The following is a 72,089-nucleotide window of genomic DNA, read 5'->3' on the forward strand; positions in this document are numbered from 1 at the left end:
GGTGCTGGGAAAACTGGACAGCTACATGTAAAAGAATGAAATTAGAACACTCCCTAACACTGTACACAAAAATAAACTCCAAATGGATTAAAGACCTAAATGTAAGCCCAGACACTATAAAACTCTCAGAGGAAAACATAAGCAGAACACTCTATGACATAAATCACAGCAAGATCCTTTTGGACCGACCTCCTAGAGAAATGGAAATAAAAACAAAATAAACAAATGGGACCTAATGAAACTTAAAAGCTTTTGCACAGCAAAGGAAACCATAAACAAGACGAAAAGACAACCCTCAGAATGGGAGAAAATATTTGCAAATGAAGCAACTGACAAAGGATTAATCTCCAAAATTTACCAGCAGCTCATGCAGCTCAAAATCAAAAAAAACAAACAACCCAATCCAAAAATGGGCAGAAGACATAAATAGACATTTCTCCAAAGAAGAGATACAGATTGCCAATAAACACGTGAAAGGATGCTCAACATCAGAAATCATTAGAGAAATGCAAATCAAAAGTATAGTGAGGTATCACCTCACACCAGTCACAATGGCCATTATCAAAAAATCTACAAACAATAAATGTTGGAGAGGGTGTGGAGAAAAGGGAACCCTCTTGCACTGTTGGTGGGAATGTAAATTGATACAGCCACTATGGAGAACAGCATGGAGGTTCCTTACAAAACTAAAAATAGAACTACCATATGACCCAGCAATCCCACTACTGGGCATGTTCCCTGAGAAAACCATAACTCAAAAAGAGTCATGTACCACAATGTTCATTGCAGCACTCTTTACAATAGCCAGGACATGGAAGCACCCTAAGTGTCCACTGACAGATGAATGGATAAAGAAGATGTGGCACATATATACCATGGAATATTACTCAGCCATAAAAAGAAATTGAATTATTTGTAGTGAGGTGGATGGACCTAGAATCTGTCATACAGAGTGAAGTAAGTCAGAAAGAGAAAAACAAATACCGTGTGCTAACACATATATATGGAATCTTAAAAAAAAAAATGGTTCTGAAAAACCTAGGGGCAGGATAGGAATAAAGACGCAGACATAGAGAATGGACCTGAGGACATGGGGAGGGGGAAGGGTAAGCTGGGACGAAGTGAGAGAGTGGCATTGACATATATACACTACCAAATGTAAAACAGATAGCTAGTGGGAAGTAGCCGCATAGCACAGGGAGATCAGCTTGGTGCTTTGTGACCACCTAGAGGCGTGGGATAGAGAGGGTGGGAGGGAGACGTAAGAGGGAAGAGATATGGGTATATATGTATATATATAGCTGATTCACTTTGTTATACAGCAGAAACTAATACACCATTGTAAAGCAATTATACTCCAATAAAGATGTTTAAAAAAGAAAAGAACAAAAAGAGAAATGCCCTCCCTGCTGGCAGTCAAGCCTGGATGAGAACTTTCATATGCAGCTGAGGTCAGCCTTTGTTGCCATCTCCATGCAGAACACCTCTGTCCTTAGCAGATGTGAGGGACTGATGCCTTCCAGCCTGGGGGTCTCAAAACTTGGCTGAAGGAAAGGCCCTGCCAAATAAGCTGTAACATTATGTTGATTACATGCAATAAATTGCTTATTTCAATCATAAAAAAGCTACACTAGTCTTATTAATAGGAAAAGAATTTCTTCTGCCCTTCTAACTGTTACACAAATATTTTAAATGTGTTGCTTCGAAGGAGGGCAAGTTATTATCCTGCTCCCAGGTAAGCCACATGTTTACTGGATTCAGATAGACTCTGGATTTTCATTATTTGTTAGTAAATCTCCCCACACCTCCACCCCCCACTCCCCCACGGACTAAGGCTCTTGAGGACAAGAATGTGTCTAAAATCTCAGTATCCCCAGATACTGGTAAAGCCTCGAGAAAGCAGAACAATGGTCTCAATATCTCAATATCCCCAGATACTGGTAAAGCCTCGAGAAAGCAGAACAATGGTCTCAATATCTCAATATCCCCAGATACTGGTAAAGCCTCGAGAAAGCAGAACAATGGTCTCAATATCTCAATATCCCCAGATACTGGTAAAGCCTCGAGAAAGCAGAACAATGGTCTCAATATCTCAATATCCCCAGATACTGGTAAAGCCTCGAGAAAGCAGAACAATGGTCCAGGCTGATCAGTGTTAGGATCTGGATGAAGGTTTCTGTGGCCAAATCAGTTGGAGCATCGCTGCCTACGACACTCAGCTTTTGGAAATTCATAGCCCACATTTGAATACCAGAGGCCCTGAGAAGGATTGCTGTAAATAACTCAGTTTAACTTTGTTCAGTCCAGTGTGTTTCAGACTTATATAACCACCCTTTTTTTGGGTTATAGTTTGGTTTCTTTAAAAAATTATTACTGTGATGTATTTTGAGCATGCAGAAACTCTAGAGACTAGAGTAAGTACCCTGGTGCCTATCATCCTCTATGTTCAGTGTTAACATTTTGTCAAATTGTTTTGGATTAAAAACAGAAGACAAACACTTACTGAGTTGATAAGGAGCCTACAAAGGGGAATGCTGGCCTACTGTACTTGGTGGGCTCCCCATGAGACTTGGCCCCTGTATTCGTGCTCCACACCAATACTAATAAGCCCTCCTGAAGCATTTAAAAATAAATTAAAAAGAAGGTGGAGTCTGGGAATCCTGGCCTGGGGACAATGGCTCCCATCAAGACAGCGTTGAGAAGAGAAGCGACCAGGGGCTTGGAGGTGGCAGGGGAGGCAGAATGGGAAGCACAGATGTGGTCAGAGGAGTAGAAGGGGAAGCTCAAGGTTCATGGCCCCAGGAGATGGGGAGGGAGGTGTGAGTAGGCAGCTGGCTGCCAGCAGCGCTCAGCATGGTAGAGCAGTTGAAGAAAGAGAAGCTGTCCACAAGGTCACTTGGTTTAATTATCCAACATCTTGACTGCGCTCCTGAGATATGCCAATTCCGGGCTGGTTATGGGATTTCCGCACTATTTGAGGAAGCGGCTTTAGTGTAGTGCTGGGGAGGGAAGCCAGGTCTCAGGTACTTCAGGTGGGGATGGGAGCAGCAGACGCAGAGGGACTGGAGATCAGGCCTGGCGGCCCTGGACGGGGCTGCAGGGCCACGTGAGAATGTTCGTGTTAAGATGGTGGATTGAGAGAATCATTGGAGACGGAGGAGAAAAGACCTCAAAAAGAGGAGAGTGGGAAGGAGCCAGTGGGGGAAGGACTGATTCGGAGTTGGGGGGAGGGTGCCTTGAATGAGCGGCAACCAGGGCCTTCTGAACGCAGCTCACACGGAGCCAGTGGGTTCCCTTTGGGGGTTGCTATTTTGGATGAGGCCAGTAGCTGGCAATCACAGCTTCACTGATTTCTGACTAGGGAGGAGGTGGTCCTGAAGGATGTGTTGAACATCAAATGGTCCGAACTGTGTTGAAATCCTTCGGGGTTACTCACTGCTGTCTCCCAATTGTGTGCTCTCTCCCTGCATTATCCAACCCAGGGGGCACCTGGCAATTCGTAACCATTTCTCTCTGATCACTGGGGCCCAAGTCAAGCCCAAAGGATAGAAGAATGTCGCGATACTTCTGATGCCTCTCTGCCACCACTCCGCTGGCCAACGAGCATTGGCATATGTGACTCCATTCTGTCCAAAACTAATTCGGTGCTTAAGAACGCAAGCACTTTGCAAAGACCATCTGTTTACACTTCTGCTTAAGGAACTCCACTCTCCTGTAGCCCCCTAGGATTGGCTTCAATAAATCCTGACACGGAGGGATATTTTTTTGGCGGGCCTAGAAATTGAATGTTTTCCAAATGGTACATTACTGATATTAAAACCGATTTGTGCGTCACCAGCCATCAAAGAAATGTACTAAATAATATCTCCAGGAATGAAAAGGCAATTGAGGAGCTTGTCCATGCGCATTTATCAGCAGAAATACCGGACTCAGCTGTAAGACTCAGCAAGAGAGAAATCTATGGATCCCGACACACAAAGACTCCCGAGGTACAGGCAGACTTAAATCCACCTAAATCCACCTCGAAACAGTTGACAAAAAGCCAGCTGTCCCAGGCAGCCCTAGCTTCACTTCCTTCTCCCAGCCTGTGGCCACCAGGCACAAACTGAAGATTTTTGATGAGGGAGGCCTGGGCACGATTCCCGACCCCAGCTCCCCACACACAGGGACCGCGTGTGATCTTGCAGAAGCTACTCAAACACCCCAAAGTCTCCGTCTCCTTGGGAGTAAAGCGTCGTCCTCATAAGGTTGGATGAATAATAAATAAATAGCACACAATAGGTTGATACATCTTACTTTACTTCCTTTCCTATCTACAGCTCTGTGTCCCTCCAGCATGTGTGTGGACACTGAGAAGTCAGTCAGTTTATCCTGCCTTCGCTGGGGTGGGTTTGCTTGCTGACTGTTTGCTGTCTCAAAGAATGTAATTTCCTAACGCTAAACAGAGTAGGGGATATTTAATCAACGTTTTGTTGAATGCATAAGGATCGCATACAGTATAATTCAGTGAGTAACTTAAGTAAAGCAATGGCATAAATATTTAAAGACTCATCGAGGATGCAGCTGTAAATCTGTATTGATTGCTGCCGCACGTTTTATAGAACGTTATGAATTTCTGTACATCATCTCAATGAAGAAGGACAGATCTCCCCATGATTTGAAGGCGGGTCACGATTTCTATCGGTCATGGAGAGTGGAGTCTATCATCTGCCTTGTCGTCATTAGGGGTTTCCAGGCCAGTCAAGGGGCTTCCAAGGGTGACTGCAGCAGATTTCCGCTGAATTTTATAAAATTATTTAAGTATCAGGACTGTGGTGTTCAAATCAGAATTACCAGAGGTACATGAAATATTTGACTCAAATTTTACTTTTGGAATACTTTAGTGACAAGTTTTTTAGGACTGTAATTAAAAAAAAATCATGTCCATTCAAATGTGTTAGAGTCCAATTTTAACCAGATGGGGCTACCAGTCCAGTCACATGGACTGCCCCTGGAATAAGGCTTCTGGGTTATCCCTGTGCACAGGCCTGAACTCTGAATAAATGTGTTGCTGTGAGGGAGACTGTGGCTCTACCCTGGTCTTCTTCTGAATTTAGGTGTGTACACCTAATCTCACAACCCATATGTTGTGTCCAGTTAAAGGCTAGGCATCTGCCTGGCACATGTTCCCATAATGCAAAATCTGTCAGGTTGACAGTTACATTTGTGCTATGATAATGCTGACTTATGATAGTTTTAGAACTTGTGAATTTTAAGTGTTTATGTCTGACTTATATTCGACAAAACGTGGAGACAGTTGAAAGCAGAAGCAACGTATTATCTAATGGAAAGCAGAGGAGACTATCTTCATGATCATGGCTTAGGCGAAGGTATCTTAAATAGGATCCACACACTCCCACAAATGCTATCCACAAAAGAAGATTGCCAAAGTTTGACTTCATTAAAATTAAGAACTTTTGCTCATCAAAATACTAGGGAGTAAAGGGAGTTAAGGGAGTGAAAAGGCATACTGAAGACCCGAGAAGATACCTGCTACACATGTAACTAACAAAGGACTTGTATCCAAAATATATAAAGGGGTCCTACAAGTCAATAAGAAAGAGACGACCTAACAAAAATGGGCAAAAGGACTTCCCTGGTGGCTCAGTGGTTAAGAATCTGCCTGCCAATGCAGAGGACACAGGTTCGAGCCCTGGTCCGGGAAGATCCCACATGCCACAAAGTAACTAAGCCCGTGTGCCACAACTACTCAGCCTGTGCTCTAGAGCCTGTGAGCCACAACTACTGAGCCCACGTGCCACAACTATTGAAGCTCACGTGCCTAGAGCCCATGCTCTGCAACAAGACGAGCCACCCCAATGAGAAGCCCGTGCACCGCAACGAAGAGTAGCCCCCACTCGTTGCAACTAGAGAAAGCCTGCAATGCAGCAACAAAGACCCAATGCAGCCAAAAATAAATAAATAAATGGGCAAAAGACTTGAACAGGCACTTCACAAAAAGGATATTCAAATGGCACATAAGTATGTGAAAATTGTTTGACATTACTCATCAGGAAATGCAAATTTAAATCATAATGAGACATCACTGTACATTCTCCAGAATGGCTAAAACTCATAAGACTGTTAATACTAAGTGTTGATGAGGATGTGGAGCAGTTAGAACTCTCATCCTTTGCTAGTGGGAGAGTTAATTTGTCCAATCTCTTTGGAAAACTGTTTGGCAGAATCTAGTAAAGCTATGCAAGCATATATTCTATGACCTAGAAATTAGAGTCTTAGGTAAATACCCAAGAGATGTAAGTGCACATATCCCCCCAAAGAATGTACAGAAGTGTTCATACCAGCTTTATGTTAAAACTGGAAACAACCCAATGTTCATCAAGAGTAGATATACATGGACTACTACACAGAAAGGAAAAAGAATAAATACTGCTATAGGCAACAACATGGATGACTCTCACAGACATAATGAAGAATGAAAAAAAGCCAGATACATAAGAGTATATACAATGTAACCATTTATAAGATGTTTAAGAACAGGCAGAACAAACCTATAAAGGAAGAGGTCAAAATAGTGATTGTGTGTGTGCGTGTGTGTGTTTATACTTGTGTGTGTTTGTGTGGTGTGACTAGTAAAGGAGAATGTGAGAGTGTTCTAGGGCAGCGGTGCCCAACCTTTTTGGCACCAGGGACCAGTTTCGTGGAAGACAATTTTTCCACAGAGGGCTGGGGGGTGGTTCAGGCAGTAATGCGAGCGGCGGGGAGCGGCAGATGAAGCTTCACTCACTTGCCTGCTGCTCACCTCCTGCTGTGCAGCCCGGTTCCTAACAGGCTGCAGACTGGTACCGGTCCACCGCCCTGGGGTTGGGGACCCCTGTTCTATGGTGTTATATCCACTCTATTTCTTGATCAGGGTGATGACCACTTGGGTGCAGAAATATGTAAAACACTAGACTAGAAATCAGGGTGGAAATTTTTCCTGTAGAGAGTTGGTTGCTAAACATTTCCTAGCATACCACTGGCTCCCATTTCTTTTCCATCTTTATTGTAATGTTACATATATGTAGTAAGAAAGTATGCAAATCTTAAGTCTTCTCTCGATGGATTTTTTTTACATATTTTTTGAGTTCCAGGAATTGCAGAGGCCTGTAAGAATCATGTGTATCTGCTTTTAGAATTGGTGAGTGTTAACAGGCAGAAGACAGGGTGTATTTTAGGTAACTATTACAGATGATAATGACTTTTGTTCTTGTTGGGCTTGAGTCCATGCTAAGTATCTGCATGGCTAAAATTTTAAAGTATTTTAAAATCACTTTCTGTGGCATAACATAAGCATCTTATAACCCACTCAGTCTCTGTTAGTTTATTTTAAAAATCTTTCCCCCTCTCATAATTGCCTTGCTTAATATACCGTATATTTTTTAATTATCCAACTTAGAGGGTTTGGGAAGACCTAAAAAAATTGTCATGTGTCAGAACATTAACAGTATATTTAGCAGTATTTTTTTAAAACCAAAGGCCTAGAGGATAAACTTAACAAGTGTGCATTACAGATATGATTTCTTTAAGTGTTTGTTTCTGCTCCATTTCAAACATCCTCATTGTCTAAACTGATGGACTTTTATCTTAATTAGTCTTAAATTCCAGGAGAGTGATCTTAATGTATAAGATGTGGCAGTTGACCAATGGTAAACCATGAGCCCAGTTCTGTCAGAGTGAAGCCGATAGCCACACAATGGCCTCTGAAGACTCAACTTCGGCCCCAGGCTTGTTGTACCAAATCGAGGCCAATGAAAGTTCTTGCTTTGGTAAGACATGGGAAGAGTCTGGCACTTCCTTCAAAAGTGCCTTTTTATTTTTTATATTTTAAAGTATTTATTTATTTATTTATTTTGGCTGCGCCAAGTCTTATTTACGGCATTCAGGTCTTTGTTGCGGCATGCAGGATCTTTAGTTGCGGCACGCGGGATCTTTTTAGTTGCAGCATGTGGACTTCTTAGTTGTGGCATGCAAGTTTCTTAGTTGGGGCATGTGAACTCTTAGTTGTGGCATGCACATGGGATCTAGTTCCCTGCCCAATGATTGAACCCTGGCCCCCTCCATTGGGAGCGCGGGGTCTTACCCACTGGACCACCAGGGAAGTCCCAAAAGTGCCTTTTAAAAAACATGTTAAAGGATGCAAGTAAAAGGAAAAAAACTCTTGCAATGGATGTCAAAATCCCAGCAAGTTATTTTGTGGATGGCAACAAACTAATTGTAAAGTTTATATGGAGAGACAAAAGACCCAGAGTAGCCAACGCAACATTGAAGGAGAAGAAAAAAGTCAGAAGACACTACCTGACTTCAAGGCTTATTATAAAGCTATAAACAGTGTGGTTCTGGAGAAACAACAGACAACTAGATCAACAGAGTAGAGGAAGAAACAGAGAAATAGACCTACATAAATAGAGTCAACTGGTCTTTGACAAAGGAGCAAAGGCAAACAATGGAGAAAAGATAGTCTTTTCAACAAATGGTGCTGGAGCAACTGGACATCCACATGCACACAAAAAAACAAAAAAAGAATCTAGACATCTTCAGTGGATGCAACCAGCTTATTTGATGCTGGGAGGTGGAAATGTTGGATGACGTGCCAGAGCAGGGCTACCGAGGGGAGCGAGGACATCTTTCCTGAAGACTCTAAGAATAAGAAATCCTGCCTAATTAGGAAGGGCAGCATGGCCTTCTAAGGCTGCTGGGATTCCACAGCATTTTTCACCCTCTGACTAGGCTGCCTTTGCTGCTCTTTCTTTATCGTGCCCAGGGGTGATGCAGAACAATCAAATGTGCTGAGGCTTATTATACCCAACCAGGGGCTTCCTCTCTGAGCAAACAGGAGTGCAAAATAAACACTCATTGGCTTTTTCCAGGCTTATCTAAAGAGGCTCATTAGTGGCTGCTTCCAAAAAATATATTTCACCTCTTTGAGTAGAAGAAAATCAATAATAATATTAGGTTTATGTGAAGGTCAGTCGGTTTAGCACTTAGTGTCTCTCAACCTCAGGTTTTAAAGGAAGCGATGAACGAAGATTATTTCTGACAATCCTGCGTGGGAAATGTCTTGACTGAGATTCTTGGACTTAATAAAAGATTTATGGTGGAAATTCTGCAAGTAATATCTTGTTAAAATAACTTCTGTGCTAACCTCAAGTGACAAGTGATTGCTCAGACTTGTTCCTATGGCTCCTGGGCCTTCTCTGTAATCTTTTATTAGCTCTGTTCTCCAAACTTGAAATACAAGGGATAACAATAGTTTTGGTCCAATATCTTTGATATGAGTGTCTCTTTGCTGTATTTAGAGATGTGTTCTCTTTTTCTGAATTACAAATGAAGAAAATGTCACCACTTGATGGTAATGGATGGCATTTAAGTGCACTCTGAATATTGTCTTGCTTAAAATACCCTTATAAGCAATCTTAAGTGATAGGCAGAGCGTGTTTTCTGGGATAGAGAAGACAGTGGGAAGAGTTCATAGCTCTGGTGGTGAAAGCTGGAAGCACTGCTTACCCTTGGTTCTCTAGGAAATGTTGTACTAAGATCTTTATTGTTATAAAATTAAAGAACAGCACAAGTTCTGGATATTTCAGAGAGGAAGAGTAGTCAGAATCATCTGGTGATTGTGGGCAGGTGATCCTAGTTGTCTATGGTTATGGACTGAACTGCGTCCCTACAAATTCATATGTTCAAGTCGTAACCCCCAATATTATTATATTTGGAGATGGGGCCTTTAAGCAAGTAATTAAGGTTAAATAAGGTCAAAAGGGTGGGCCCTAATCCATTATGACTGGTGACTTTATAAGAAGAGGAAGAGACACCAGGAATGTGCACACACACAGAAAAGGCTGCGTGAAGACACTGAGAGGAGGTGACCGTCTACGAGCCTGGGAGAGTTCTCATCAGAAACCAATCCTGCTGGCACCTTAATCTTGGCTTTCCAGCTCCCAGAACTGTGAGAAAATACATTTCTGTTGCTTAAGCCACCCAGGTTGTGGCACTCTGTTATGGCAGCCCTAGCACGTTAATATATCCACCCATCGGGCGAGCCCGGCCTCCCTTGCAGCTCAGGCATGAGTATGTGGCCCATCCTAGCTAATGAGAGATAAAGGAAAGTGTCCCGGAAGCTTCTGGATGAGACTTTCCTCCTGATAAGAGGAGAGAGAGAGACACATGTGAGGAGAACCCTTCACCCGTCTCTTCTTGCTTTTGAATGTTATCGTGCGAGGACGTGAAGCCTGGAGCTGCTGCAGCCACCTTAAGACCCTCTGGGGCAGGCCAGGAAAATCTCCAGGGCGTGGTTCCAGAGCACCGATGCCGTAGAGCCACTGGTCAGCCCTAGAAGCTGCTAGGGCTGTTTCCCTACACTCTTTGGGATTTGAGAAAAATAAACCCCCTATCTAAGCCACTTTACTTGAATATACAAGCCTGGGTTGAAATACGCTAAGTGATACTGTGATGAAAAAACAACAATAACAAAGGAAGTCTACTGAAAAGTCTCATTCCACATGGTACCATACCAGAGGATTTGTCTCATTCTGGAGAATTCTAATTAACCCAGGCCATTAGAAAGTTGAATCTTCAGCTGAAACGTTTCTCAGTGTTGGCAATACCTACTGACTGTAAGCAATTATAATGGCTGTGTGTGCTTCCAACATAATTGGCATGGACTGACACTCTGCATTTCCCAGTTTTTTTCAAATATTCCCCTAAAGATCACTAGAATTTTCCCCCTTTTAATTGCCTCCATGAGCATCCAACCCATCATCTTGCTTTTGTATAGTTCCCATGGCCTCCCTCTTGGGCCAAGTCGCTTATTTTTTATTAAAAAAAATTCAAATCAAAGTAACACTTGTGTATGGTTACAAAAGAAAGTTGTACGAAGGGATTTATAATGGGTCTCTGGCCCCACTGTTCCCCTCCCAATCCTGCTCCTCGGAGGTAATCACTTAAACCATTAAATCATCATTTATTAACTTTCTGTTCCCGTGTCCCCCTTCCCGTTTAATTGTAATCGTTGAGTTTTGTATAGTTTGTACCTATACTTAATTATCTACAGTTTGGCAGTTTCTCAAAAAGTTAAACATAAATTTGCCATGTGTCCTAGTAATGATTCATGCGTAGGTATTTACCCAAGAGAAACAAACACGTATGTCCACACAAAGACTTGCGTGAGAATGTCCATGGCAGCACTATTCATAATAGCCAAATGCTGGAAACGACCCAAATGTAGACCAATGTATGAGTGGATAAATAAGATGTGCTATAGCCATACAAAAATATTATCTACCAATAAAAAGGAATGAAGTACTGGCACATGCTACAACATGGATGAACTTTAAAAACATTAAGCTATGTGAAAGAAGCCAGACACAAAAGACCACATATTGTATGATTCCATACGTGCAAAATGTCCAGAAAGGGCAAATCTATACAGAGGAATGTTAGTGGTTGGCAGGAGCTGTAGGTGGGAAGAGGGAGTAATTGCAAATGGGCGCAAAGTCTATTCCTGAGGCAACAGAAATGTTGCACAGCCCTGTGAATTTTTTAATAAGCACTGAATCGTACACTGAAGGAGTGAATTTTATGGTATGTAAATTATACCTCAAGAAAGCTGTTAAAATATTTAAAAATGACATAATTCTTGATTTCTTGTTCCGTCACATAGAAACAGTGCTCTCTACTTTCCATTTTGTAAGTTGGGACTGTTACTGCTCCATTTCCCTACCTCTCACCTCTCCTCTTCCACTTTCCAACTTCTCCAAGTTAAATACTTTACTTTGATTCTGCAGGGAATGCCGACATTTTATTCTGTCTATCTATGAATAAACTCTATAGAATTAAAGTCAATAACAAGCATTTACATCAGCATGATTATGCAAATATTTTTCAGAAAAGAACTTACACTATGACTGCATTTCCTTCTCAATGGTTCCAATGTCCTTTTTCCTGGACCACTCAAAAGGGAATATTCAAATGGATTCTGCATTCCGTCAATTCATTAAAGTAATGTCACACTTTACTTTTCTTCATATTTGAGCAATGCCCCCCTTTTACCTTTGAATCCCTCCCCTGCCCCTGGATTAAAAGAAAAACTTTCTATTTTAGAATAGTTTTAGATTTACGGAACAATCTTGAAGACAGTACAGAGAGTTCTTATATATCCCACACTCAATGTCTGCTATTATCAACCTTGTACATTAGTACAGTATATTTGTCTCTATTAATGAACCGATATTGCTATGTCATTATTAACTAAAGTCCACCCTTTATTCATTTCCTAAGTTTTAATGTAATGTCCTTTTTCTGATTCCTGGAACCACAATACATATGCCTCTTCAGGTTCCTCTTGGCTGTGACAGTTTTTCAGACTTTCCTTCTTTTGATGATCTTGACAGCTTCGAGGAGGACTGGTCAGGTATCTTGTAGGGTGCCTCCTTATTGGAATTTGTCTGATGTTTTTTTCATGATTAGATCGGGGTTATGGGCTTTGGGGAGGAAGATCACAGATGTAAAGTGTCATGATGATTACATCATATCGAGGGTACAGACCATCAGTAAGACTTATCACTGTCAATGTTCACCTTGAACACCTGGCTGTGTCATCAGGTTTCTCTGCTGTAAAGTGACTTTCCCACCTCCCTGCTGTCCTCATTGGAAAGAAGTCACCATGGGCAGCCCACACTGCACTAGTGGGAGTCAGGCTCTACGTCATTCAAAGTGGAACATCTACATACGTTGTCTGGAATTTTTCTGCACAGGAACTTTGTCTATTCTCCTCCATTTATTTATTCAATCCTTCATTTTTATTAGTATGGATTCATGAATACAGCATGGATTTTTCAATCTCCCTAAATCTATGTAAACATAGTGAGAGAAACGATATAGCAAAATCCCAGACCCATGGACATTTATGACACAACTAGGTAACACGAGATTGTCTCTATTCATGCCAAAATACAGGTGGGTGGGAGAAACACCGAGAGCCATAAGACTTGCATGTTATCAGTGTCTGTGCAGGAGGGAAGTGAAGTGGAGGGGGAGATGGAGTGGCATTGAATGAATCTCCGTACAGGAGACCCCAATACCAGGAGGGACTCATGGGAAAGGAGGAGGGGAAAGCAGGCAGTAGCAGCTGGACTGGGGGTGGTGGTTCTGCCCTCTCTCAGTAAGAGTCAACTGCAAGGGGCTGTGGTACGAACTAAAGGGGTCCCTCATGAGGGAGAAAACGCTGGGAATATAATGAAAATTGAGCAGGATATGGACAAGAGAAAGGGGGGAAAGAAAAATCCAGGTCAAAAGGGGGCAGAGGAACAGAGGCAGGAAAGCCCAGAAAACAAGCCACAATAATTTGGGCACCACAGACAAACAACAGAAGAGGGAGCTCTGTGATGTTAGGAGAGCTTTTTTTGGACCCTTCCTCATTCTAAAAGTTCAGGAGAACTAATTTCCCATAAAAAAAGAGTAACAGAAAAGTATCATGGCCAAAATTCCAAAATTATTCCCAAATTATCATTATTTAAAAAGGAGAGAAGAATAACAGCCCTACAGACACCTGTGAGAAAGGCATACTCAAGAAACAGATCAAAACTGCAATGCAAGAGAAGAAAATGTGAGCCAAGGATTTTATATTGAGCAAAACTAACTTTCAGGCATGAGGATCATGGACAAACTATCATTGCTCCCATGAGGCATTCCTGAGGAACCCCCTGGAGAGAAAACTTCAGATACCCCACATGACTAGAGAGTCATCAGCAAAGGACTGGCGGCGAGCATTAAATAACAGTCAACTATAGACCACAGACTAAATGAGGAGTTAGAGGGGGCACATCTAGAGCATAATGGCTATATACTCTGGCGATAGAGTAAGACTATCATAAAGGGGGAGAATGGGAGAGCGTATGATAAAATATTTAATATTTTTAGTAAGCATATTAGTGGCAGTATTAATATTATTCTGGGGTGGTTGTATGTGCAACATGGGAAAAATGTAAAAGAAGACACAATACTTTAAATAATAAAGTAAGACAGAGCAATAAAATCAAGTATATCAGTCATTGTATTAAATATAAACAAACTAAATTCCACCATTAAAGACAGAGGTTGTCCTATTAGGTGTTAAAAACCAATGCAGCTTAATACAATATAAACATATTTAAAAGTAAGTGATCAAAAAAGGTTGAAAATAATGATCTGGTAAAGCAATACTAAGCAATTACAACAAAAAGGAAAGCTGGAGTATCAAAATCAGGTGAAGTAGAATTTAAATCCATGATGTCACAAATGGCAGGATTTCCTTCTTTCTTATGGCTGAGTAGTATTCTCTCTCTGCCTCTCTGTGTAGCATATTTTCCTCATCCATTCATTTGTTGATGGACCGTTAGGTGTTTCCACGTCTTGGCTATTGGAAACAATGCTGCAGTGAACATAGGAGTGCAGTGCAGATATCTCTGAGATAGTGATTTTATTTCCTTCAGATATATACCCAGAACTGTGATTGCTAGATCATATGGTAGTTCTATTTTTAATTTTTTGAGGAGCCGCCATATAATTTTTCATAGTGGCTGCACAAATTTACATTCCCCCCAACAGTGCACCCAAGGGTTCCCTCTTCTCCACGTCCTTGCCAGTATTTGTCATCTCTTGTCTTTTTTTTTTTTTTTTTTTTTTTGCGGTACGCGGGCCTCTCACTGTTGTGGCCTCTCCCGTTGCCGACCACAGGCTCTGGACGCGCAGGCTCAGCGGCCATGACTCACGGGCCCAGCCGCTCCGCGGCATGTGGGATCTTCCCAGTCTGGGGCACAAACCCGTGTCCCCTGCATCGGCAGGCAGACTCTCAACCACTGTGCCACCAGGGAAGCCCTCTTGTCTTCTTGATAATAGCCATTCTAACAGGTGTGAGGTGATATCACATTGTGGGTTTGATTTGCATTTTCCTAATGACTCGTAATGTTGAGCACCTCTTCATGTATAGTTGGCCATTTGAATATTTTCTTTGGAAAAATATTTGTTCATGTCCTTTGTCCATTTTAAATCAAATTATTTAGCTTTTTTTTTTTTGCTATTGAGTTATATGAATTCCTTATATACTTTGGATATTAACCTCTTACCAGATGTATGGTTTACAAATATTTTCTCCCATTCTGTAGGCTGCCTTTTCATTTTGTTGATGGTTTCCTTTGCTGTCCAGAAGCTTTTTAGTTTGATGCAGCTCCACTTGTTTCTTTTGCTTTTACTGCTTGTGCTTTTGGTGTCACATCTATAAAATCATTGCCAAGACCAAGGTCAAGGAGCTCTTTCCCTAAGTTTTATTCCAGGAGTTTTATGGTCTTACATTTAAGTTAATCCATTTTGAGTTAATTTTTGTGAATAATATAAGATACGGGTGCAGTTTCATTCTTTTGCATGTAAATATCTAGTTTCCCCAGCATCATTTATTGAAGAGACTGTCTTTTCTCCATTGAATATTCTTGGTTCCTTTGTTAAATCTTAGTTGATCATATATGAGAGGGTTTATTTCTGGGCTCTCATTTCTCTTCCATTGGTACAAGCCATACTCAGCACACCCCTGTGTGAACTGGACAAGAAGTAATGAAGGATAAAGTAAGTGTGGGTGGCCTGCTCCATCGTCAAGTTGTGACTAGCAGAAAAAGTGAGCAACGAACAAATCAAAAGAGCAGTTTTCCATGAGCTGACCCTTTGTACACAACAAACCACCAACTTAAAATAAAATACTGAAAAATAGCTGCTCCTAAGATGGGGACTGCTTTTATTTCTCAGCTATGCCTGACTCTTTTGGATTATTTCCAAATCCAAGTAAAATATCAGTGACAGTAACAACAATGACAAAATAGAGAGTTTGAGGAGGATGCAGGAAAAAGTGTATCCCACCTGTTGAGCCCACGGGCTCCACAACCAAGCAGACCTAGGATCCCATCTCCACTCCCACCCAAACAACTACCAGAATCCAAAGGACCCAGCCTTCCCAGCAACTGACCCTCAGTGACCCGGGCCCACACACTTAACTCCTATTTCCCATCAAAGAGATTTTCTTTTGTGAAACACATCAATACCACCAGATGAGCTTTGCTTAGGCCCCACTCTAGACAAATTAAAATTTCCCTATGATTCTAATCTGCCCCCAAGGTTGAGAATCACAGCTCTGGTTGGTGTACAACACAAACTGACTTCGTGGCGAGCGATGAGCCATGCCTTTTGGTGAGTCCTCAAGGGGCATCACTGAAAAATCAAAGCTCACCTGTTAAGAAAATGCTTCTAGCAGCTGCATAGCACAGGGAGATCAGCTCAGTGCTTTGTGACCACCTAGAGGGGTGGGATAGGGAGGGTGGGAGGGAGGCTCAAAACGGAGGGGATATGGTGATATATGTAAACATATAGCTGATTCACTTTATTATATAGCAGAAACTAACACAACATTGTAAAGCAATTATACTCCAATAAAGATAAAAAAGAAAAAAAGCAAATGCTTCTAGTGGCTTCAGTTGTCACTAGAAGACCCTTGAGGAAATGGTTTTGAGGTTGATCCACATGCCTACGGCCACACTGGATCCCGAAGGGCCCAGAGTCATGGCCTAATGACAAGGAGCTGGCACTCCTATCCCAGTTCTGCAGTGTCTAAGAATGCGCAGCTCCCATAAGGTGGATGGATGTCATCCAGGTTCTTATAGGACAGTGTGCAGAGAAGCTTGTTGCTCTTCTAAGACCTGGCTGGATGGAAATGCCCGTAAGTCCTGGCAGGTCTCAGGGATTCAGAGAGACCGTTTCCCTAGAGCTCAGGTAGCCAACTCACCCTCAGTCCACTCTTGCAAGGCTTGTGTTCACATTCATGCTTTAGCTGCCTCAACATTTCAGGATCTGGCATCCAAGTCCACCTGATCTTATCAATGATGCTTTTTCCTTAATGGATTTTGATCATGTTTACTCAGATTTTGCTTTTCTAGACCAAGGAGGCCCACTGCTTGCAGCCTGATCTCCTCAGCAGCTCCAGCATCACTTCTGTGGCCTTTCCACAGGTAGCCTAGTCTAGGTCACGGTTTTACAAGTATGTAGATGGGTAAATGCTGTCCAGTCTTATTTCGTTGCTTATATACACGGAGACCCTTGGTTTGAAATAATAGAAAATCCAACTAGGAGTGACTTAAACAAAAGAATATTTATTATCTCATGTACCAAGACTTCTGGAGGTAGACTGGTTCAGGATGGGTTCATTAAGCAGCTCAGATATTATCAGAGGCCCAAGTTCTTTCTACTTTCCATTCTGTCATAACCCTCCTGTTGCCTGTTGTTCTAAGGCTTGTTCCCTAATGTTACAAGTAGGTGCCCCAGTGCCCAGCTCCTTGGACAGACACACAACGTGAGCAGCAGAGGAAGAGCCTTCTCTTGTGGGTTTCCTTTTTTATCACCTTTTATCATTCCTTTTGTCAGATCTTGCTCTGGAGCTTCCTAGAAATTTCCCTTGATATCTCACAGGCCAGAATTTCATCATACCCCCACCCCTAAGTGATCACTGGCAAAGAGAATGTATTTATCATGAATGATTTAATCTCATATTTACCCTTCTGAGCTGCCTGCCTGAAGTACAGTGCCATCTCATAGCAAAGAAAATTGGGGTTTGTTAGCAAAGTGAGTAGGGAGACATGGTCGTAGGGCAAGCAGCTAATCATTGCCTCACAATGTCTTGATCAGAGCAGTGCACTTAGGAATATAACTAAACTGCACGTAAAAAGATGCTCAACATCACTAATCTTTAGAGAAATGCAAATCAAAACTACAATGAGGTATCACCTCACACTGGGCAGAATGGCCATCATCAAAAAGCCTATAGACAATAAATGCTGGAGAGGGTGTGGAGAAAAGGGAAGCCTCCTACACTGTTGGTGGGAATGTAAATTGGTGCAGCCACTATGGAGAACAGTTATGGAGGTTCCTTCAAAACTAAAAATAGAGCTACCATGTGATCTAGAAATCTCCCTCTTTGGGCATATGTCTGGAAGATGAAAACTCTAATTTGAAAAGATACAGGCACCCCAATGTTCACAGAAGCACTATTCACTGTAACCTAGACATGGAAGCAACCTAAATGTCCATCAACAGATGAATGAATAAAGATGTGGTGTATATATATATCTCTCTCCACACAATGGAATATTACTCAGCCATAAAAAGAATGAACTAATGCCATCTGCAGCCACAAGGATGAACTTAGAGATTATCATACTAAGTGAAGTAAGTCAGACAGAGAAAGGCAAATATTATATATTACTTATATGTGGAATCTGAAAATATAACACAAATCAACTTATTTACAAAACAGAAACAGACTCACACAGAAAACAAAGTTACGGTTACCAAAGGGGAAAGAGGAAAGGGAGGGGGAGGGACAAATTAGGAATTTGGCATTAGCAGATACACACCTTTTCTAATATTCTAGCTGCTTGTGTCTGCTGTAAATTATCTATTTCCTTGGCTGACCTTCTAGGCCAGGAGTCAGAGAACTACAACTTACAGGGCAAATCTGGTCCACTGCCTGTTTTTGTATGGCTCTTGAGCTAAGTAAGGATTTTATATTTTTAAATGGCAGAGAAAAGAAGAAGAAGAAGAATATTTCAAGGCAGGGGAAAATAAACAAAATTCAAATTTCACTGTTTATAAAGTTTTATTGATGCACTGCCTTGCCCACTCATTTACATATTGTCCCTGGCTGCTGTTGGGCTACAAGGGCAGAGTTAAGCAGTTGTGACAGAGACTGCATGGCTTGCAGTGCCTAAAATACTAACTATCTGGCCCTTTACAGAGAAAGTTTGCTGATTCCTGTTTCAGAATATCAGCTCAGGTTTTAGCCATGCTCATTTTACTGTTCAGGTGGTCCACTGAATTTTTCGATAATAGTATTTTTAATTTCTAAGAACTTTATTTCTCTGGTATGCTATTATCAGATGGATCAGCTATTTTGTTATGGGCTTAATATTCATTTCTGTTTTAAGTAAGCTTTTCATACAAGTACAAAATAGAACACAAAATGTAAAACTCAATAAGTTTTCACAAAGTGAATATATCCATTTAACCAACTAAAAGGTAAAGAAAAATAAAATTGGGAGCACCCAAAAGCCCCCTCTGTACTCCCATATAGACTTCCCACCAAAAGGTAACTACTCTTCTGATTTCTAACTAGGTTTTGAACTTTATATATATATATAGAACCATTCGGTATGTATCTTTTTATGTCTGGTTCCTTTCACTCAATATTATGTTGGTGAAATCCATGTTGGGTGTATAGCAATCAATTGTTCATTTGCATTTCTAAATATTATTCCATTATATGGCTATATCACAACTTATTTAACAATTCTGCCAAAGTTGTTTCCAATTTGGGGCTATTAAAAATAGCACTGCTGGGTATAAAGAACTTGTGGTTGCCAAGGGGGAGGCGGAGGGGGAGAGGGATGGATTGGGAGTTTGGGATTAGCAGATGCAAACTATTATATATAGAATGGACAAACAACAAAGTCCTACTGTATAGCACAGGGAACTATATTCAATATCCTGTAATAAACCATAATGGAAAAGAATATTTAAAAAGTATATATAACTGAATCTCTTTGTTGTACAGCAGAAATTACCACAACATTGTAAATCAACTATACTTCAATAAAGTAAATAAAAAATAAAAATAGCACAGCTATAAATATTCTTGCACATGTTTTAGGGAACATGTTGGGTACATTACCGTTAAGCAGGAATAGGTTGCTGAGTCATAGAATGTTCAGCCACAGCTGATACTATCACATTCCCACCAGCAGTGTATGAGAGTTCCACACCCTCACCAGCACTTGGTAGTACTCATCTTTTAAATTTATGTCATTCTGGTGGATATGTGTTAGTATTCATGTGGTTTTAATCTGCATATCCCTCATGACTAATGTGTTTGGAAAATTACCCTATGTTTGTGGGCCATGTGGGTAGCTTCTTTTTGTGAAGTGTCTGCTCAAGTCTCCTGCCCAGTTTTCTTTTCAATTGTGTCTTTTTCTTATTGGTTCATAGGAATTCTTTATATATTTTGGAAATGACTCCCTTGTCACCTCCTCACAGGTTGCCTTTTTTATCCTCTTAATGGCCGTGGGTTTTTTTGACCAGAAGTTCTTAATTTTTAGTGGTCTAACTTAATTTTTAAATAAAAAAATTTTTTCCTTCAAGGTTAGTGCTCAATGTTATGCTTAAGAAATCTCTGCCTACTGTATGGCCATGAAGATATTCTCCTAGTTTTTTCTAAAAGCATTTTTGCCTGCCTTTTCACAAGTTGATCTTCAATTAACTTGAAATTGATTTTGCTAATGATGTGAGGTGGTGGTTATGATTCATTTTCCCCACATGGATATCCAATTGACTCAGCTTCATCCATTGGAAGGATCATCTTCTTCTGTTACACTGATGTGTCTCCTCTGTCATAAGTATAGTGATTGTACATGTGTGTATCTCTTTCTGGATCCTGTGTTCTGATCCACTGCTCTATTTGCCAATACCACACTGCCTTCAGTGCTGCAGCTTGGCAATAAATCTTGATACCTGGGAGTGCAATCTTCTGCCTTTGCTCTTCTTCAGGACTGTCTTGGTTATACTTGACTTTTATCATTTCCTCATAAATTTTAGAATCAACTTGTCAGTTTGTATACACATTTAAAACATTTTCTGAATTTTTACTGGGATTGCATTGAGTCTATAACTCAATTTGGGAAGATTTTATATCTTTATAATATTGACTCTTCAAATTCATGAATGTGGTCTTCCTCCCTCTCTCCCTTCCTTTAAGTCTTCTTTCATTTCCACTGATACTGTTTGCCTTTTGTTGTATGTATAGATTTTGTAACACCTTTTTGTTAAACTTATTCCTGGATATTGTTTTCTGATGCTGTTGTAAATGATATCACTTTTGAATTTAATTTACTATGTTTGTTGCTGTTACCACTGATTCTTGTATCTTGACCTTATATCCAGTGACCTTAAATTCACTTAGTTTTATCATCTTTTACATTTCTAGGATTTGAACATGTCTATGAATAATGGCAGTTTTATATTTTCTTTCTCTATCCTTAAACTTTTTTCCTTGCCTTATTGCACTGGTGAAGACTTCTAGTACAATGTTGAAAAAAAAGTATATACATATAGCTGATTCACTTTGTTGTACAGCAGAAACTAATACAACATTGTAAAGCAATTATACTCCAACAAAGATATAAAAAAATAATTATCAAAAGTAATAGTGGGCAATCTTGTCTCATTCCTAGTCTCAAGGGGGGAAAGATTTCAATATTCCACCATTAAATTATGATGTTTGGTCTAGTTCTTTTGGGGGGTACTCTTTCTAGTTTAAAGAAGTTTCCTACTATTATTTTTGTTATGAATGGATACTGAATTTTATTAAATGCTTTTTCTGAATCTATTGAGATGATTATATAATTTGATAATGTGGCACATTATTTTGATTGAATTTAGAATGTTAAACAATTTTGCATTCTTAGAATAAATGCTACTTAATAATGATGTATTATCCTTTTAGTCTATCATTGAATTTGATATAGTTGGATTAATAGCTACCATTAAACATTAATGATTTCTAACAGTTTCCATTTCTTGCCCTTACTCTCTGTTCCTATTTTTTTGTGACTTTTAACCTTTGTTTTTCCTCAGCATTCAAGCATTTTATTTAAAAAATTTTTCTAAAATTTTTAAAGGCTACTTTCCATTTAGTTATTACAAAATATTGGCTCTATTCCCTGTGTTGTACAACACATCCTGGAGCCTATCTTACACCCAATATTTTGTGCTTACTACTCCTCCACCCTATATTGCCCCTCCTCCCTACTGGTAACCACTAGTTTGTTCTCTATGTCCATGAGTGTGCTTCTTTCTTCATATATTCACAAACTGTTGTCTTTTTTAGATTCCACATATAAGTGATATCACACAGAATTTATCTTTCTATGTCTGACTTATTTCACTTAGCATACTTCCCGTTAAGTCCATCTATGTTGTTGGAAATGGCAAAATTTCTTTATTTTTTATGGCTGATTAGTGTTCCATTATATATATATATATATATTCTTTTTTCCTGTTTGTCTTCCACTCTTGTTCTGCCTTTTGTTGTTTTAATTGAGCATTTTAATAAATTTCCATTTTTTTCTGCTTTTTTAGTATATCAGTTATACTTTTTTTTCCCACATTTTTTAGTGGTTGCCCTAGAGTTTGCAGTATATACTTACACATAATCCAATCCACTTTCAAATAACACTATATTGCTTCACAGGTTGTGCGAGTACCTTATAATAACAAAATAACCCTCATTTCTCTTTCCTAGCGCTTGTATCGCTGCTGTCATTCATTTCACTTGTATGTAAACATACATTATGTATGATTATACATACATATGATACATACATTAAGCATACATAATTGAATACATTGTGCTATTATTTTGAACAAACTGTTATTTGCTGGATCAATTAAGAATAAGAAAAATAAAAGTTTTTATTTAACCTTCATTTATTCCTTCTTTGCTGCTCTTCCTTCCCTTATGTAGATCCAAGTTTCCGACCTATATACTTTTTCTTCTCTCTAAAGAAATACTTTTAACAGTTTTTGCAAGGCAGGACTACTGTAACAAATTCCCTTGACTTTTGTTTGTCTGAAGTCTTTATTTCTTCTTCACATTTGAGGGATAATATCACAGGGCACAGAATTTTACCTGGGTTGGCCAAAAAGTTTGGTCGTTTTTTCCATAAGATGGCTCTAGTAGCACTTAGTTGTCTTTAGCTTAATTCGAAACAATTTTGTTACATTGTATTGTGACAGCTGTCATATCAGCGTGTATTTTAAGAAACTTATCAAAATTGGTGAATTTTTGTGTAGCCATTTTAATATTGAAGATGGAAGAAAAAAGCAACATTTTTGGCATAGTATGCTTTATTATTACAAGAAAGGTGAAAACACAACTGAAACCCAAAAAAAAGCTTTGTGCAGTGTATGGAGAAGGTGCTGTGACTGATCGAATGCGTCAAAAGTGGTTTGCGAAGTTTCATGCTGGAGATTTCTTGCTGCACAATACCCCACGGTTGGGTAGAACAGTTGAAGTCGATAGCGATCAAATCGAGACATTAATTGACAACAATCAACGTTATACCATGCGGGAGACAGCCGACATACTCAAAATATCCAAATCAAGCATTGAAAATCATTTACACAAGCTTGGTTATGTTAATTGCTTTGATGTTTGGGTTCCACGTAAGTTAAGCGAAAAAAACCTTCTTGACCATATTTCTGCATGTGATTCGCTACTTAAACGTAACAAAAACATTCCGTTTTTAAAACAAATTGTGACGGGCGATGAAAAGTGGATACTGTACAGTAATGTGGAATGGAAGAGATTGTGGGGCAAGAGAAAGGAACCACACCAACCACACCAAAGGCCGGTCTTCATCCAAAGAAGGTGATGTTGTGTATATGGTGGGATTGGAAGGGAGTCCTCTATTATGAGCTCCTTTCAGAAAACCAAACAATTAATTCCAACAGGCACTGTTCCCTAAAGGCAGCACTTGACGAAAAGCATCTAGAATTAGTCAACAGAAAATGCAAAATCTTCCATCAGGATAATGCAAGACTGCACGTTTCTTTGATGGCCAGGCAAAAACTTTTACAGCTTGGCTGGGAAGTTCGATTCTTCTGCTCTACTCACCAGACATTGCACCTTTGGATTTCCATTTATTTTGGTCTTTACAAAATTCCTTTCATGGAAAAAATTTCAATTCCCTGGAAGACTGTAAAAGGCACCTGGAACAGTTCTTTGCTCAAAAAGATAAAAACTTATGGGAAGATGGAATTATGAAGTTGCCTGAAAAATGGCAGACGGTAGTGGAACAAAAGGGTGAATATGTTGTTCAATAAAGTTCTTGGTGAAAATAAAAAATGTGTCTTTTATTTTTACTTAAAAACTGAAGGAACTTTTTGGCCAACCCAAATAGGTTGGTGGTCTTTTTCTCTCAAGACTTTAAATATTTTACTCCACTCTCTTCTTGCTTGCATGGTTTCTGAGAAGTTGGATGTAATTCTTATCTTTGTGTTTCTACAGGTGAGGTTTCCCCCCCACCCCGCCTCTGGTTTCTTGCAGGATGTTTTCTTTATATTGGCTTTTCTGTAGTGTGAAGATGAGATGATTAAGTGTAGGTTTTGGGGCATTTACCCTGCTTGGTGTTCCCTAAGCTTCTTGGATCTGTGGTTTAGGGCCTGATATTGATTTGGGGGAAATTCACAGTCATTATTGTTTCAAACGTTTCTTCTGTTCCTTCCTTTCTTCTCCTTCTGGTGTTCCCATTACACGTATGTGACACCTTTTGTAGTTGTCCAGCTGTTGTTGATACTGTCTTCTCTTTGCTTTCCAGTTTTGAGGATTCTACTGATATATCTTCTAGCTCAGAGATTCTTTCCTCTGCTGTGTCCAGTCTACAAATAAGCTCATCTAAGGCATTCTTCACTTCTGTTACAGTGGTTTTAAACTGTAGCATTTCTTTTTGGTTCTTTCTTAGGATTTCCATCTCTCTGCTTACATTGCCCATCTGTTCTTGCATGCCCTCTACTTTATGCATTAGAACCCTTAGCATATTAATCAGAGTAGCTTTAAATTCCCAGTGTGATCATTCCAACATCCCTGCCATGTCCTGTTCTGATGTTTGCTCTCTCTCTTCAAATTGTGTTTTTTGCCTTTTAGTATGCCTTATACTTTTTAATTGGACATGATGTACTGGGTAAAAGGAATTGCTGTAAATAGGCCTTTAGTAATATGGTGGTGAGGTGGGGGGAGGGGATGTGTTCCATTGTCCTATGATTAGGTCTCAGGTTCTAGTGAGCCTGTGCCTCTGTGCTGTGTGCTTCTCAGTTTTTTCCTCCTACCTTGGGTGGGACAGGATGGCTGGAGTGGAGTGGGAATTTCCCATTCCCAATTCAGTTAGGCTCTGATGAAACCCCAGCAGGTTAAGCTCTTGTTAACCAGTTTTCCCCGAGGACAGGGATGGACAGAGTGCTCTGGCATTTGTCAACGGGGTTCCTTTTTCCCTTCCTCTGCTGGAATCCTGAGGGGATATTTTTTTCCTCTGATATTTACTTTGGGAATGTGGTAGAGCTCCTGGAAGTAAATCTGACAATATTTTGGGACTGGGTCCCCCTGGAGTTTTCAACTTCAGACTTGTCCACATGGAGCCTCCAGCAATTTGTCAATTATGGTTCAGGTTTTCCTACCCCAGCACTGGTTCCCTCCATGGTTCCTGCTCTGAGTCTCTGCTCTGGTAAGTCATGACCCACTGTACTTACCTGTCTGTGTCCCCAATCTTGGGGGCAGAGGTTTGCCCTGGGTTCTCCCCTCTCTTATGGATCCCAGGAGAGTTGTTGTGCTTTCATCCTATTCAGCTTTCTACTTGTTGTTGGGATGGAGTGGCCACTTCCAAGCTCTTGATGTGCAGAACCAGAAGCTGCAATTTATCATTGAATTGATTTACTCATATTTGTTTAGGTCTTTTGCACCTATGCTCATGAAGGATATTGGCCTGTGATTTTCCTTCCTAGCTAACTGCAGATTCTAGAATAGCTTGCTTTACATCAGTGGTTCTTACTGGCAGAGACTTGCCAGTTTATAAACCTCATCTATTACAGACTGGAAAGAACTGTTGTGGAGAGCACCTACACATTTTGTCAGGCCAGTTGGTATGTGTGTTTGAGCCCACCCAAGTGTTTTGCATTTCAGTAAATTGTATCACCATCCATTGGTGGGTCAGACCCCAAACAGTATTCACCACTGGTTCCTCTCTTTACCCCACACGTGGCATCCAACATACAGCAATTCCTGTTGGTGGTGCCTCCACACATATTCAAAATTCAAAGTACTTCTCACATCTTCACTGTCTTAGCCACTGTCTTCCTTTGCCTGGACTACTGTAACTGTCTCTTAACTCATCTCCCTGCCTCACTCTTGCCTTCTGTTCCCACAAATCATCCTTCACTCAGAAACCAGAGAGCTCTTTTTAAAAATCTATATCTAATCATGTCACTTCTCTGTTTTTATCCATCCAATGGGTTTCCACTGCAACTAGGATACAATGCAACCTTCTTGCGGGGTTTCAGATAGGATGCAGCCCTTGTCTACCTTGCACATCTCATTTCCTCCTCCTTTTTCTCTTGTTACTGGGATCCAACCTCCTAAGTATTCCATCAAATTACCAGGTGTTATTCTCTTTACAGGCCTTATCTCTGTACAACCATATTTGTTTGTGTCATGGTCATTTTCTGCCTGCCTTACCCCACTCCCTGAGAGCTGGACATTCACTGACTGCCCAGTACTTAGGACAGTGCCTGATCCTGGAGGGTGCTGGAGACGTGTCTGTTGACAACCTGCTTTGTGTAACCGTCAGCCTAGTCTCACCTGCAGTTTACCTTTCAGAGTTTCCTTAAACTCTCTGCTTGGCTGCAGACTCCCTTTCTTGTTTTTCAAGACTGCTTTTTAAAGTCTTTAAAAAAAAAAAAACCCTCCTCTTTTTCACTTCAATGGAACCTTGCAAGGTAAGAGAGTCAGGTGCATGTACTTAGCCTGACCATGATTTTGGTAGTATTAGCCCTCACAATTATATGGTTTTCTCTGGCACTACTTAATGTATTCATCCATTTCACTAGTTATTGAGTGCTTGCTGTGAACCAGGTACTGTGATGGGCACTGGGGAAATACCAGTGAACAAAACAGACAGATTCCTGTCCTTGTAGCTGGGAAGACCAGCAATAAATAATTAACATAACAAGAGAAAAATTATATAGTATGTCAGGAGGTGATAAGTCATATGGAAAAAAGAATTAGAGCAGGCTGAGGGGGGGTCCGAGGTAGTGGGTGTGGAGGTGGGAGCAGGTTGCAATATTTGGTAGGGGTGCTAGGGAAAGTGAAAAGGTGAAATTTGAGCAAAGACTTGAAGGAGGAGAGAGTTCACCAAGTAGGCATCTGGGAGAAGAGTGTGCAGGCAGAAGGAATACTAGGCTCTAAGGTGGGAGCCTGCCTGGAGTGTTTGAGAGACAGCAAGGGGGCTGATGTGACTGGCACAGAGTGAGTGAAGGGGAGAGATACAACAGAAGAGGTTAAAGAAGGACAGGTGGCCAGAATACTTAAGGTTGTTGCTATAGACTGAATGTGTGTGTCCCCCCCCCAAATTCATATGTTGAGATCCTGAACCCTAATGTGATGTTATTAGAAAGTGGACCCTTTAGGAGGTGATTAGGTCATGAGGGTAGAGCCCTCATGAACGGGATCAGCGCCCTTATAAGAGAGACCCTAGAGAGCTGCTGCACCCCTTTCACCATGTGAGGACAGAGTGAGAAGACGACCATCTAGGAACCAGGAAGTGGGCCATCACAGAATCTGCTAGCACCTTGATCTTGGACTTCCAAGCCTCCAGAAATGAGAGAAATAAATTTCTGTTGTTTATAAGCCAACAAGTGTATGATATTCTATTATAGCAGCCGAAATGAACTAAGACAGTTGTAGTTGCCATTGTAAGGGCTTCAGCTTTTACTCTGAGTAAGATGGTGGCCATTGGAGGGTTTTGAGCAGATGACCGTTACAATCTGACTTATATTTTGAGAGGGTTTCTCTGGTGCTGTGTTGGGAGTAGGCTCTGGGAGGGCAAAGATGAAAACAGCAGAAGATCCATTTGGAAGTTAGTGCAGTGTTCCCCACCTGCCATTTTAACAGGGCAATGACAACGGAGACGGTAAGATGCGATCAGATTCTGGAAATGTATATTTCTAATATTTTCCTATATGTTATTACAAACTTTTTTAAAAAATAAATTCATTTATTTATTTACTTTTGGCTGCGTTGGGTCTTCATTGCTGTGCGCAGGCTTTCTCTAGTTGCAGTGAGTGGGGGCTACCGTTCATTGCGGTGCATGGGCTTCTTATTGCGGTGGCTTCTCTTGTTGCAGAGCACAGGCTCTAGGCACACAGGCTTCAGTAGTTGTGATGCGCGGGCTCAGCAGTTGTGGCTCACGGGCTCTAGAGCACAGTCTCAGTAGTTGTGGCGCATGGGCTTAGTTGCTCCACAGCATGGGGGAATCTTCCCAGACCAGGGCTCGAACCCATGTCCCCTGCATTGGCAGGCAGATTCTTAACCACTGTGCTACCAAGGAAGTCCCAAAATATTTTTTTAAATACAGAAAAAAAGTACTCTTTAAAAAATTGTCTTTTCTCTTGAAAAATGGGTCACATTTTCCTGTTTCTTTGTATGTTGAGTAATTTTGGATCGTGCATATCGTGAATGTTATGTTGTAGATACCCTGGGTTCCATTATATTCCTTTGAAGAGTGCTCATTTTTAAAAGCAGGCACTTAACCTGGTTGGATTCCCAGTGTGAACTGTCTGCCCTGAGGTGTGTAGCTGCTTAAATATGAGTTCAGTTCTTTTCGCATCAGCTGGGCCTCTAGAATCTGCCTTTTTATATGTGATTTGGCATCAGCCAGAGATCTGGATTAAGTTTACACCCAGAATTTGGGGCTTCATCTTTATTGTTCTCCCCTTTCCAACATTTTCTCCCTCCTTTTCTATCAGATATGGTTGTTTGAACTCTCTCTCCTTGTTCTTCAAATGAGAAAGATTAGAGGCTTTCTACTGGCTTTTTAACTGCTCCATGGGCTGTACATTTGAGCCTTTGCTAGGATAACACCCATCAAAAGTGGGAAACTCATCCAGGGTCCCTCACTTCTTCCAGATGTTCACTCCCCTCCAGAATCTGTCTGCTCTGGGTTGCTCTCCAGTGCCTTTGGGTAATTATATTTTTATATTTTATTATCTGAACAAGTCTATTTGATTGGAACTTCTCAGTAATAACCATAATTGGATATATTTTGAAGTTAGAATTTGGGGCTTGAGAGAAATTTGGTTTTCCTCCAAGGAATTTTAACTAGAAATATGTAAAGATAAAGTCAGTACCAATTGAGTTGGGTAAGACTGGGGATGATGCAGATTTGGGAGGGAAGATCAGAAGTTCAGTTTTGGACATGCTGAGTTTGAGATGTCTGCTGAGTAGGCCATTGGACAGGTAAGCTCTGAGTTGAGGAGCTACTGCTCGACTAGAAACATGCATATTTTTGAGACTGTCAGCATATAAATTTTATTTAAAGTCATGGGACTGGGTGAGATAATTGAGGGAGTGAGTGTGGATACAGAGAAGACCAAGGACTGAGCTCTGGGCACTCCAACATTAAGTGGGAAGAAGAACCAGCAAAAGACTAAGAAGAAGCAATCAGTACGGGAGGGAAACTAAGAGAGAGTGGCATCCTGAAAGCCATACAAGGAAAATGTATCACAGAGGAGGAAATGCTTCTAATAGGTCAAGTAAATGGAAACTGAGAACTGGTTTAGCAGCATGGAGGTCATTGGTGGTCCTGATAAGAGCCTTTTTGATGGACTGCTGGTGGTGAACATCTGACTACAGTGGGTTTAAGAGAGAACTGGAGAGTAGGACTGGGAGTATGAAAGGGTTTATTTCGAAGGGGTTTGTCAGGAGGTATGGGGTAAGCATAAGGATGAGGGTATTATCAGGGTGGTGCTTAGAAGCACATGACGCCTAGAATTGTTAGGGTAAAAGGGAAACCAGAAAGAGACTCACAATAAAAGCTCAGTTGCCCCCCAAATTCTCAAAATGTGGAAGAAACTATGAGGTAGGATGAAGGAGTGAGAAGGCCAGGAGGAATTAAGGCAATAGTGGTCAGAGAGTGGTGCCCCGACATTTAGTATTTCCACACTGGAGCAGTTCAGTGTGATGAACAGGTCCAGAACGTAGCCATCAGAGTGGATGGCAAAGGTGGATGGAGGTCCGTGGAGCTAAGGTAGCTGCGGAGTCACAAGGCCTGAGATGGATGGGGCGTGCATGCAGATGATGAAGTCATCCACGTGTTGGAAAGGTCTGGGGTGGGGGGAAAGACTGGCTCACTGGACCCAGTTGTCAGCGCGGGATGAATGAGGGGAAGTAAGTGGGAGATGAGAAGATGACAGTGAGGAGACATGGCTGAGGCAGGTACAGCCGGATGGTAAGAGCCCAGCAAGCACGGGGGTTACATGATGGTAAAGGAATGATGGTTTTGAAGTTTTAGCCCCACCATCTCTGCCCCTGTGGTGATGGCACGTAGGGAATGAACATTCCCAAGAGATCAGGGCTTTGAGGAGAGCAAGGCTTAGGCTTAATTACTCTTATAAACATTAGGGGGATTATTTTTGCTCCATCATTCAAGCCTTCAATAAAAATAGTCAATACCAAATACTCTTCAGTCCCAGAGCTGTTGCTGCTTGACACTCTGCGCTCATGATGTTTCTGCAAACTGACTGTTCAGTGTTTTACTTATCAGGGTTAGTGGTAAGCCAATGAACAAATATTTTCTCTCCCCAGAGTCTTCTCCAACTTTGAAATATTGTTACTTCCCACCTCCTCCCCTGCCCCATCTCCCCTGGGGCTCAGCTGCCTTCAGTCCTTAGCCCTTCTGAGCGTTCAGGTCTCAGCTGAGTGCAGTTGTCCTGCACAATCCCCCCAACCTCCTCCCTAATCTGTTCTTTATTTCAACACCCTCTGCTTTTCTTTCATAGAACTTACTCCAATTTGTAATCCATTTATTGATAGGTTTCATTTAAAAATAATCTCTCTCTCTGATTAGAACATCATTGCACTAGAAGCAGCATCACCTATATTGTTCACCACCCATATTTCCGGTATCAGCCATAGTGCTTGGCACACAGTAGGCATCTAACTTGTTGGACAGGTAACAGTGTCTCCATTTTATAAATGACAACAATGAAACATGGAGAAAGTGATGAAGCCTGGATTCCAGCCCACGTCACCCAACGTTCCTATTTCCATAATCCCTCCTGGAATTAGGGAACAGCTTATTCTCTAATGCATCATGGTGGGTTAAAATGGCCACAAATTCTTTATCACATTGAGAGGTGGTGCATATGTCCCATTCCTCCAATCCCAGCTGGTCCTGAATTGACGACAAGGATGCTGCAGAAGGGAAGCTGCACCAGTGCCAGGATCGGCCTCCCAGGGGAATGGCGACTCTGCACCCCTCCCTCCTGGAACACTTACTCTTGGGGTGCCTGAACTGCCAGGTGAGACTACCTTTCTGGAGAGACCACATGGCAATACCATGTGGGGAGGGAGAGTGGCCCAGCTGACCCAGCTTCTCAGTAGAACCCCTCCAGATGACTCCAGCCCCAGCTGCCAATCGGCTGCAACTTCACGTGCTCGCAGGTGAGAGCAGGGGAAGAAACTTCCCGCTGAGCCTGTTACCCCACAGCACCACGGGAGATAAAATGGTGGTTGTTTTAGACAGGGCAGTGACTGGGGTAAGGCAAGAAGGCACCCAGGGCACAGGTATAAGGAGGAAGGAGGTGCCCACCCTGCACCTGCTGGACCTTGAGAACGAGTACCTCCTTAAACCCAGTGCCCTAGGGGCCTCACTTAGTCCTGGACTCTAGTTTTCAGCCATTCGGTTTGGGTGGTTTTAACCCAGCACTAGAGAATTAAAACACTGTGGTACCTGGCACAGAGCAGGTGCTCAGGGACACACAGTAATGGAATCAAGTAAGGTACAAATCACAACTTCCAAATAAGGTAATTTCCATAGGAGTCTCTGGCCCTGAAATATTTTGTATCGAACTTTCTTTGACACATCATTCTTATATATTTCCCTGCCATTCTAAACTCTGTCATTTTCTCCACTTCAGCAAACATTTCTGAGCGTCTACTTTGGGGTCGGCACTGTCCAAGGTGCTCGGGGAAGGGTGGGGAGAGGGCGGGGGAGACAAATGAACAAGACGTGGTTCCTGCCTCCCAGGAGCTGAGCACAGAGCAAGGCAGCCCTCTGTGGACGGCTGAGGTAGCAGAGTAGGTTCCTATAATCCCGTGGATCACACATCTTGTCCGTAATGTAAGTGTAAAGATGTCAATCATACTTTTCCATTTTTATGTTGACATAACCATGCTTTTCTTGTTGGAATGTCTAACGGAGGTTTGGCCCCCAAGGGCTGACTGGGCACCTGGCTGGCTGCTCCTTCCCGTCCTTGGGTCTGGGGGGCCGTGTCAGTGTTGCTTCTCTTTCTTCCAGCCTCTTCTCCCCCAGGCGGGGATGCAAACTGTCTGTCTCAGGGGCCAAGCAGGAGATGCAAATAAAGGTCAAGTGGAGGGCAGGCCCGTGGCCAAGCGAGGCCCTCGTTCCCTCTGAAGGAAGGCAAGACTCAGCAGATCCTGCCTGTGGAAAACACAGGCTCAGTGTTCTACATGGCCAGATCTTAATAAAAGATGGACATCTGGATTTTTCCTTGAAATTGGCAAAAGAATGGTGATAGATGAAACAAAACTTGTCTGTGGTCCCCACTGGACAGGGGTCGGGAATGGACATCTGGCCTCTAGCTCTCTCAAGCCACTGGCTGTGTAACGCTGGCCAAGTCATGTCCCTTCCTGGGTCTCACTTTCTTCATCTGGAGAGTCATGAGTCTGGAAGTTTCCGTCTCCAAAGAGTGATTTCGCTTCAGGATTTTGGGCCCCCAGTACATGGTCTGACATATACTCGACTAGGTGGTCAATAAATTGATGCTGAATTAATCAAAGAATGAATTATTCATCTGGCCTTTTGGCAAAGATAATCAACCTCAGAATAAGGTCTTAGACAAGTTCCTCCTTTTTCTTAAAGAATTCTCCATTGTTTTCCAAAAACTTCCTTTGAGGCAGTTTGCCACCCCCCTAGTTTTCAGTTTCTTTTTTCCATGAAACCTTAGCTTTCGGAAAAGCAGACCCCCAGACCCCTCTGCAAATCTCTGGTAGTGCCAGATGGCATGGTCGTCCACCCTTTGGCAGAGCTTCTGGGGTGGTCCTGATGCACTCCCGCGGTCCAGGGCCACTGATGGGAAGACCACACCCCTTCCATATCAGATGGGTGTGAGCTTCTGAGAACTAGACTCCCCTGAAGAAACAGCCCAGGGCCAAGAAGGACGCCAGGCCTGTGGAGATGCCCTTAGTGGCTTAGCAGCCAGTAAGGAAATCACTGATGGGGTTCACCCGTGGCTGTGGAAGGACAGGTGATTTCCCCAAGCATCTCCAGTCCAGGTGATAGCATGGCAGCTGCACCTTCTCCTTATGGAAACCCCTACCTGTGCAAATGAAGTCAGCCCTAACAGAACAGGATCACAAAGATGATGCAGATTAAGATGGGGTTTTCCAGTACACATGGAATCACAGAATTTTTAAACTGAAGGGACCTTAGGAAAGAGGACAACTGGAAAAAGAGACTGACTATGTGTCACCCACTCTTCTGAGAGCTCTATTTCACTCAATCCTCAGATTAGATGAGGCATTATTATACCACTTTACCAATGAGAGATGGAACGCAGGTGAGGAAGGTAATTTCCCCAAGATCACGTCATGTGGAAGCTGCAGAACCAGGACTCCAACTCAGAATTACCTGGCTCCAAAGTCCTCACTCCTCCTGAGACATCTAGAGCCAATTTACCAGCTTCGTCTCCTTCACTTGACGGGTGAATAAATGCGAGCTCAATGGCTTTGCCAAGGTCAAGAGTGAGCGTGAGAGTGGCTGGGGCTGCTCATGCCCCATGTGTTTTCCATGTCAGGTGTGGCCAACCGGAGTCCTTTGGCAAAGCATCCAACTCTGGGTGACACCAGGCTGGTGGACTCAGGTCCCGAAGCACCAGGGATAGAAACCCTTGTGCCACTGCCCCCTCTTCATGGCATCCTCAACCGCGACTCATTTTGGATCAGGCCAAGCCAGTCACCTTCCAAAAGAAGCTACTGGAATGGGCATCAAAGGCCACCCTGAACACAGCTTGGGACATAAGAGCTTGTGGGCAGCGGTCCATGTGTAGCGACCCACAGAACCACTTCTCCTCTCATCTCCCCTTGGAGTGCCGGCAGGTTTGTGGTCCAGGGATTTCACTCAGGGCCACGCCAGGGAAGCAGCGGTGACCCTGCTCTTGTTTGCTGACCTTTCCCCCTCCACCATCCACCTTGAGCTGTGAGTTTCTGTGAGCTTCACAGCCGTCCTAAGATTCGTTTCAGCCTGGAAAGTTCTCCCGCCGCTAAGCCACCTGTCAGCCGGCACCTCCTACACCAGATGGCCGTCCCCTCCCGCCCCCTGTGCAGTCCAGCCAAGCCCAGGCCCGGCATGGACAAAAGAGGTCCCGAGTGGCTGCGGCCAAGGTCTATGTGTCCATCTGGACGCAGGTATCACAGAGCTGTGGCGCTGCCACAGAAAAGACTTTGGCAGGAGGGAGGTTCCCCGGCTTCTGGCCCTTGATTCCTTGTCAGTCTTGCTTCAAAATCAGACACTGTATTCAGATGCCCAGCTTCTTGGGCACGTAGGCAGCCCGCCTGGAGAAAGCCTTCTAAACGCCTCCTCGGGGGGGTGGGTCTGCTTTAGCAACCACTGAGGGCAAACCATCCCCTTCCTTTGCCAGAGAGAAGCCTGACCACAGATGGCTCCCTGCTCTGCCTGTGCAGGGCCTCGAGGTCTGGTGTCCCAAGGTCATGGCCAGCAACCCCTTCCTGCCCCACTCCCCCGCAGTTCCCCACCCCCGCTCCTGGGAGAGGCTTGAACTTTTTTCAGTGCCATTCCTCCCAAAGACTTCCTTTTAGCTCTTCAACTTGACCTCATACTGTGAGTCAGTCAAATGAAAACAGGAGGCAATGTTACTGTATCGAACTGTTTACAAAACAGAAAAGTGAAGAGGAAGCTGTACTTTGTTTTCCACACACTGAGAACACTAAGGGACCTACTTCTTTTCAATTCTCTCCTTTTTCTACGTGAGCATAAGAAGGCTGTTGAAACGGCCTTGTGAGAGGCTTGTTTTTGCTTTCAGCCAGACCCTCTCGCTTCAAATCCCACTGGTAGGTAATATATTCTGAATTAAAAAAAAAAAAAAATCCCACTTCATTCTGAGTTTCCAAACCAGCATAACCCACTTCTTATTCTAAACAAGTGAACAAACATTAGTCTTCAGGGCCAAGATGTCAGTGTTAAAAAAACAACAAACCATAAGTCCAGGTCTTTACTACAAGCGTTAGCTGATATCTGCGGAGTTATCCATGCTTTTTCCTTACATCTTTTATTTTTTCTCGAGCGGTAGCTTCAGGAAGCATCTTCGTTTTCATTCCAGTGCGGCCTACATTGGATTCAAGTTTTCAAAATGGCACCAGAGTATCGTATCAGTTTCCACAGTAACTGGTAAAATGGAACCCATAAGAATGATCATTTTCTTTTATGAGAGACATGTTGGACCAGGGCAATCTTACTTATATTAAGCCTGCCTGGGATGGTGGGTGGATTTGGTGTGAGTGAATTAAAGTTGAACTGGCAGTTCTACTGGACTTCAGACAAACATCCATGTCGACTAACAATGATTTGCTGGCACTCCTCAAATCATTGTTCTGCTATCTCAGCATCCCAACTCTTGCGATCTTTTCCATTTGCTTCTTTATGGACGGGCAAGTCACCTGACAGTAGCCGCCTGGACAAAGCTGGCGTTGCAGTTTTGCCACACTCGCTCGGCCGTCACCTGACGCCTGCCATCACTTGCCAGCCTCATTTACACATTGCCAATTCTAGGGGGAGAATCAGATCTAATTTGAGCACCGTTGTATCTGCTTATTTTACACACAGATGTGAGTACATTTCTCTCTCTATTACATAAGTATTTAAGCTTTCATTCCAACTGTCTTTAAGCAGTTACTACAGCAAACAACCAAACAGAAAACCCCCGCGGTGCCAGAAATACCTTTTCATGGGCCTTGTTCTCCAAAGGCTCTCAAAGACAGCATGTTGCGAAATAAAGCAAGACTAGTGCAGGTTACAGTAAAGTCACCCCAAATTAGCCAAGTGTCTCTCTGAACTATTTCATATATTCTGAAAGTGCGTGCTGAGAAGTGGTGGGTGGAGTGAGTCTTCTGTGTTCCCAGTTTTGGCTCCTCCAAATGAAATACTAATAATATTACTACTGCTACATTTGGCAATATAAGGAAGCTTCCAGTAATAAGTTGCTTGTATTCACTGCAGGTTAGCAGAACCACAATTTATGTGGTATAACAGGTGTGTCCCCAGGCACACAGGTTGATCAGCGAGTTACTGAAACCCTTGAGGGTAATTCATTCACCGCAGTGAAGGCTCATCAGGAGAAGTGGATAAAGTGCTGCGTCAGCAAAACCTTGCTCCCGTGAGTCAGGACTCAGTTATTCTTTTTGGCTGGATGATCCCAGATGCAAATGACTTACTGTTGGTGTCCATGCAGTCAATGGGTACAAATAAGCCATTTTATGGGTGCAAAGGATGTGTCTCTGAGTGCAAAGAATTTCAGTCTGACTGATGTCTCCGGTTATTCTGGTGGGCTCTGTAGAGAGGACTGCCATGCAGTACTGGAGTTTAGAGGCAGGAGGCACCCCACCAGGATGGGAAAGATGATTCAGCTCAGGCTGCTATAATAAATACCTGGGGGTGGGGGCTTAAACAACAGACATTTATTTCTCAGAGTTCTGGAGGCTGGAAGCCTAATATCAGGGTTCTAGCATGGTTGTGTTCTGGTGAGGGTCCTCTTCCTGGCTTGTCGACGGCCACCTTCTTGTATCCTCACATGACCGAGACCACATAGCAAGTATTTTCAGTTTTGTGAGCCATATAGTCTTGTAGCACTAATCTTAGTCAGGAAGGCTCTACCATCATGACCTAATTATTTTCCAAAAGCTCCACCTTTAAATACCATCACATCAGAGGTTAGGGCTTCAACATGTGGATTTTAAGGAGACACAGACATTCAGTCCATAACAGAAAGTGATGGTTATAGATGCCTTTTTGCGAGGGAGACTAAGAGGATGACTGTTGAAGGACCAGCAGGGGGCTGAGAAGTATAGAAGCAGTCACACTCAGCTTTGGGGGCTTAGAGCATTTAAAAGGTTCCCCTACCTCATCCTGCCACGTTGAAGGTTCTTTGGAAATTTAAACTGCTCTACGCTCCATACCCCTCAGCTTACCATACCCCAAAGCTAAACACCTGAGCTGAAGTTTGTGGTTCTAGGTCCAAAACTGAGGGGGAAAATGTGGTTCCTCGTTGAACTTAAACCCAGAGGAGACTCTAGAAGGAGAGGGTTCTGGTGAGCAGAGGGCATACAGGAGAGCAGGACTGCCACTGTCCTACTCTGCTTGACCCGAGAAGTCTGGCAAATGGAAGCTCTTTAGGTAGAACCATCTTCAGGCACCTCTTCACTACATAAGTCACCAGGATTAGTAAGATGAGAACCCACTGAAGCTCCTCAGATAAAACATCTATTTACCAATGACATCATTATTTTCGCCTATGGTTGAGGTGTCCTTGTGAAGGAGTTTCCTTTTGCATAAGAAGGCTTGCTTCTTTAGGATCATTTGGGGTTTGTGCAGAGGTAGTGCACTAAACAGAATTCTGGGCTCAGAAATTGTTTCCCATCATGAGCTGCTCAGGTCTGGAGATTCAATAGCTCCTGGACACTGTCTCCTTATTTTCTCCCTGAAGCCCAGTCCTACAACCAGAGGGGTCAGCAAACTTTTTCTGGAGAGGACAAGATAGTACATATTTTCAGTTTTGCAGGCTATGTAGTCTTGTAGCACCTGCTTAATTCTGCTGTTATTGCATAAAAGTAGCCATAGACAATATGTAAGCAAATGGGTGTGGTTGTGTTTCAATAAAACTTTATTTACAAAAACAGGAAGGGGGCAGGATTTGGCCCCTGCTGTAGTTTGCTGACTCCTAACTTAGATGATGTTGGTTGTTCAGCCAGCTCAGACAATAAATCATTCATTTGTTTAACCATGCATCTACTCTGCATCAGAAACAGTTCTAGGTGTTTGGGATATATCAGTAAACAACAGTGACAAAAGTCCCTACAACTCTGTGCTCTTAGAACTTACATCTTGGTTGGGGAGGCAGACAACAAATCAATGTGATGGTTCCCTTCTATACATCTGCTCTCCGTCTTCTCCACCTCACCCTAGAGATGCTCTGTGCTCCGGTGGCCCACATGGGCTGTGTCAATACACTCTCTTGTTTCCAACTTCCTCCCATTGGGTCCAGCCCATGAGAGGCACAGGCAAAGAGGATTTTTATTCCTCCAGCTTCTCAAATACTCAGTCCATAATACCTAGTTGGGTGTATAAGTGTATACAGATATCTATAGCTGCATACATAGGTGTATTTCTAAGCAGCATAACTGTTCTCAAAAGAACATTATTAGAATCCCAATAGCACAGTGGTTAAGAGTATGGAATCAGACAGACTTGGGTGACTTCTTGGAGCTTCTGTCTTCTCAAGTGTAAAATGAAAATAATAATAAACTGCCAAACTCACAGGGTTGCCACGAGTGTTAAATGTGGTAATGTGGGTGAAGTGCATAGCGCAGTGCCTGGCACATAGAAGAACCTCAGAAAATGATAGCAGTGATCAAGATATAATATGTGGTATGTTGCAGGTCACATTGGTGAGTTTAATTTAAATACTGTGCTTACTATGAACACATCCTTTCGTGTCATGAGTATAGTAGGCCTAAGGGCAGGTACATGGAGAGATTCAGTTGGCTTTGGTACAATGTGTCTTATACTGATCTATGATCTGGGGGTTGGGGCTCATTAGGAGACCGTCCCCCCCCCCCACTCTCACCGCCACCACAAACAATCCAACCAAACAAACGTAAACACAATGGGTTCTCACAGCCAGCAATCCTGAGACAACTACACCTTCTTAAGTCCTTTCCTTAACTCCTGGGTGGGCGACAGACCAAGGACCATTGCTGAAGTGAGTAGTGTCATCTGCTTTATGTGCAAGAAGAAGTGGCATGAGTGACAATATATAGAGACTCCTGGGCAGTGGCCACTAACCTGGGCAGCTGGCTGGGATTGGAAGGTCAGAGACAAGGCAGTGGTGTCGAGGCGCATGGATGGACATATGTGAATGGGCACAAAGTGTGAAGATTTTTTTTTTTAAATAAATTTATTTATTTATTATTTATTTTTGGCTGCACTGGGTCTCCGTTGCTGCGCGCAGACCTTCTCTAGTAGCGGTAAGCGGGGGCTACTCTTAGTTGCGGTGTGTGGGCCTCTCATTGTGGTGGCTTCTATTGTTGTGGAGCACAGGCTCTAGGCACATGGGCTTCAGTAGTTGTAGCACGTGGGCTCGGTAGTTGTGGCTCGTGGGCTCTAGAGCGCAGGCTCAGTAGCTGTGGCTCACGGCTTAGTTGCTCTGCGGCATGTGGGATCTTCCCGGACCAGGGGTTGAACTCGTGTCCCCTGCATTGGCAGGTGAATTCTTAACCACTGCGCCACCAGGGAAGTCCCCCAAAGTGTGAAGATTTTTATATCACATATTAATGCTCACTGGCGAGCATCTATTACAAACGAAGAACTGAACAACAAAGGAGACAAAATGACTCAGCCAGGTGACGTTAACCAGACTTCGTCATTGGCCACCTAGAAGTGACAATATAGGCACATGAGTGGAGGGGCCATGAGGGTAGAGGTGAGGGCTATGCGTGTGCTCAACAGCGTGGACTCCCACTTACGGGGGTCAGTCTAGCTCTTGCCGCCTCTGAATGTCCAACCTGCAGCAACAGAGACCCATGCCGAACCTTTGATATGGCACTATTCCTTGAAGAGACCAACCAGTCACTTGGTAGCAAATCAAATTCATAGGGCCCTTGCATTCTGGAATGGCCCGCGAGTCATCCTCAAAGGGATAGATACTTATTCCAGTTATGGGTTTACCTTTCCTGCCACAGAGGCTCAGCCAGCACTATTCACTGGTGGCTTACGGAATGCCTGATCTGTAGGCATGGAACCCCACGTACTATAACCTTCAACCAGGGGACCCACTTCTCAGTGAGGGAGGTGTGGGACTGAGCCCCTGACTGTGGGATCCACTGTTTGCATCAGACACTGCACCAGCCTGCAGCAGCCGGCCTCAGTGAATGCTGGAACGGCCTTCTATAGGCTGTGCCAGCTCAGAGGCAACACTCTTGAAAGGCTGGTGTGCCAGCCTTCAGAACACAGTATATTCATTAAATCAGACACCACTCTATGGCTGGCCCTGCCTCTCTAGTAAGGAGAATGCACGGTTCCAGGATCTAAGGAGTGGAAAGCAGGTGTGGCCCTGCTTACCATCACGCCCAGTAACTGACTGGGGAACTTTGTGCTTCCTGTCTCCACAGCTCTGGACTCTCTGAAAAAAGTTCCAACCTGACAAACACTACCTTAGTCAGTTAATCAAGGTTAACCTCAACAGTGATGTCCTATTGATAGAATATACCCTTGAAATGATGTGATGAGAATGACACTCTCCCTCTGTCAAGACACACAGCCTAGCCTAAGGTGAGAAAAACATCAGGCAAATTCCAACAGAGGGACAGCCTACAAAACCCTTGACCTAGTACTTCTCAGAACTGTCAAGGTCATCAGAAATAAGGAAAGTCTAAGAAACCATCACGACTCAGAGGAGCCTAAGGAGACGGGATGATAAAATATGGTATCCTGGATGGGATTCGGGAACAGAAAAAGGACATTAGGGAAAAACTAAGGAAATCTGAATAATTATTATAATTTAGTTAACTATATTTTAATTTAATTATCATTCAAGAAATAATGCATTTAGTTAATAATAATGGACGAATGTTGGTTTATTGATTGTGACAAGTGTGCCATACTTTTCTGTTTTGTTTTTTTTTTTTGTAGTATGCTGTAGGGCGCGGCCGGATAGCCATTACGCATGCACTAAGTATGCCGCTAGGGCGTATGCACCTAATATGCTAATCAGGTTTTGAAGCAGTGGCCTATCCAAAGTCCGGCTTGCGAAATGCGATAACCATACGGACGAATCAGGGACTTACACGAGTCCTTAAGCCCTTATATAAGCAGACAGGCTCGAGCGTACGGGGTCTTCCTTCCATCCGCCCGAAACCAAGCTGTACTCCAATAAAGTGTGATGCGAGAAGAATCTAGCGTGTGGTGATTCGTCATTCTGCTGGTCAGAAGCGGCTCGCCGCAAGTGGTGCCGAAACCCGGGAACCTGCGCGCCCCGCATGGAGGACTGATTCAGAACTCGACACACGGAGTGAACCGCCGTTAAGTAGTCCAGTTTAGGTATGTTTTTGCTGCAATAGAGCCCGAGATTTTTATTTTCGCTTTCGTTCTCTTCGTAGCTGTCGCACTTTTTGTCTGCGTGTGGCTACGGTGCCATCAGCCCGACCGAGTGTGTCTCCCCTGGCCATTAGATAGGTCAGAGATCTTCCCGCTTTAGCAAGTTGCTCATATATGAGAGTGAACTATGGGGAATAGTTCATCCGCGGAACCAACCGTTGGATTCCATGAGCCCATCCAAGCCCTTCTGAACGATCGAGGACTTAAGATTTCACATAAAACTATTAGTAAACTGTTGCAGGATATTGATGGTGCCGCCCCATGGTTTGCGGTGTCTGGAAGCCTGACTGTTCCATCTTGGGAAAAACTGGGGAAGGACTTGGCTGATCGTCACAAAATGGGGGAGCTCTCTCGAGGCACGTTTCCGTTATGGAGAATGATACATCCGTGCTTAAGAGAAGGGAAATGCGAAGATATTGTACAGATGGGCCGTAAAGCTCTTAGCATACATCAAGATAGTGCGTCAGAAAGTGAAAATATAGGGACTACGGTAGATAGGCCTAAGAATCCTAGGAAAAAGAGAGAAAAACAAATAGAAAAATCGGATGCAACGCCAGGATTGTATCCACTCTTAGATGAATTTAAAGCGCTTTATTTGTCTCAAGATGAGTTGAATCCCAAGGAGGAGGCGGATCTGGAGGAAGCAGCTGCCGAATATGAAAGAGGACGATATGGCAGTTCCCCATGTGCTCGTCCGCCATTTTGTGCCTCTGCGGGTGCTCGTCCGCCATTTTGTGCTTCTGCTAAATCAAAAGCTTTAACACTGGTTTTATACCAGGCAGAGGGATAGGAAAAAATTTACAAGGTACTGCTGCTCCTATAGAAGCTCAGGGAAACCCCTGTCGCAGGGGGCTGGGTTTTTCTCAGGGGTCACTGAGTTAATGATTCCTATTACATGGAAGACCACAATGCCCGTGTGGATCCCTCAGTGGCCATTGTCTAAAGAAAAGTTGGAGGCAGCATCGCAATTAGTAGAGGAACAATTACAATTGGGACACCTAGAACCCTCTCAGTCACCCTGGAATACTTCTATTTTTGTTATTAAGAAAAAATCAGGGAAATGGCGCTTGCTCCATGATCTAAGAGCAATAAATCAACAAATGCAGGTCATGGGACCCATACAACGCGGCCTACCGGCTTTGACAGCCATCCCACAGGGGTGGCCCATTATTGCCGTTGATATAAAAGATTGCTTTTTTTCCATTCCATTGAATAGCAAAGACAAAGAGAGGTTTGCCTTTACATTACCCTCAATTAATCATGAAAGGCCTGATAAGAGGTATCAATGGGTCGTGCTTCCTCAGGGTATGGCCAATAGCCCCACCATGTGTCAACTTTATGTTGACACTGCCTTACAGCCAGTACGGGATAAGTTCCCGGATGTTAAAATTATTCATTACATGGATGATGTTTTGCTGTCAGCCCCTAGCATGACACTGCTTGAGCAGGTCTTGGGAGATTTATCTGTGAGTTTAGAGAATAGAGGTTTATATTTGGCCCCTGAAAAAATTCAAAAGGGAGATGCCATTAACTTTTTAGGAGCTGTTATAAACAAAACCAAAATAGTGCCTCAAAAAATTGAAATTAGAACCAGTCGTTTGGTAACTTTGAATGATTTTCAGAAATTGCTTGGGGATATTAATTGGCTTCGACCGTATTTGAGTCTGACTCGCTTTGAATTACAACCTTTGTTTACTGTATTGGAAGGTAATCCTGATCTTAATTCCCCGCGTCAGATGACCCCCGAGGCCCAAACAGCTCTTCAGAAGGTGGAACAGGCTCTTATGAAAGCACAATTACAGCGTTATGACAGTACCTTGCCTATTTGGATGTGTGTTCTTCCAACCTTAGGATTTCCAACAGGTGTTCTTTGGCAAGATGGGCCCTTGCTTTGGATCCATACCAAGTCCCTGGGGATGAAGACGCTGTCTCACTATCCATCTATGGTTGCTGAGGTTGCCTTCTTGGGTATTAAACAATGTGTTTCCGCCTTTGCAATGTTGCCGGAAAAACTTGTAGTTCCCTATACTAAGGATCAAATAGAAATATTAACTGCTACCACCTCTGAGTGGTCTATACTTATTTATACCTTTTCTGGAACTATTGATAACCATTTGCCCAAGAGTGAAATTTTGAAATTCATTATCCAGCAACCTGTCATTTTTCCAAGGGTCACTGTAGAGCGACCACTAAATGATGCCCTGACCATTTATACGGATGGATCAAAATCCGGAAGAGGGGCTTATATGGTTCAGGGTCAGCATCCTGTCGTTATAGACTATCGACCTGATGCTCCTCAAGTGGTGGAATGTCATGTGGTTTTGGAAGTTTTTCAACGATTTCAAGAACCCTTTAATTTGATCTCTGATTCATTGTATGTGGTTAATGCAGTGAAACATCTTGAAGTGACCCCCCATATTCGATCATCCAGCACAGTGGCATCCTTGTTGGCCGGGATAAGGTTTCAGATATTGCGCCGCCAACACCCCTTTTATGTTACCCATATACGGGCTCATTCCCTGTTGCCTGGTCCAATGGCAAAAGCCAATGAACAAGTTGATATGGCAACACGTGTTTTCTTATCCTTGGATCAAAGGCAGCAAGCACAAGAATTTCATGAGCTGTATCATGTATCATCTGCAGTGTTGAGAAAGAAGTTTTTCATTACTAGAGCCGAGGCCAGACATATTGTTAAGTCTTGTTCCACTTGTGCCCAATTTTTGCCGGCCCAAAAGACTGGTGTAAATCCCAGAGGTTTGTCCCCAAACGAGCTGTGGCAGATGGATGTCACTCATGTTCCCTCCTTTGGGAAGCTCCAGTATGTTCATGTGTCTGTGGATACCTATTCCGGGGTGGTACATGCTACCCCTCTCTCTGGAGAACGGGTTCAACGTGTTATTACTCATTGCCTTGAAGCCTGGGCAGCCTGGGGCAAGCCTGCTAAACTAAAGACAGATAACGGCCCAGCTTATAGTTCCAAGAGCTTTGTTCTCTTTTGTCAAAAAATGCAAATAGAACATGTTACGGGCCTGCCTTACAATCCACAAGGCCAAGGTATAATAAAGCGAACTAATCGCACACTTAAAGAATTGCTTTTAAAACAAAAAGGGGGAATAGCGGAGAATTGCACCCCGAAGCAGAAATTGTCGCTTGCCTTATTTACTATTAATTTTTTGAATTTACATGATGAGAAAGAAACTTCTGCTGAACGCCATATGATACGTGAACAAAAGGATTACGGCAGAGTGATGTGGAAAGATGTGTTGTCCAATCAATGGAAGGGCCCGGATCGCGTTGTCACGCGATCCAGGGGATCTCTTTGTGTTTTTCCACAGGATCAAGATCCGATTTGGGTCCCGACAAGGTTAACAAGAGTCGTGGAAGATAATCCCAAGAACGATGTGGAGCGCTCAAGGAGTGACACTGGGCTGGATACTGTTGATGAGCTTCCCCCTGCTCAAGGCGGAGATCAAGACGTTTTGGGGAATTAGCCGAACCTGGCCAGTCCTCATCCCCGTTCATTCTCAAAGTACCATTCTCCCAGTATTGTATTCCACTAGCTGTGAGATGAATACGGCTTGTGCTAGGCCACTAAGCACAGATTGGATGCTCTGAATAAGAGCAAGCAGATTGGAGAATTCCTAAAGGGAAATTGGTCCCGCGAGGCGGAGAAGATGAGATTTAAGCAGAAGTTGAATATCCTGCAGCTGAATGCAACCAGAGTGGATCCAGTGACTCTTGGAGAATTTACCGCATGGCTAGCTAGAGCATTTTCCTTTTTTAAGGAATGGGTGGGTGTGGGACTGTTCGCAGCCTGCTGTTTGTTTGGGATAGTGTTGTGTCTCTGGTTGGTCTGTCGTATTCGCATTCGAACCCGGCGAGATAGGATAATGCTCACTCAGGCGCTTGTGGCCATCAGTGAAGGCGAGTCCCCCGCAGCCTGGCTCTCCACCCTAAAAAACATATGATCGCCCTTGCACAGAGGGGCCTTGCCGCCATTGCACCTCTATAGGGGATCGGCCCTAGGGGCTGCCTCTGCACGGAGAGGTCTCGTTACCATTGCACCTCCATGAGGAGCCCATGCCACGTGAAGACAGCCCTTGCACCCTGCAGTTCGATTGCGAGCATTGCACGCAGGAGGGTGTCTGCGAATGCAAGCGGAAACTACCGGTACACCGTGTACATACCCCGGTATGAGCACTGGTACAGGTCAATGTCCGCTGCAATGGTCGAAAAGAAAAAAGGGGGAGATGTAGGGCGCGGCCGGATAGCCATTACGCATGCACTAAGTATGCCGCTAGGGCGTATGCACCTAATATGCTAATCAGGTTTTGAAGCAGTGGCCTATCCAAAGTCCGGCTTGCGAAATGCGATAACCATACGGACGAATCAGGGACTTACACGAGTCCTTAAGCCCTTATATAAGCAGACAGGCTCGAGCGTACGGGGTCTTCCTTCCATCCGCCCGAAACCAAGCTGTACTCCAATAAAGTGTGATGCGAGAAGAATCTAGCGTGTGGTGATTCGTCATTCTGCTGGTCAGAAGCGGCTCGCCGCAGTACGCGGGCCTCTCCCGTTGCGGAGCACAGCCTCCGGACGCGCAGGCTCAGCGGCCATGGCTCACGGGCCCAGCCGATCCGCGGCATGTGGGATCCTCCCAGACCGGGGCACGAACCCGTGTCCCCTGCATCGGCAGGCGGACTCTCAACCACTGCGCCACCAGGGAAGCCCAGGTGTGCCATACTAATGAAAGATGTTGACAATAGAGAAACTGGGTGTGGGTATATGGGAACTCTGTACTATCTTCATGATTGTTCTATAAATCTAAAACTATTCTAAAATAAAAACTTTATCGAAAGAAAGTTTTTCGCTCTCAAAGAGAACCCACTCTTGCCGGGAGACACAGCAAGGGTCTCACTGAACTAGAAGCTTTGGCTGTTGCCTGGGAACTTTGGACTCTGGTGCCAGGGACCAGCAGATGAGGAATTGCCATCTTGGCAAGGAAAGTACCACGATCGGCAAAAGAAAGGGCATTTCTTCTCCTGTCCTTCTTTTCGATGACGTTTGGGAATTTTGTGCCATAGTGTGAACACCCTGCTCTCTGGGTTCTCTGCTGTCCCAACTTTCCATGTCCAGCAGACCTGATTCGGAAGACACAGGACCTCCAGCCAGATCTCAGGACCCCGCAAAACCACCTTCACCGACTTTTATATAGGCTGCCGTGTCTTGGGAGCCACAAAACTTTTAAAAACTCCATGTTTCAAATACATTTTCTGGCAAAACAATGTTATCTTTGTAAGATATCCCCAGGATGCCCCTAAGAGCCTGTTTAATACATAATGGTGGAGTGGAATACAGAACAGAACTTACCAGGGTGTTAGGCGCGACGCAGTGGAGTTCGGAGTCAGGTGCAAGTTCCAAGCCCAGCTCTGCCACTCACTCACTATGACCTTGGGCAGGTTGCTTCGTATCTCTGAGCCTCAACTTTCCTATAAATCAAATGGGAATGTACAGCTGTTTCACAATCTCTAAGTATTAAGTGTGATGACAAATCTGGACCGGCACTTAAGATCACTTTCTTTTTCCTCCCTAAACTGAATTATAGTCTCCCTTTCTGCCAGGCTGGCAGAAATCTCCATGTTAGTAATTATTGAGGGCCCCTCCCTTCCTTAAATCACGGACATTTTCTTGGTGGTAAGAAAACGAAGAGAAATTTTCCAGTCTTCCCATCCTCATGGACCTGCAACACCCTTTACATGCAGGAGCATGTAGGGGTGCTGCCCACCTCCTCGTCTGCCATTTTTTGGTTCATTCATTCATTCACTCATTCATCAAAAGTGGTTAACATCCAACTGCATATTGTGTGTCAGACACATTTCTAGGCAGTGTCAGAAGCAGTCAAGGATGGAGTAGACTGGACCTGGGGGTGCAACGTTGAGCTACCCATCAGCCGCAAAGCACTTATCCCTGCAGCTGCAGGATGAGTGGGCTGTTGACGGCTCACAGCTCTGTCCCTCTCAGGCCCTATTAAGGGGAGCCTGCGTCCACTGGGTGGTTACTGTTGGTGTACAAATGCCTGGCCCGTTGCATCAACTCTGAAGGGCTGCCCCTTTTCTCCTTCTGAAATTCCATCTTCAAGTAATTTCCTCAAAAGAGTGGATTAGGAATAAATTCTCTCCACCTTGTATTTGAACAACTTCGTTGAACACTTTTTAATAATCCCTCAAGTGTACCATCTGCTTCCAGCCAGGACCTTGGTCAAGGCACTGGGTTCAAAATGATACACCTGCAGAATTCTGAGGATCTTGCTCTACCGCCTTCTAGCATCTATTTTGGTGATGGTAAGTCTGATGCCAACCCAACTCTTGTTCCTTTGTAGGTATTTTTTCTCTCTGGAAGCCATTAGGCTCTTTTATTAATTCTTGCTATGAAATTTTACAGAGATATGCTCTATCAGTTAGGAATGCTTTTGACTGCAAGTAAAACAACCTCCTCCTCAAAAAATCCAATTAACAGCAGCTTAAGCAGTACACTTAAGAAGTAGATGGTCCCAGGTTAGAGGCACCAATTCAGTGGTAATAGTCAGGGCCTTTTCTGTGGGTCCTGCTTTACCAAGATGTAGAAGCAAAGGGGTCTTCTCATTCCTGTGCCTGTCGCCTCATGGTTGGAAGACAGCTTCCACACCACACCCTGCAACTAAGCAGAGGCAAATCGCCTCTCTCTACGAGGCTCGAACCTTACTGTGAAAGTAAAAGCCCCACACCCACCCCGTACCATAACATCTCGGCATCTCACTGGCCAGAGCCTGGCCGCATACCGACCCCTGGACACTCGCTACCATCTGAGTGTCTGTGTCCCTACCAATTCCTATGTTGAATCCTAACCCCCAAGATCATTAGGAGGTGATCAGCGATCAGCGGATGGGGCCTTCGGGAGGCGATCAGGTGATGAGAGTGCAGCCCTCATGAATGGGATTAGTGCTCTTACAAAAGGGACCCCGCAGAGCTTCAGCGCTGCTTCCACATGTTGAGGACACAGCAACAAGTCAGCCATCTACAACCTGCAAGAGGGCCTTCACCGCAACCCAACCATGCTGCAGCCCTGATCTGCAACTTCCAGCCTCCAGAAGTGTGCAAAATAAATGTTTGCTGTTTATAAGCCACCCAGTCTGTGATATTTCATTATAGCCTGAACACACTAAGACAACACTCATTGGTGAAAGAGAATGTAATTTATTATAGTTGTTAAGACCAATTATAATTCATTCCCTGGGGTTAGAAGGGGTATACTTTCCTGATGTCATAGGATGTCTGCCTGCTACCTCGGCCCTCAAATTGGAGACCTGTTAGCAGGAAAGAAAGAGGGAAATCGTTTTGGGGTCAGCTGTAGAAGATGTCTGTTTCCTATGTCTACATGTGGCCTTTTTACTTTCATGCTTTTAATTTGAAGTCTCATTTTTTCTTTTACCCTGGTAACTTCCCCCCCATTATTTCTTTGACAGTTTCTTCCTCTCTGTCTTTTCTATTCTTTCTTTTCAGAATCCTTTAAAATGAATATTGGACTTACTGGATGAATCCATCATATTTATTAACTTCTCTGCTAAATGTCTTGTGTCTCTCTGTCCTTTTTTCATCTTTGTTTTAGATTTCCTTGACATCATCTTCCAACCCTTGTATTTTTTATTTCATTTTACTTTTTTACTTCATGTATTATTTTATTTCAGATCTGTTATGTTTATATACATATATATTAACGCTTGTTGTCTGTCCCTTTTTTTTATAACATCATATTCTTATTTTAATGATGCAATATAATCTCAAACCTCTTTGAGGATAATAGAGAGTTTTAAAAAAATTCCTTTTCTATTTCTTGAGTTATCTCTGTTTCTTGCAGTTATTTTTGCTGATGTTCTTGTTTATTTATCTTTCCCTTTAATGTTGCCGATTTTCCTCAAATATCTGGTGTGTTTAAAGAAGAGGGGATAAAAATGCCTGTTTGGGGGCCTGAGGCTATGTTTGGGGCCTGCTGACCTGAAGGTTTAGCATTCCTTAGGGTGCAGGGGCCTTAAGAGTCAGCTTCCACGATGGGATTGCCCCACATGCCAGAATGAGTGCTTTGTTCTGGGCCAAGAGCACCCTCACCAACTGCCCTTGTTCACCCTAGACTTTTATTTAAATAAATTGATTTAGAGAAGAACTCTCCATTTTCTTCCCCCTAGGTAGTAATGCCTGGCCAACCCCTGCTGGGCCTACAGAGAAAGGGATGTGTGAGTCTGTGTGGGGACTTAACCATTCAAAATAGAGACCTTTAACAAATGCCTATTTTCAGCCCAACTCCTCACTGCTGCCCCCTGGAGGTCTGCAGTTTCCAAGTCTGGAGACTTTCTGGGTACTTCTGCGCCAACTGAACTCTCCTGCCCCCCAGGTTCTTCCCCACTCTGCTCCATCTCAATAACCAAGAGTCTCCCGTTGCCTTTACATCATCTAGAAATTCATTTAAATTACTTATTCTCTGATGGCTCTCTTCAGTTCCCTTCACTGGTGCATGCTCCTATATTTTAAAATTTCTTCAGTATTATTTTAATGGGGTCTCAGGAGAAAGGAGAAAGCTGAGGCTCAATCTTGACCTGGAAAGCTACTGTGGAGGTTCTTTTCTTTTTTCTTTTTTTTGATAGCTTCATTGTTTAAAATTTTTTTAAATTTTAAATTGTGGTAAAATACATATAGCGTAAAACTTACCATCCTAACCATTTTTAAGTGCACAGCTCAATAGTGTTAAGTACATTTACATTGTTGTACAACCATCACCACCATCCAACTCTAGAGTTCTTTTCATCTTACAAAACTGCAACTCCACACCCATTAAACAACAACTCCCCATTCCCTCTGCCCACTCCCTGGAAACCACCCTTCTCCTTTCTGTCTCTATATCTGACTACTCTGGGGACCTCAGGTAAGTGGAATCCTATAGTATTTGTCTTGTTTAACAGGCTTAATGTTCCCAAGATTCACCCATGCTTTAGCACGTCAGAATTTCTTTCCTTTTTAAGGCCGAATAATATTCCATTTCATGTACATACCATATTCTATTTATCCATCAGTGAACACTTGGGTTGCTTCTACATTTTTGGCTATTGTGAAGAATGCTGCTGTGAACATGGGTGCACAAATACTGTTGAGTTGTAAAAGGGCTGCTATGCAGGAGATCAGCAGCCAGTCAACTCCAAGTCAGGTGTATTTGTGTCGTGCCGATTTCCCATTGCACTGGGATGACATCATCACCAGCATCACATTGCCATCTATGTAATACTCCAGTGTCTGGAGTTTTACTTGACATACCTCTTCTAGGTCCATTATCATAACTCATGAGGTAGCTAATGCCGATGGCATTATTTCTGCATTACAGTTGAAGAATTTGAGCTACAGAGAGGTTAAGTGACTTGCCTAAGCTGGTAAGAGCTACAACTAAAACTACTAAATAATTCTCTCAGCTTGAAAGACATTGTTGGATTGTTGGATTTGCATAGACTCTGCTGTGGGTTGACTATGTAGACACAGCCATGGAATGATTATCTCTAGTAAATTTAATGCAACTCTTCCTAACTGATGAGACAGGTTGACATCGTAAATTTCATGTGAAAAAAAGAAATCTATCTGAAGCTCTGCCAGCTAAGACAGAATATCAGATATAATTTAACTATTAAAATTACAGAGAGTCATTTCTCTTTGTTTTTTATGGAGAGGAATAAGGTAAATGCTCTTGGGTTGTTGGCGTTATGTCTCCCATTTGTATATTCCTTCTAAACATGAACATTATGTTGTTTATTCATCTGTTAATGACAGCTGATTATCAAACCATAAGTATACATGTTGGATCTAATGGTTTGTGAATGTTAAGCATCAGACAGAAATATTTGTGGATATTTAGAGAACTCTGCGTCTTCATCCCAATCACTACCTAGCTTGTCAGTTTTCTGTAGAATATCTGATTCTTTGTGCTGTCAGCCAAATCATGTGTTAGGCAGAAAGCATATTTTTTTCCCCATTATTGCTATTTTTTTCTTCCTGTCAGTAAACAGATTAAAAAAAGAAAGAAGCATAACTCTCTTGTGTAATCTAGGCTACAGATGTCACATTTTTTTCTATTTCTTTTGGAAAATAGCAAATGTGATTTCTTAAGGCTTTTCATTTTCAAATCATTTCAGGGACGTTAGCAAATACATATGCAGTCAGTATTTTTGTACCATATATTCAAGAAAAATAACAGATACAAAGATGCTAAAGTTCAAATTAAGAAGCCTTCATCCTCCAGCCCTAAAGTCCCATGGTACTTATTTAAAATTAAAAAATATTTAGCCACTAGCAGTTTGCTCCCTGAATGACAGGATACATTCATTTATTTTCTAAGCAGAACCAGAGTAACCTGGTGTTTAAGCTCTGACAGTATGAGAATACGTGCTGGAGAAAGACACACCGTTCCCCAGGGTACAACCAGGAGCCTCTGAGAACTTTCCTTACAATGTCTTCATTCTTCCATTCACCCAGCAAACAGTGAAAAGCACCTACTAGTGCCAGGCCTGCACTCAGCCCCGGGGAAATAGAAATGTCTGTGCTGGAGGTTCTCAAGTCTGGTAGGATGGAAGTTAACATGGCAGAGTGGAAAGGGCTTGGTCAGAATCCTGTACTTACCTGCAAAGAGTGTGGCCTTAACCTCCCCAAGCCCTTCTTTGGCAGGGATGAAAATATACACCCCAAGGAGCTGGGAGATTAACTGGTTTACCCACAGCTGACTCAAGGCACAGAGCTGCAGCCCTCAAGACACTCCTCATTTATTTCCATTTCTTTTACTCCCCTTGATTCCTTCCAATGAAATTTCTATTCCACACACTCTACCAACAATGCTTTCTTATCTTCCTCCATTTTTGCTTCTGCACTGGACCCTACTGACCCTCAAAGTCTTGCCTTTTCTCCCATCAACACTGTCCTGTTCTCTTATCTCTCTGACCTCTTCTTTTCTGGAGCCCTTGCACTTCCCTTCTCTTCACTTTCTCAAATATTGGATTTTCACAAAGTCTCTGCTCATTTATCCCTTCATAATAGTGCTCTTTTAGCATCAATCATCTCTTCAAATCCTTCTTCCTCCTTAGGCATCACTAATGTCCATGCTCATGGCTTCGATCATCATCCTCACTCTGATGACCCCCAAACTGACATCTCTTGTTATTTTCACATTCAAACCTGTAGCTTGAATTTTCAATCAAATAGCCAACTTGGATGTTCACCTTCAACTCAAAAATCTCTAAGGTTATATATATCACCTTTCACCAAAACTCCCCTACTAGAATTTTGGTTTTTTTCTGTCATTAGCACCATTTTCTCAATTATCTACAAAGGAAAACTTAGACTCAAATCTAATTTTTCTTTTAACTGCTTTTTCATTGACTTATACCATTTTTATTGTCTCCTCTTTCAAAACATTTCTGAGCAGAAAAGCATTAGATTAAGTCACAAAAAAAAACAGCATTTTTAATTTTAAAATTTATTTATATATATATTTATATCTTTATTGGAGTATAATTGCTTTACAACATTGTGTTAGTTTCTGCTATATGACAAAATGAATCAGCTATATGTATACATATATCCCCATATCCCCTCCCTCTTGAGCCTCCCTCCCACCCTCCCTATCCCACCCCTCTGGGTGGTCACAGAGCACCGAGCTGATCTCCCTGTGCTATGCAGCTGCTTCCCACTAGCTATCTATTTTACATTCGGTAGTGTACATGTGTCAGTGCCACTCTCTCACCTCGTCCCAGCTTACCCTTCCCGCCCCACCCCCGCTGTGTCTTCAACAGCAATTTTTAAAACCTGTAAATAAATAAACCCATAAACTTATAAAGCAGCATATATAGTATGATCCCAATTTTGTTATAGTTGTATTATTTATGCCTCTCTCTCTCATCTGTCAATCAAATCTATCTACAAATGTGCATAAAAATGGACTGAAAGAATGTTCAGAAAATGTTGATGATAGGTGTTCCTCAGTAATGGGATTGTGAGTGAATTTTACTTTCTTTTTTACGTTTCATTTCCCTTTCTATTTTTAGTTTTTGGACTTCTGATGCCCAGAATAGGATTAATTATAAGCCTTATTTTATGATACACTCTCATAATTTGTCCCTCTTATTTACCCTTTTGTTTGATTCTTTGATGACTGCAGTCAGCATCTATGCCCATCATCTAATAACCCAAGCTCTTGAACAATAACATAAGCTTACATTTCCTGTGTGCTAGACCCCACCCCCAACATCTCCTGGGTCCTACCAGCAAGGCCTAAGGGGTCCCAGTGGTCCACATCCTGTCCAACACTTAGGATGTCAGGTTTCTTAATTTTTGCCAATCGAATGGGAATAAAATAGCATTAGTGTGGTCTTGGTTTGTACTCCTTTAGTACTAACAAAATTGAATATCTTTTTGTATATTTACAGGTTATATTTTTTCCTCCTCTGTGAATTTATGGACTTATGGCCTTTCCATTTTTCAAACAGGTTGTTTGTTTTTGTTATATTGATTTGTAGGAATAAGACAAGGATGCCCACTAATGCCACTGCTATTCAATACTGTCCTAGAGGTCCTTGTCAAAGAATAATCAAGGCATGAAAAATAAAGACATTAGGACTGGAAAGGAAGAAATATATGACTATCATTATTTGTAGATAATATTAGTGAGTACATAGAAAACCGCAAATAATCTATACATTTTTAGAATTAAAGGTGACTTTAGCAAGGTGGTTGAATATGAAATCAAAAGACAGATGCCAGTGGCATTTCTCTATACGCCAGCAGTAAAGTTAGAAAATGTAATATTAAGAAGGTCATCATTATAAGAGCAAAACAATACTGTACAATACCTACAATTAAACAAAATAAAAAGATGCAAGACAAAATCTTAAAAATATGAAATTCCTCAATGAGACACATTTAGAAGACCTAAATAAATTGAGAGAAATTTGATGTTCCTGGATAGGATTTTAACCCGCTCCCCCTCCCCAATCTGGAATACTCCTCCCACTCATTAGCCTGTGAAATTACCCACCACTATAAAAACTGACAACACCATGCCCTGGTGCCTTTCTCACCTTCTGAGATGGCCCACACTATGTCTGTGGAGTATGTTTCTCTCTAAATGAATCCACTTCTTACCTATCACTTTGTCTCTCACTGAATTCTTTCTGCAATGAGACATCAAGAATCTGAGCTTCATTAAGTCCTGAAACCAGATGTGTGATCTCAACTGGAAGACTGTGGGTTTTGGCAGGGTTTGAGTCCCGGCTGCATGAGTTCAAGTCCCAATCTGAGGTGCACGGTTTCAGTATGATTAAATACAATATCAATCATCCTTACACAGTGAGACAGAACACATGTGCAGAGATGCAAAGGTATAAGATTAAAGGAAGAAATGTATGTCTTAGTGTGAGTTTTCCTGGAAGCAGAGCCTGAGACAAGGATGTGGGTACAAGTAGTTTATTTGGGATGAGATCCCAGGAAGCAGGAGTGAAGGAGCAGGGAGAATGAGACAGGGAAGAAGGAAAAGCAAAGGGGGCACTTCATCACATAACAGTGGGCAGCAGGGGCAGGTTTCAACTGGGATCTTCTGAGAAGAGTACGGAATGGCTCCAGAATTGTCCCCTGATTGCGGGACAGGAGACAGAGTCTCTGGGACGGAAGGTGGAAAGATGGACAGCATGGGTGAGAGGAGTTGGCTCTCACACAGACCTGTCTACACTAGTCGGGGCTGAAATCAGGGGTGGTCCAGGGGATGTGACCTAGGGTACCAGAGGAGTCCACTATAGACTGATTCAATTTGGTTGAAAGAAATAGTTTACACATACATAAAGACATGCATGAGAAGCTCTCTTCACTGTGATCAGATTAACTGATGCCCTCTATTCCCTTGATGAAACATGGTCCATGTTTGTGTAGAACGCCTGGACTCCTAGGTTACTCTCTAGAGCCCTCTAGGTTCTCAAATGTTAGGGAGCACCAGAACCACCTGGAGTGTTTGTTAAGCCATAGATTTCTGAGCTCCACCCCAAGAGTTTCTAATTCAATAGGTCTGGGCTGCACTGGAGAATTTGCATGCCTAGCAAATTTACAGGTGATGTTGATGTTGGTGGTCTAGAGATCACTCAGTTAGAACATATGTGCATTTTCCCCACCATCTGGGTTGTGTGATTACCCAGAGTCTATTGTGTTAGTTCCCAAACCTGTTTATGTCAGTTGTACTTGTTACTGCAACCACATAATTTAATTAAGTGTCAAATGAACAGATGAAATGTGAAGGGGCAGAGAAAAATACATGTGTCTGTAAAATACGAGTTGAATGCTATTGAAAAGATTCAACATAGATGAGTCATTGAAAAATTGCTACAGAATTAGGAGTGGTCAAGACAATGGTTAAAGAATCAATAATTGAAAACTGAAAATGGGATATTACTCAAAAGACTATTTGCAAATATCTTTTAGTTCTTGCCTCATTATAAAGTATCTCAAAATAAAAATGTATGCCAATGTATTAACAGTGTGATCTATGTAAAAAGTACATCTGGAATGCCCTTGAGTACTTTACACTCAAAGAGGTCTTGCACCTATATTAGAATATTGTCAAATACATATAAATTTGTTTTAATTTAAATATAGAGTTTAAGGTACTTATGAATTTTTTTCTGATTCCCTGCTTGCACTATTTTGATCAGCTGACCTACCCTGATCCGACTGAATGGGAGAACTTCCACGGCCTCCACTATGAATCTTTCTGTCCTAAAGCAGTTTTTTCCCCCAGTCATGAAGCTGGAAACTAGAAGTTCCAACGAGGATTCCTCAATGTCCTAAATAGTATTTCGTTATTTAAAATGTCAATTTAGTGTTTTAAATTGGCAGCAATGTAGAAAATGTACAATTTTGTGCAATCTATTTGAATCGTTACCCTACCCCCAAGTACACACAAAATAAAATCTAAACACTTGGTGTGTCATTCAAGGGCTCTCTCTGACCTGACCAACGTCTGTCTCTCACTCCCTGTCACTTCATTCTTCTCCCCTTCATATCCCTTGAATCACACATGAATTACATTTCCTAATTATGCAATATGTACCTTTTTTATGAGCTCTTTCCTCTGGTTATCCATCTAGAGACTCCTATTTATCCTTTAAAGCCCAGCCCAAATGTCCCATTCCTGGGAAGCCTTTCCCAACTCCCTCCTTTATTCTAATAGCCCTTTGTCCATGGTCTTTGATAGTACTTGTCAGATTGCACTGGATTTTTTTGCTTTGGTATCAGTGGAACCCATAGAATCTTAGCTTTCAATGTCTAGGACATTTATGATCTTTTACCACATTTTACTTTACCACTTTACCATAGGTTTGTTCCAGTTCTAACACTTGGAATGGGCTCAGTGACATTGTTGAAAAATATGAATGGACACTTAGCTTTATTTTTTTTAATTTTTAAAATTTTTGGCCGCGTTGGGTCTTTGTTGCTGCACGCGGGCTTTTCTCTAGTTGCAGCAACCAGGGACTACTCTTCTTTGTGGTGCATGGGCTTCTCATTGCGGTGTCCTCTCTTTGTTGTAGGGCATGCGCTCTAGGCGCGCGGCCTTCAGTAGTTGTGGCGCACGGGCTCAGTAGTCGCGGCTCGTGGGCTCTAGAGAGCAGGCTCAGTAGTTGTGGTGCATGGGCTTTGTTGCCCCGTGGCATGTGGGATCTTCCCGGACCAGGGCTCGAACCTGTGTCCCCTGCACTGGCAGGCAGATTCTCAACCACTGCACCATCATGGAAGTCCGACACTTATCTTTTTGATACTTCTTACTCAACCACTTGTAGACATAAAGACCCACTGTAAATTTACATAAATTTAATATATATTGTCTTGAATTACATCACTCTCTTAATGCTTAGAATTCTTCTTGTATTCATAAGTAATACATCCCTGTTCTAAAACCTGTTTTAAAAATAGAGGAGTGAAACTCAAATTGTTGAAGAGATAAATAGTTTTACTAAATATGATAGCTTCAGCATTTTACAGATTCATCAGTGAAACTTCTTAACCGAGACAACATGTGCTCCTCAGCTTCCTCAGCTGTAAAATGGGGCAATAATAGAACTGCTGTCTCAGGGTTACGGGGAGGTTAGAGAGATCATTTACGTAAAGTATCTGAACATAGCGGAAATCCAAGAAATGAACTGATTACACTTTTCTTAAACTGAGTTTAAAAATACTTAGAGGGCTTCCCTGGTGGCGCAGTGGTTGAGAATCTGCCTGCCGATGCAGGGGACATGGGTTCATGCCCCGGTCCGGGAAGATCCCACATGCCGCAGAGCGGCTAGGCCCGTGAGCCATGGCCACTGAGCCTGTTTGTCCGGAGCCTGTGCTCCACAACGGGAGAGGCCACAACAGTGAGAGGCCTGCATACTGCAAAAAAAAAAACAAAAATAAATAAATAAATAAATAAAGCTTGTGTTTCCTTATAAAAAAAAAAAAAAAATACTTAGAAACTGTATAGTCGTAGAGAATAAGGCCAGCCATACACATAACCTAAGATCCAGGAATCCCACTCCTAGGTATTTACCAGATAGAAAAGCTCACATAGGTGCATCAAAAGACACAACAAGAATATTGATAGCATCTGTACTCATCATAGTCCCAAATCAGAAACAATCCAAATGTCATCATTAGAATAGATAAATGCATTGTGTTACATTCACACAATAGAATGCTACACAACAAGAACACTGAAGTACAACAGGAAAAACATGGTTGAATCTCATCAGCACAATGTCAGGGCAAGAAATCAGATGCAAAAGAACATGCTCAGTATATCCAATTGATATAAACTTGGATTACCTTCTCACATTAAAAGGTGTTTGATTTTTGTCAATGTGTTAGCTATTTAAATAATTTAAAACAAATAAACAACAACAAACTACCCCTTGGTGGTAGAAATTGTGAGCAGTCATCCGTAGGGGGCAGACACTGGGAGGGAGCTGAAGGGGCTCTGGGATGCTGTGATGGTCTAGATCTTGAACCAGGTGGTGATCTGGGTGTGCTCACTTTGTAAAACTTCATAAAGCTATTTATGACCTGTGCATTTTCTGTATGATGCCACACTTCAACAAGAAGTTTAATTAAAAGGACAAAACTTGCTGGGTGATTGGAAGGATGGATTTGACAAACACAGTGACTAGGAATTCACGATGTTTGAATACATAGCAGAGATGCAGGGAAGCAGTTAAGGGAACCATCAAGAACATATCCTCAAGTCTCTACATGAATCTAGGGATGAAAAGCAAAACCTCTGACATTCATGACTTGTTTTCTGGATGACACAGCAAAAATGCTTGTCACCAGATGAGACAGGAGAGCAGCCATCTGGAAAAATAAATAATAACCTAAACTTCACACTGTACTTCAGGATAAATTCTAAATGGATCAAAGATTTATAAGCAAAGTAGAAAACCGTAAGTTTACTACAAGAGAAATAAGAATTCCTTTTTAATCTTGGAGTGGAGAAGTCCTTTCTAACTGTGACAAAAGCAAGAAAACACTGATAACTTTGGCAACACAACAGCAAAAGTCTCTTGTATGGCAAAACAACCACAACCATATCACACACAAAAAAGAAAGCAAACAAAAAACTTGAAAAGCAAAGCCAAAAGCCAAATGAAAACTGAACAGATAAATCATAATTCATACCACAGTAAGAGGACTAAACCTCCAAATATGTAAAGAGCTCCTAAAAATCGATAAGAAAAAAAAACCCCAAACCAAAACCTCAATAGAAAAATAGGCCAGATGATACGAATAAATAGAAAAGGAAATACAGATTGTTCTTAAACATGTGAAAAGATGCTTAACCTCTCTCAAAATAAGAGAAGGGCAAATAAACATGGAGACGCTATTTTTCATTTATTAGATTGGAAGAAAAACATGTTTGATAACACTCTGTTGGTGAAGTTGTGGGCGAACACGTATGTTTATACGTTGCTATTGGGTGTGTAAATTGGTGCAGCCCTTCTGGAAGGCTATTTGGCAATATCTATCAAATTCCAGTTCCGGGAATTTGTACTGTAGCTCACATGTAAAATGACGTATGTACCAGGTTATTCACTGCAGCATTGTAATCAGGAAAGCCTGGAGAAAATCCAAGTCCATCAACAGATGGCTGGTTAAATGGATGACGCATCCACACAATCTCTATTTAGACAAAGAAAGATCTCCAAGACACACCATTATGCAGAAAAGAGCAAGGGAGAACCATGTACATGATATACTACTTTTATGTAAAGGTGCGTACGGCAGGTGGGGGCAATAGAAGAATCTATATTTGTATTTGCTTGATTTGTGTAAAGAAGCTTGGAGAAATACATTAAGAATCTCAAAACAGAGGTTATTCGTGTATAGAGATGGAAGTGGGTACAGACTGAGTGGGGAGCAGACTTTTTCCTGATTACCTTCTCACATTAAAAGGTGTTCGATCTTTGTGAATGTGTTAGCTATGTAAATAATTTAAAACAAATTAGGTATCACATCTTAGCCTGCACTGGTAGAGTTTTGGGTAGGATGCCCTCCCTCCTTCTTAAGCTGGTGATTTGGCAAAGGAAGATTAGAGAGAATTTATGTTCTTGTGTGGTTTGAGTCTTTCCATTAATAAAAGAGCAAATAGAAGTCATGTACTAATCCAGGACTCATGTTTTCTTACAATGGTTTTTGGTGAAATAAAGGGATTTAAATGTGTTGTCCAACCTACTTTTGAGACTCATCTTAAACTGAGATTTGGAAGTCTAGAACTGAGGAAGCAGAACCGCAGGAAGGGTTTTTGGATCACTCACTTGTAGCTTCAAAGGCAGAGACAAAGGAGAGGTGGTGAGCAGCAGGGTTTGGCAAAAAATTCAGCACACGCCAATTTTACCCAATTACCTGGATCTTTCTAACACAAAGAGCCTGTAGGTAAAAATAATTCTGGACAAGTAACATCATTCCTTATTTTATTTTGTGCAACTCAGAGAAGTATGACTCAAATCCACGGCACATCCGTGTCGAAACCCCACAGACCCTCTCTTAAGGGGAAGGAATGTCGTGCTTATTCATGCAACACATGCTTCCTGAGTGAATCACTGAGTGAACAAGGCTTTGTGTCTCTATCTTTTGGGAAGAACTTGCATCACACAGCCAGCAGGGTAAAAAGGAAATTAAGATGCATGTGGCTGGCGGACCAACTTGATGAGTGGCTCTCCTTTAATTAAAGAGAACGTGAGGTGAAGTCGTTGTCTGCAAGTTACAGACTTTGAGAAATTGTCTCAATAAAGGAGAACTTCATTTGGCCTTAGGTAAAAGCCAATCAATAAATTACTTGGCTGAGGGCAGAGACGTGAAGAGAGAGAGAATAAGGGTCAGGAGAGGGATCTGTGTAAAAACAGGGTGGCGGGCGAAGAATCAAGGGTGGTGGTGGGGGGGCCGCCAAGCAATCTACAAAAGGTAACAAAATAAAAGGAGTGGAAGAGCTGCTCCATCCCCAGTGTACATTTCCCTGTGATGGATGAACTAGCTGATCTTCGTTAGTGGTGCTTAGCACTGGGAGAGGGGACAGGGCGGAAAGGGGGCCCACTGTCACAGCACCCGTCATCCATTTTCCACACGTGATTGTTTCCATTAGGACAGAGGGGGGAGGCATCGGGAAGTCACCGTCTTCGAGGAGATGTCCCGGGCCCTGTAATTCTGCTCTGAGCAGTTGCTGATGAAGCTACGCGGCTCTGAGAGGTGTCCTGGCCGAGCCCGGGACCTCTCCGTGCAGGCCGCGCGCTGAGGGCTGCGCTCCATCACCCGCAGGCGGGCGGAGCAGGTGCCGGCGAGGGCTCCCTGCTGGCCTTGTAAAACCTGAGTCATGGTGACAGAATTCTTTCCATCATCGTTTATGCCGCACCTTCCCGGCTGCATTACCGTCATTTAGCATCCTTCCGTCATCCACAAAGCACTTCCCTGCCGTCTGTTGGTTATTTCTCACTCTCCTGAGGTTCGCCATTCTCATCCGCTGTCTTGAGGAGAGGAGAAGACAGGAGAGGAGAGAGATGGAAGGACTCCTGGTTGCTGCCCTCCCGAGGCCTCCTGTGCAGGTTGGGAGCCTGGCTTCCCTCCGAACCGCCCTCCTGCCTTTGGAGGTGGCACCTGTCAGGTGAGTGCCGCAGGGCTGGAAATACGGGGCCTGGCATCTGGCCCTCTCTCCCCCATTGTTCCACTTTATGACCATGGGCAAACCTTTCAGGCTCTTTTGTGTACCCTGAGCTATAAAATGAACAAATTATGGTGGCCCCCTTTTTTTCCCCACAGCAATGTCAGGCCAGATCTTTTGTTTTCCCCTACTGTAATAAATTGGAGAGACCAAATATGGTAACCAAGACGACTTCACCGCCCTCTGAAGAAGGGCTCATTTCTACGCTCTCCTGCTCACCTGCATCCTTGCTGCAAGGCACCTCTGGGAAGGGGTCCCCACCCCCTTCCCAACTCTCCAATGGCCCCAACTCAGCAAAGTCAAAATGGGTCCCCAGAGTGGCCTGTGGCCCACCATGGGTTTGCCCCCTCCCCATCTCTTCCAGCACGGCCCCCTGGCCCCAATTCCTGCCCCCTGCCAGCTCTCTCCTGTTCCAGCCACACCTAGCTCCTTGTGCTTCCCATACACACCTGTATGACCCCTCCTTGTAGACACCTGTACCTGTGCCTCTGACTCAGCACTTGCTGGCTCCCAAAGCTGCGTGGTCCCTCACCTCCTGGGGTTGGCTCAGATGTCACCCTCTCTGGGAGGGCTTCCCTGACCGTCCTTGGCACCCCTGCCTTATTTCCTCCACAGCACTTATACCAGCTGACACGCTCGGCACCCTACCTATGGGTTCGCTTGTGTCTGTCTCCCCAGACCAGGCTGTGAGCCCCTTGAGGGCAAGGATTTTGCTGCTTTCTTCCCTTCATCTTCAGTACCTTCACTGGTGCCTAGCACATGGTAGACAATAACTGTTTACTGAATAAGTGAATATAGCTTGATTGTAGCAATTAATCATAATGATCATCATAATAAACTAGTAAGAAACATTTGTATTACAATCTGCAAAATGCAAAGCCCCATAGTATTCATGTATTTTCATGTACTGCAGGCACATTTCTTAGTCACAAATTTGAATGTGCAAATATGATCACTTTCTGTATACTGGGCGTTCACTTGTTTCCAAACCCCAATTCCCACTGAGGACAGAACATTCCATCTTGCCAATACAAGGGGACTCAGCATGTTCACCAGCCTCCTTCCACCTCCATGGCTGGCTCCAGGGCACCAGCCTCTGGCCTGCTGCATCCTCTCAGGCTGGGCTGGGTGGGGAAGTGGCAATCTCCTGATGTGCCTCTCCCCCACCTGGCTCTCCTGGGGTGCTGTGCCAGGCTGGGGAGTCCACAGGCAGCCTCGCCCGGGAGCCCCTCGCCAGGCCCCAGGCCATCTTTTCCCCTCCACTCAGGCATGAGATGACTTTGCCGTCTCCTCCGATGCCCTGAGGAAGCACAGGCTGGTCCCCCGTGCCTACAGTTTCCATAGTCATTGCTCTCCTCTGATTCTCTTTAAGGCTCTTTCCTCTCAGAGTTCGAATGGGGAATAATGTTGGGTCTTCTGACCCGTCAGGGGCATCTCAGATGCCAGCCTGGGTGTTGGGAGAGGAGAGGGCCCCTCACTGGTGTTTGGACCCCAGCCTCCTCTCCCGGTTCCTCTAGCCTCTTGGAGTGGCAGGAGAACCACGCTGCCGGCGGCATGTCCTTCCCTCCACTGTGGTTCACGCCCTATTCACCAGGTTTCAGTTTTGATGGGCCAGCCAAGTTTTTAGAAACCCCCAAAGTCATTTCTCTCTTCAGCACCTGCCGCTTGCAAACCAAAGGCAAGGCTGGCTGTCGGACCCTGGCTAGGCGTGGACTCTTGAAAGTCTGCTGGAAAACCAACTCAAAGGGAAAGCACAGCAACCATCCAGAAGGAAGGACATGTTGAATAATATTTCAAAATTGTATCTGCACGCAAACGCACTGCTGAAATACAGTTTACCCAAACATTTCTACCTGCCTACATAAGAGCATGTGACTGTGTAGTCCTACTGTAGAGACAAAACAGAGCCTTCCCAGGGAGGAAGGGCACTGCCATCGTGAAACCCATCATTTGGTTCCAAAACTTGGGTTTTTTCTATGTCAACATTGCCTCTTTGGGCTCAAACTTGGCTCTCTGTTAAATATTTGATGACCTGTTGCTCTCATTAGCCTAGAGACCATACCTGATTGAATTCCGTGTCTTAAATTTAACAGACCTGTTAGATGTGGATTGAATACAAATTTCCACTCCTCAGAGGCAGCTACCCTTGGGGGGCTTATTATAGAAATCGCCCCTTTTCTGGTGTTTGCTCCTCTTTTCCATCTCTCTGTAGTGTATCTTGCTGGATAATTTTGAGGGGTATATTTTCTTGCCTAATGCCAGATTAATAGGTGTTTTATAACATTTTCAAGTAATAAGTCTCATTAATTTTTCTCTTTAATAAATGCAAAATAGAAAATAAAATTATTGTTGCAAACAAATATTTTACAGACAAAAATCAAACACAGCAAACACAGCATCAGATTGACATATATACACTACCATGTGTAAAATAGATAGCTAGTGGGAACCTGCTGTATAGCGCAGGGAGCTCAGCTCGGTGCTCTGTGATGACCTAGATGGGTGGGATGGGGGTGGGGTGGGAGGGAGGCCCAAGAGGGAGGGGATGTATGTATAGATATAGCTGATTCACTTCATTGTACGGCAGAAACTAACACAACATTGTAAAGCAACTATACTTCAATAAAAAGAAACACTGTAGAAAAAAATGTAAATGTTTATTTTCCCGGTTTTCTCTGTATCTCTCCCCCTCCTTCTTTAGTCATTCAATCATTTTTGAATTCATTCATTGAACAAGTATTTACTGAGCAGCTATTATGTCCCAGGGGCTGCCCAGGCACCTGCTGGGTGCTGGTACACAGTTTTCTGGTGATAGTGTCTACCCTCAAGGAGCCAGTGATGGAGGAGGAGGCTGGGGGTATGGGAGGCTTCCCCAAGGAGAAGACCCTCGAGGTGGGCTTCGAGGAGATGATCAGGTGAGAGAGGGCTAAGGGTGAGAACCTTGCTCCAATTTCCACACACACTCCTTTCCCTGCTGTTTCTAGTCCCCAGGTTTTGTGTGATTCCATGTGGTTTTGCTACTCCATGCTTATACCTTCTGTATCATCCTTTTGATAAACTCTCCTCAAATAAAATAATTAAAATCTGCCCTTTGTTTCCTGCCAAGCCTCTGACCAATACAACGGCTTCGGAAGTTGTTTGATTGCTTTGTCTAGGCTATGAGCCAAGATCCAGCTGTGTGTTTGTGTCTGTGTGAGGCGAGGGATTGGGGTGTGTTCCCTGGGCTCTCCCAGATGGAACTGGGTAGAGCAGAATGCTGGAGAAGACCCCGGGGTGAGAAGCAGAGATGAGGAGGAGAGGGTCCCCAAGGGTGGGTGGAGGTGGCCTGAGAGCTTGAGTCAAGGGCCAGCGCCTGACGAGGAGCTGCAGGTGGCCTGAAGAGAAAACGAGCCATTTCCAGCCCTGAACAGGGTGTAGGCATCTCTATCATTCTTCTGAGCCCTCTGTGCAAACTTGACTAATGGTACAACGGTTTGATGATGGGATCTTGCACCCTTCTATCCAACAGAATGTAGTAGTGGGATTTTTTTTTCTAAAAGACCAGAATAATTGGAGACAACCAAATGTTCAACAACTGGGGACAGGTTTAGTTTGTTTAGTGAAATGTTATTTAGGCCCTACAGATGATAGTTATGAAGATAACAGGAAAACATGGAAAATGTTTCAGTATGTGTTAAAAAAAAGTGAAAAAAGTGGTCTGCTCACTATGTAAAAATATGTAAAAAATTAAAAAAACTTTGAAATTAGGGTGATTGTATTCATTAAGGTAATACAGGTAGTCATAAAAGAGAAACTCTGAAATCTCAGTGGCTTAATGCACTAGAAGTGAATCTCCACTCCCAGCAAGTTCAATACAAGTACTCAGAGCCCAGGGCTCCTTCCAGCTCATGGCTCTGTGATGACACAGTGAGGAGGCGGCTGTCTGTAAGCTAAGAAGAGAGTCCTCAGGAGAAATCAACTTGCTGATACCTTGATCTTATACTTCTAGCCTCCAGAATTGTGAGAAAATAAATCTGTGTTTTTTAAACCAGCCAGTCTGTGGTATTTTGTTACAACAGCTTGAGCAGACTAATACATGACCCCTCCCCCCACCAACTTCTTAGCAAGACTATTTGTCCCTTTAAAGCTCAGGTAGGATGCCACTCCCTCTGGGAATCCCATCCCTACCCCAAGCTTCACTGAACATCTCTCCCTTGGACTTTCCCAGTGTCCCGATGTTACTCTGCCCACATTGCTTATGAAACCTTATGGAGAAGGTGAGCTCCACAACAGGAGGGACCGTATCTGTATCTCCATGGACCTGGCATGGCGTCTTTGTCACACAGTGAATACTCAATAGATAAATGGCTAGCAAATGAATGAAGGAACAAATATTTCTAAACTAACAACAGAAGAACAAGTAGATAATCATCTTGACTGATTTAAGGCTGGCCAGCGGCAGTCTTTGAGCTGTGTGGCAAAGAGTCAGAGAGGTTTCTGTCCAAAAGCTGTCTGGAAAGACTTTATTTATGCTTGACTATGCTGAGCTTAATAATACAAAAGGGCTATTATGAATATGTTGAATGAGAAATAGGGCCCCTCTCCTTAGCATGGTGGCTCATCTGGGAAGCTCAGAGGCTTGCAGGATTTGGAAATCTAATTGTTTTTCTGTAATTTTTCATATCGAGTCTATAGTGACTCTCTTGGCTAAACTGAAAACATCATAAGTTTCCTAAAACAATAAATGCCCAGACCCTTTACCTTTCTGGAAGGTGCTCTTCTCAATTAGGTAGGCTCTTTAAAATTCTGTCTTTCTGTCAAGGATCCCTTCAAGTCCCCTCTGCTCTCTGAAACCTGCCCTGCCCACTGCAACCTCAAGAGCAGAGCTCTCACTGTTGATTTCAGGTCCATGAATCATACTTTCCTCTTGAAGTCACCATAGGATGGTGGCATTCAAGAGACCCTGGGTTGAGGTGATGTCAACAACAACAAAAGAAGGCAGACTAAATATCTCTGAAAACCATCTCCTCTATAAAAGCAATGAGAACATTAGGAGAAATGGTAAAGATCTATTTTTCTTAGAATTCTGGAAATTAACCAAAGGCTTGCAGTAACCCGAGGAGCATTTATTCAAGAAAAATGGTTGAATATCAGTATGAAAAGCAAGATTTATGGCCATTATATTTGCCTTATTCCCACTGTCCCCTCCTCAGCTCTACAGTAAACTTGAAAACCAACAGCCTGCGATCACAACGAAAACCAGCAGCCTGGCAGCCACTGGAGGGGTCAGAACAGTGTTGAAACTCCTTCAAAACCCCATTACCAGAGAATTGTCACTGTTTGGCCAGTCTAGTTATTTCCTGGAAGACATCCCTCATGAGGCTGTATTTATTTGATCTGACTCAGAGCTCCCCCTGTATGAACAGCAGACAGAATTTGTCGAAAACAATTAGAGGTAATTGTTTAACATTGCAGCTTCCTGAGGTGGTAGATAGCAGTTGGGCAAACAATACACAAACCAAAAAGTTTAAAGGGAAAAACTAGAAAACGAGATATCCATAGGGAGATTTGGAAATCTCTGACATCTTGTTAGGAATCTAAAAGGCCATGTACATATTTAGGGATGTGAACATGCCCCGTGCTATGCATATGCTCAGGAAAGACCTGAGAAGGCCCTAAGTTCTCAACTTTGGCTACCTCTGAGTTTTTGTACAAGAAGGAAGTGAAGGTGAAGATGGACTTGAGGCCTGGTTGAGTGTTAGGAGTGCCCAACATATACACAGAGACTCTCAGAAAAGACTGGGAGACATATTGGTTACAGGCATATAAGGAAATCTCTGTCCAATCATTAACTGACCACTAAGACAACTGAGCAGAGACTTCAGTGGCCACACAGACAACAAAGAATAAGATTTTACAGAATTGGTTCAGAAAAGTCTCTAAAAAACCAATAGCAATTACAACAAACAGCAACAAAAGCAATCTCTGTGGAGGGGGGAGAATCTGATTTACAGAGTCGTCACATTATATTATCTTAAATATCTAGGTTTCAGCAAAACAGAAACGAAACAAACCACAAGACTTGCAAATAAACAAGAAAGTATGGTCCATACACAGGAGGAAAAAAGTCAACGGAAACTGTTCCTGAGGAAGCCCAGACATTGAATTTACTAGATAAGGATTTTAAATTATTTATTTAAAATACGTTCAAGAACTAAAGGAAACCATGTATAAAGAACTAAATGAAAGTATGAGAATGAAGTCTCACCACATAGAGAATATCAATAAGGGGATAGAGATTATGAGAAAAAAAAACGAAAAGAAATTCTGGATTTGAAAAGTGTTATGATTGAAATGAAGAATTTACTAGAGAGGCTCAATCACAGATTTGAACAAGCAGAGGACAGAATCAGAATAGCTGAAGATAAGTCAACTGAGATCTTCCAGTCTGAGGACAGAAAGAAAAAAGAATGAAGAAAGATAAACAGATCTGTGGAACTCCATGAAACACACCAAGATATGTATTCTCAGCACCCCAGGAGAGGAGAGAGAGTAAGGGGCAGAAAGAATATTTGAAGAAATAATGGCCAAAAACTTCCCAAATTTGATGAAACATATTCATCCACACATTCAAGAAGCCTAGCAAATTTCAGATAGGATAAACTCAGAGATTCACACCTAAATACATCATAATCCAACTGTTGAAAGACAAAGACAAAGAGAGACTCTTAAAAGAAGCAAGAAAGAACTTGTCACATATAAGGGATCCTCAATAAGATCAATACCTGAGTTCTCATCAGAAACTATGGAGGCCAGAAGACAGTGGGATGGCAATATCAAAGTGCCAAAAGAAAGATGGTCAAGCAAGAATTAAATCCAGAAAATTATCCTTTGAAAATGAAGTTAAAATAGTTCCAGAAGAACAAAAACTGAGTAATTTCATTGCTAAGAGACCTGCCCTACAAGAAATGTTAAAAGGAGTCCTTAAGGCTGAAATGAAAGGACACTGGGTGGCAACTTGAATCCATATGAAAAAATAAGGAATACCAGTAAAGGTATTTACATAGGTAAATATAAAGGACAAAATTAATGTATTTTTATTTGTAATTCTTTGTTTCTATCTGATTTAAGAGACAAGTACAGAAAGCAATACTTGTAAATTTGTGTTAAATGACATACAATGTATAAAAATGTAATTTGTATGCCAATAATAGCACAAAGAATGAGGGAGAGAATAGAAATATACAGGAATATAGTTTTGGTATAATACTGAAATTAAGTTGATATTAATCTGAATTGTATCATTGTAAATTAAGATGCTAATTGTGATCTCTAGGGCAACCCCTAAGAAAATAACTACATTTAAAAAAAAGCAGAAGAGATGACAATGGAATTAAAATGGTACATGAGAAAATATTTAACTCAAAAAGGCAGTAATGAAGGAATAGAGGGGAAAAAAAGACATACGGTATATAAAGCAAATAGAAAAATGGCACATGTAAATCTTATCAGTAATCATAAAATGTAAACGGATTAAAACTTCAATTAAAAGGCAGGTATAGTAAAAATAAATTTAAAACATGATTCAACTATATGCTGTCCATAAAAGATGTGTTTTATTTATTTTTTTAAAAAATATTTATTTATTTATTTATTTGGCTGCACTGGGTCTTTTTTTTTTTTTTTTTTTAACATCTTTATTGGGGTATAATTGCTTTACAATGGTGTGTTAGTTTCTGATTTATAACAAAGTGAATCAGCTATACATATATGCACTGGGTCTTAGTTGTAGCACGCAGACTCTTAGTTGTGGCATGTGGACTCTTGGTTGCGGCATGCAAAGTCTTAGTTGCAGCACGCATGCAGGATCTGGTTCCCCGACTAGGGATTGAACCCAGTCCCCCTGCATTGGGAGCGAGGAATCTTACCCACTGGACCACCAGGGAAGTTCCAAGATGGGTTTTAGATTCAGATACAAAAATAGTTGAAAATCAAGGTACAGAAAAGACAGACCATGCAAATATTAATCAAAAAAGAGCTGGAGTTGTATACTAATATCAGACAAGACAGACTTTAAGCCAAGAATTGTTACTAGAGACAAGGAAGGACATTTTATAATGATAAAAGACATCAAGAGTATATAGCAATAATAAACGTTTATGTATCTAAAACAGTTCCAAAATGCACAAAGCAAAAACTGACAGAATCGAAGGGAGAAATAGACATTTCAACAATAATAGTTGGACACTTCAACACCTAACTTTCAATAATAAAGACAACCAGACAGAGGATGAACAAGGAAATGGAAGACTTGAGGAAACAAGTCTCAATAACTTTACAAGGGTTGAAATCATACAAAGTATGTTCTCCAACCAAAATGGAATGAAATTAGAAATCAGTAACAGAAGGAAATTTGGGAAGTTCACAAATATGTGGAAATTAAATAGCATATTCTTAAATAACCAATGGGTCAAAGCAGAGATCACAAGTGGAATTAGAAAACTCTTTGAATAATGAAAATGATAACACAACATACCAAAACTTACGGGACACAGCTAAAACAGTGCTTAGATGGAAATTTGTAGCTCTAGAACTTCCCTGGTAGTCCAGTGGTTAAGACTCCACGCTTCCACCGCAGGGGGCGCGTTCAACCAGGTTCAATCCCTGGTCAGGGAACTACGATCCCACATGCTACGCAGTATGGTCAAAAAAAATTTTTTTTAATAGTTCTAAATGCCTATAGCAACAAAGAAGAAATATTGTGAACCAATAATCTAAACTTCCACCTTGGAAACTAGAAAAAGAAGAGCAAACCAAATTCAAAGCTAGCAGAAGGAAGGATATAACAAAGACACAAGTTGAATTAATGAGATAGAGAATATAAAAACAATAGAGAAAATCAATGAAAACCAACAAGATAAAAAAATTGAAAAATCTTTAGACTGCTCAGGGAAAAAGAGAGAAGACTCAAGTTACTAAAAGCAGGATTGAAAGATGGAACATTACTACTAAATACAAAGGATGATGTACTATGAATAACTGTACACCAACAAATTAGATAACCTAGATGAAATGGACAAATCCCTATAAAGACAGAAATTACCAAAACTGACTTAAGAAGAAACAGAAGATTTTAATAGAAGTAAAGAGATTGAATTAGCAATCAAAAAAGCTTCCCACAAAGAAAAGCCCAGGACTAGATGGCTAGTGAAGAGTTGATGCCAATTCTTCTTTAAGGTTTGGTGGAAATTACTAGTTTCCACCATCTAGTCCTGGGCTTTTCTTCCCACAAAACGTCACTTGGAAATATTATAATTTAGCAACAATGCACTAGATACACTATTCTCATTTCCCTGGTGGCACTTAATTGATCACAGTTCTAGTGCTTGGGCCCTGCAGAGTACAATTACGACAGCAAACAGCATGGCACTGAGCGCACAGTAGGTGCTTAAACAGCTGTTGAATTCACTGAAGAGTGGTGCGGTATGGGCTCATTGTTCCTGATGAGAGAACAAAGAAAAACACAGAAACTGTTTAAGACATGAAAGATGTTAGTGTCAGGGTGGGCGCATTTACCTATACCAAATGTGCAAAGCAGCTTTTTGGAGACAAAAACAAAAGGTTATTTTGAAGGCAATCAATTTTGTTTAATTTTAACATAGCCACGTTTATGCCAAGCGATTAGCATTTTCTCGTTAGCTTAGCAACTGTGATATGGCTAGAATATTTGGCAAAATGCTGATTTTAGAACTCAGATGCTGTGCCAACCTTGCTAAATGATCTAGATATAATTTTTAAACCGCCCAACCACTTCCCAGTTGTTTACGTGGGCCCTAATAGCTTTTCATCAAAAGAACGATATTTTCCTTGGTAGAAAGAAAGGTATTTAAAGTGCTGAAAATAATGTTGAATATTAGGAAAAAAGGGAACACATGTGAGGTGTTTGTAAGGTAGAGATATTGCATATTAAAGAAAAATCAGTACCTGGAGGAATCTGCCACAGTAGTTTTCATAAGGCCAGAAGCTACGAATGAGGTCCTGGTTTGTTGCTCTCCTGGACCACACTCCATGGGGTGGCAAGTAAAAACGAAGAGCCTGTACTGCTCACACTGAAATTCGTTTCTATTTTGACTTTGCCTTTTCATGTCAATTAGAGACTCTTTGTTAAAATGATTACGTAATTTTTGCAAAACTACATTACTGCAGACTGGAGGATATAAAGCCTCTTACATGTGACTAACGTACTCACAAATTCCTGCCCAGAGCACAATTTCTCAAGGGGGCCTTCTGCATACCATCTTTTTAAAGTGCAGCGGAGAAAGATGTAAATGCCCAAGAGATACAAGCGAGGCTTTTGGCTGAGATGGGGGATAAACTCCTTGTTCAAATAGCCGACAGAGGTTCCAGGAACTAAAGCGTCCTTTGCTTTGGAACACATCTCCATGCTCAGCTCCTGTCTTGTGATAAGGTTACACTGAATGGGGCTGGCAT

The sequence above is a fragment of the Phocoena sinus genome, chromosome 16 (assembly GCF_008692025.1).
Source record: "Phocoena sinus isolate mPhoSin1 chromosome 16, mPhoSin1.pri, whole genome shotgun sequence".
Classification (NCBI taxonomy): domain Eukaryota; kingdom Metazoa; phylum Chordata; class Mammalia; order Artiodactyla; family Phocoenidae; genus Phocoena; species Phocoena sinus.